The sequence below is a fragment of the Argiope bruennichi genome, chromosome 1, assembly GCF_947563725.1.
Source record: "Argiope bruennichi chromosome 1, qqArgBrue1.1, whole genome shotgun sequence".
NCBI lineage: Eukaryota > Metazoa > Arthropoda > Arachnida > Araneae > Araneidae > Argiope > Argiope bruennichi.
The window spans coordinates 63,022,594-63,094,682 of record NC_079151.1 but is presented as its reverse complement, the minus strand read 5'-3'; the positions used below and the strand labels follow the sequence as shown (position 1 = coordinate 63,094,682).

The 72,089-nt window shown below is 28.6% G+C and overlaps 1 protein-coding gene across 1 annotated transcript; it reads right to left on the bottom strand.

Moving 5' to 3' along the window:
- Positions 1 to 20,846: 20,846 nt before the first annotated feature.
- On the bottom strand, positions 20,847 to 58,312 carry LOC129963877 (glutathione S-transferase 1-like). Its single transcript, XM_056078460.1, has 5 exons — positions 57,973 to 58,312; positions 46,066 to 46,124; positions 41,832 to 41,973; positions 24,909 to 25,073; positions 20,847 to 22,551 (listed from the first exon to the last, which is right to left on the bottom strand). Exons 1-5 carry the CDS (start codon positions 58,114 to 58,116, stop codon positions 22,357 to 22,359), a joined length of 705 nt encoding a protein of 234 aa, XP_055934435.1. The 5' UTR covers positions 58,117 to 58,312; the 3' UTR covers positions 20,847 to 22,356.
- Positions 58,313 to 72,089: the final 13,777 nt, after the last annotated feature.

Below are 72,089 nucleotides of genomic sequence, written 5' to 3'. Positions count from 1 at the left end.
GTAAAACTCATAGTAATAGCATTAACTACAGGTTGCCTCGGAAATCTTTAATGTCACTTGTCATTATCGAATTCACTGTTGGCTCCAATTTTTACTGATGGATTCTTATGGTTTTATTCCTGTCAACAGAGATCGATTTTTCCATTATCAAAGTTTTGTAATCGCTAAAAGTTTGATGATTTCAACATTGTGGTTTTAACATACAATTTTGAAATATCTTCATTGTATGAATTTTGAAAAATTATGAAATATCTTCACTGTATATAGAGATAGTCAGAAATCGTGCAATTGAAGAAATCATGGCTAAAACAAAACCCGGAACTGACTCCTTTTTCTTTTCTATTCCTTCCTTTTAATTTTCTCTTGCCTATCCTTTTCCCATTTCTTTTTCTCACTTTCCTATTTCTTTTTTCTTTATTTTTTCTGTTTCTTTCTACTTATTATTTTTTTCCTATCCTTCGCCTTTTCTTTCTTTTTTTAAAAATCTTTTTCCTGTTCACTCGCAAATGAAATTGTTAATTCGCTAATCAATAATTTATATTTAAGCAAAATTATTTTCTGAAACTCTGAAAAAATTTAATTTTTTAAGTATTTTATTCAGAAGAGGAAATTAGTAAAAAAATCTATACTAGTTTTCTTACTCATCAAAAATATTTCGAATTCTGGTTAAAATTAAAAAAATTGGACAGAGTAAAATTCTTTTCTTTAGAAAAATTGATTGATTCTGTAAAAAAATTACTTTTCATCGTATTTTTTTAAAGCGTGTTTCAGCACGATTATTTAATACATGGTAACCGAAATTTCTTAAAAAATAATTTGAAACTAATTTTTAGTCTCACTATCTGTCTCTTTTTGGTCATATAACTCACATATACCTTGAATTTAAAATATTGTCTTCGTTTACATAACCAAGAATTATAACCTAATACAATAGTGCCTCTGCATGCTTCGAATCTCTGCAACAAAGTTTTTGATTTAAGCTATTGAACCATAAAATTTTCAAAAATATAGCTGAGAAATTATATGTTCTTCTTCTAAGAGCTTGACAAAATAAATTATTAGCATTTAAAGTGATGAAAGATTTGCGTGAAAAATCAGAGACAATCAATGAGTATCTTTCCTGCAACTGAATGACAGACTTCTTGAATTGTGTGAATAATTACTAATCAATAAGAGAATATTAGGAGGAAATGAATGGCGTGCATACATTCGTGATTACCAAATATATGTTATTTTATCACAATCCAAAAGAACAAGAATTACTGAGGAAAAAATAATGATAAATGGAAGGTTATCTTCATTTATCGAAGTCGAGATAACAAAATGATTGTATCTAGACGATCGATGTGTTGGACAAGTCACGAAATGCCTGCCACATTGCATGTCAGATCAACGATATGATCTTTTGAGCTGAAATTTCTATAAAACTAAATACATTAAATTTATTTTCATGCAATACACGATAAATACGTCTTGCTGCTTCAAAATTTAAGAAGGAGTATTAATAAGTAACGCACATTTTTTTACCATAATAATGAAAAATACAAATTAATGGGTACATGAAACGGAAATGAAAATGTTGACAATTTATTACTTTTTGATGTAATTGCCACTCGTTTTGAGGCATTTATCCTATTGCTAGATCAATTTAAAAATTCAAGCCTCATAGAACACCATAGGCTGAGAATAGAGATGATGCCACTTGGCTTGTGTGAGGTCATCGTCAAAGCAAATATCTAACCGCTGAGGAACCTCTTCATGGAATTGAACAGATGGAAATCTGAAAGTTGCAAGTCCAGACTTTGCGGCAAGTTCCGGAAACAGTTTTCTCCCTTTCATTCAAAACTGCAGTTGGAAAAGTTTGGAATATCTACCATACAGTACGGACTTGGAAATCTCAAGTTTTCTCTGTTTGGATCCATGTAGAAGTTCCTTTGTGGTCAGAAGTTTTACTCTGACGATAACTTCAAACGGATCGTGCGACAGCGCCTTTATTCGCAGCCGATGACGTTGTAAGACGCCTTGATTTTCAAATGATACAACGATGGGACAAATGGCTTAACATGAATAACAGTTGATTCGAAAAATAATAAATTGGCGACACTTTCATTTTCGTTTCCTATTGTCATCCATTCCATCTTTTATTATATATTGTGTTCAAAATTTTGTGCGTTACTTAATGATACAACCTCGTAGAATCCAATACTCATTTTTGAATTGATGAAACTTTAAAGGACGATCTTTTACTACCTGTTAGAATTGTTTATCTAATTGAATCATATGATGATTTTATCTTGTGCTCTTACATAGAGTTTTTGAAAGTTTATTAGCTCACTGTTTCTTTTTTTCTCCATTAACAGCTTCTGGGTTATCACCATTACTAGAAATGAATATATATATATATATATATATATATATATATATATATATATATATATATATATATATATATTCAGACTCCTAACTACTTCGGTGGGAAACATTATCCACGATGTGAAGAGAGTTGAATTTTTTTAATAGTTAAAATAAATAATAAGAACCAAAAATTTTAATTTGAGGAAAAAATTAAAATATTATTTTAATTTGAGGAAAAAGTTAAATCTCAAAAATTTTAATCTCATGAAATAAATGAGAGAAGAAATAATAAATAAAAAGTATTAGAAAATAACTGTCCCGTGCAAGGAATCAAACCCACGATATTTGCATTATTACGAATGACTGAAATAAATACTGGAAACTGAACTCATACGCATTTTCCGTTTTTCGCTGGCGTATTTTAGATTAAGAAAAGTGTATTGTTCTTAAACAATTTCGGAATTACCTTTTGTTTAGACAATTTGAGGGAAAGTAAAACATTTACAGAACTGCCTCATGGGGGGATCGAACCCACAACCTTCGCGTTATTAGTAGCGCTCTCTGACCAACTGAGCCCACGAACCTTCGACAAATAAGCTCTAAAAAAATTCGTTAAAAATATGAATTTAAATGCGTAAATTATTTAAATCTATCGGAAATTTAAGGTTGAAATGTTTTATTTTCATACATTGTAAAAGCAGAAACGTTTTTTTATTGTATCGTTTATTAAGAAAATTTTGCTGTGACTTTATCTGAGCAGCTTATGAAAACTATATTTGTCTACATTGAATTGTATAATTAAAAATATTGTAAATTGTATAATTAAAAAAATATTGTTTTTCAAATAAAACTCCAGAAAGAATTTTTTCCTATTATTATATTTTCTTATCTTTTATTTAATTTCTCTATACTCTGAATTAAGAATGGATAAAGAGTTTTCAAAAAAATATGAACGACCGAAAGAAAAGAAAAATTTCACCATGAGACGCATTACAAAGTTTTTTTTCTTTTTTCCTACTCTTTAGTGAAATATTTCACAACTTGAAAGGTTTACAATTTAATTCAACATAAGCACTTTTAGGAGTTATATATTTTGTTATGAGCTTATGAAAGTTATGTATTAAGGTTATGTATTTAATAATGCTATGTATTCACTAAGAAATACAATTTTTCTCTGAAAAAGAAGATTGCCATCATAACTATCCAAAAATAGGAAAAATCTTCCAAGCAAGGTACCTATTAAAATAAATATTTTCTAAACATCGTTTTAAACTATATTTATGTTATTTTTAAATCTATATGTAATTTTTTAATCTGTTGAATAATATATTATGAAATGTATTATGAGTAAAATTATTGATGTTAATGCACCAATCAGTAAAAAGCAATTATAAAATTAAACACAGCCAAGTTCATCTATTTTATTAAAAAAAAAAAAACGTTTATTTACTCAAAGTTTTGATTTACGTTTCGTTGAAATTTCTGGGTATTTTTGATGTATTCCTTTCTGTTCATTCTTTTTGTTTGTTTGTTTGTTTCTCCTCAAATTTTGAGAGTTTATTAAAGAATTGTTATCTTATAAGCTCACAATTTTTTCAAAGTATTTGAAAACCTGAAATTTATATTATTCCATAACCAGAATATTTTCCCCCTTTAGACTTGCTATTTCATTTCAAAGCTTTTCCACTATACTTCAGTCGAATATTTTCTTAATGATTTTCCCATTATGAAAGGAAAATAATTAATGCAATTATCAAAGAACCCATTGAAATTGTTTTACTCTTTCAATCATATTTGCAAAATTCTCATTTGTGGGTTTACATAGGTGAGTTATTTTTTAACTTCCTCGTATACGAAATATAGATAAAATATTGTAATCGTAAAAAAATTCGAATTCGAAATTTTGACGAATTTCCTCATTTCAGATTTCTCTGAATTGAAAAAAAAAAAAAAAACACTTTTTAAGAATTATGTCTATTTGCCTGTAAACACGACAGTTAAAAAACGCTTGTGAATTAGTATATTTATAAATTTTGAACATGATCAATTAAGAGGAAATTTATCTGTTCGACTATTTGAACGCAATCACTACGATATATAAAGAGCTAGATAAATAAAATTCACTGTACGTGTTTCATTTCTAATATATAGATTCCTGTCAAATTTTGAACTAAATCTGTTAAACGGAGAATCATCTGTCAGTCTGAATTTTATACAATAGCTCCAAAGCATCATGACTTAAATAATAAAATTTAATATTTGATCGTGCGTTTGTGTTATCTTGTATAATTCTGTGTGAAATTTTGATTTTAATCGGTAAGGAAAAGGTGTCCAAAATACACATTCGATTTTCAGACGTTTGTGTATTAACCGAACAATAAAATAATCGCAAAAGATCGTACCACAGATTCAGTAAAGAGGCTAAATTATGCCAAAAGTTTAATATTTTGTAACCTTTGTACTCCAAAAGTCCACAATTTTATGGGAGGGAGAAGTTTTACAAATTTTATTACACAGCATTGAAAAAGCACGTGAAAAGCAGATAAAGTTTTTTTTTTTTGGGGGGGGGGCCATTCCCGCTATTTTATTTTTGATCCTAGACTTATGATCCAGCAAATCAAATTATTTCTACTTTCACTAGATAACTTCGCAAAATAAATTCCATATTGGTTAAAAGAGAAAACTCCATGTCTCTTAAGAAATATTTTGATGCACCATATCAAAGCATTTTCTTATCTTATCTTATAAAAAAGGCATTAAATGTGATCCTTGAACTTAAACATCACTACTTAACACATAATTTGAAATTATGGATAAGATGTCCGATATCTTTTTATACACTATTATCTTTTTCCGGAGAAGAACAATGTAGAAAGAATAGAATATGCGATGTAAACCAGCTTTAAATCTCTGGCACTGGCGAAACAATGGAAGGTGTGTTTCTTTTTTTAAATCTGTTACAATGATTTTTTATTATCAAGGAAAAAAAATGAAACTTTGTTATCTATTGATGGCCTGTCAGTTGTAATATAGATAAATTTGAATGAATCAGCAAAAAAATGTGACACGTGTCTCCACGTTATCTCCAAAGTAGTGTTTTAGTAGAACATGCATTCAGAAATAAATGCCTATATATGTTGGAAAACACATCTCAGATAATATGAAATAGATATAATTTTAGTAAAAGACATTTTTTTGTCCTATCTGCCTCATTTCTCAGCGCATTCAGATGCCATTTCATGCATCATCTGATGCATTTCATTTTTTCCCCACTTTCTCCTATATGATGGATTAAGGAAGAGAAAGTTCTGCAATCGTCAAAAATTCGATCTGAAGATTTTGATGAATCTATGCGTTTTAGATCTTTTTGAACACACACAAAAAAAGACAATTTTTGGCATCAATTTTCTGTATTTGTCAATACAAACATTGAAATAACGCATCAAGATAAATGAATGAAATTTAGTACGAGATCTCAACAAAGATTACATTATTTGTAATTTTTGGACATATTTTGGGTAAAATTTGTCAGTATGATATTTGTCTGCCTGCACATCTGAACAAGAACATGAAAATGCATCGAAATGAAAAAACTTAGTTGCAGAATTTTACCATAAAAATTACAAATATGTATCAAATTTAGGGAAAAGGCCATTATTGGATTGGATCTCTTTTACTAGTCTATTCACATCATTGTGAATGCAACACACAAAAGGTTAAAAGCTAGATGCATGAATTTCAGATTCTATAACCAAATTGCACCCGGATAAGTAATGTCGGATTAATAAATGGACTAAGTGGGTAAACTACCTTGCGAACTCGTAACTTTGGGAAGGAGAGACGTGAGACCTTGATTTTTCCCTCAATATTTTCAAGTTATATAAATTTTATTTCGTTTGCTTTACAAAAGTTGTACGCTGGAACTTATTTGAGTAAAAGGCATTTTAGTTAAATTTCATAAATTTATTTCAAGGATTTTTTTTCTCATACTTTCAAACATGCTTGCGGACCAACGTGGTTAATTATTTTTTTAAATTTTAGTTGGGAGACTGAACTAATAGTGGACTGTCCCGGCCAGCTTTATATTAGGATATTAAGATTGTACACAATCAGCAAAAAAAAAGCTTTACTATTTGTTAACCATTTTGTTTAAAATAAAATTTTTCGTATGCATTGAAACTAACTTTTTTGAAGGTGATCCGAAATTAAATAGTTCTTTCTTTGTCGTAATATATTTGCTGTTTAAAGACTGACTATAAAGAGATTAAAATTAAAATCAATATAAATATTTCTTTCTAGATTGAAGTAAAGGAGAAAGGCCCTCCAAAATTTACATTACCTGAGGGCATCTAAAAGTTTTTATCTGCCTTATCGATCGATATCGAATTTTGTACCCGATTTGTTAATGGGAAGAGGTAAATTAAGTGGTATTATTGATATATTGGCCATTCCTGGTATTAATTGATTTCTATACTACTAAGCTAAACACAAATCGTACCAGTACCTTGTGGCATTTGTACAACGTAGTCTCGAGGAGGGTTTTTAAGTGCTCTGAAAAATACATTGAAGCAATGCAATTCGATTTTCGTGTATATGTTTGTGATTGAAGGTTCGTGTATGTGTTGTGCTTTCTTAGGCTATGTAGCATTGAAAGACTGTTATACACTTTCTACTCCACAAACTTCATTTTTTTTTTACCTTTAAAGAAATTTTCTGCTTATACCGATACCAATACTGTTATTTTAGAAGTATTGCTATGTACTTTAAATTAGAATTTAAAAAAAATACTTTTTTAAAATTTTGTCTATAACATGGTTCTTGAGCTTTCTTATAATTTCTTATATTATTTTTTAAAAAAAAATTATGATAAGAGCATTATTGTCACTTTCTCGCAAAAAAAATACAAATTTGTTTATTATATTCTGCTTGAATGTCAAAGGAGCACATTGTTTGCAAATTCTTCGAAATAAAGAAAAAAAAATCTTTTAAAACTTATCAAAGATTTTAAACAAAATCGGATACGCCATTCGGTGTAGCTTTGTGGCCGCTTTTAGCATTGGTACCTGGAAAATACAAAACGCAGATTGTAACGAGAGTAATGCTTAAATTAATTAGACCAGATATGACGCTAAACTAAAATAAATAGGTAAAATACAAAGTGAAAAATGGCTGTGAAATTATGTTTGTTTTTAACTTCTTTGTAGCTCAGTAATATAAAGCCAATAACAAAAACAGATTGACTTGGAAACAAATATAAGCGGAAAAAAATTACTGTTTTGTTTGGTAATTAGAATTGCCAAAAAAAGAATGTTACTAATTTTATTATCACTTTTGCACGTATGTCAATAAATGCATATATTTTTTCAAATTTATTTAATTCATTACAGCACAATTTCTGGAAAAAAAGACTGAAAATTTTTAAAGAAAGGAAAAAGAATTAAAAGTTGGGGGAAAAAAAGAAAGGTTGGACTGCAAAATTCATTATGGTCGAAATAATAACACATATTTAGATAATGATGTGTGAGCCACGCTATCGTTCACACTTTGAATTACCGCCTGGTAGTTCAAGAGTTAATGATATATTCATTTTCCGCTTTTTTTCCATTTAACTTTTGGAAGGTAACTGCAGTCATGTATCTATCTTCTGGAGGTAATTCGCGGTCAGTGAACTAGTTTTCTGGTCACGAAATGCTGCGCATAGCATCGTAGGTTACTTTTAATCTTTCTTTGGCAACTGGAATAAGCTATATTGACAAATTCGTAACAATAATTTAAATCGTACTGCATATGACTCATTGTTATGTATGTCATGAACAAAGAAGTAATTTTAGAAATAATTTGATAGAAAAAAGAAAAAAATGCTTTTTAGAAGTGCAAATTATCGTTCTAATTTCTTCTTGCATTTTAAATATTTTTAATGCACATTTTTGATATGTTGTATTAAAAATATCAAAATTTGCTTTTAATTTGTAATATATATCAAAACAGTATTTTAATTATATATTATAAATTAAAAGCTGATATGTTTTAATTTTTATTTAATATTAGCCGCCATTGACAGCCAGGTCTGTCAGGAATACTAGCTATTTTTAGCTGCTAAATTGTTAATATGGAAACTAAATTTTACCTTGTTATTTAGTTAGACGGAAAAATATTAATTTAATAAAATAAGTTTACTATAAATAAGCGCTAAAATCAAATAGTTTATTGATTTGAATCAGCAGGTGTGATTTCTCCGAAATTTTCTTGCATACTCTCTCAATAAAAGTGTCATCCCGGAGTACGCCTCACATGGCAATGGCTTACAATAGTTACGAAATTTTAACTTTTGGCTTGAATTTAGCATTTTGACTGAATCTTTCGTGACATCCTTGTCGAGTTTTTGACGATTAATCCCTGGCATGCGATTAATAGTATCCAAAAATCGAATTTGTTATTGTCTCAGCCGATTGAAACCAATATTCAAAACTACACTTATAGTCACGCTTTTTTTAAAAAAGAATTTGGAACAACTGCTGAGCGCTGCTTTATTCTTATAGTTGATGCAATATCTCAATCATTTCTTTTGATTACCTTTATTCAATATTCATCTATAACTTTCAAATATTTAGGTCCCTTTTTTTATTTCTTTATAATTACCCTTTCTCCTCCAATCTAATTTCATTCTTGAGTATTATATTTGGAGAAATCATATGTTCTATATGTTGTTTGTTTAAATTGACTAAATTATTTATAATTAAGCCTAGAAAGACGCCAGTTTAAGTTTCTCTTTTTTGGAAAAGCGTTCCAAAATTAAAATTATAGATTAAAAGACTAACCGTATAATAAATTTACAAACATTATGTGAAATTTTTCAGTATAAGTTTAAATTAGTCTCATTTAATAACAAAGAAGAATGTATGCGAGGGGTTGGCACTCTACTAGCCAAGTCATTTCGATTTAGAACAACTGAATTTATTACAATTTATTGTTATTTAGTTTGGGGAATGAAAGGATGGCTTTGGAACAATTTTCTTTGAAATTTTAGTTAGAATTTTAATTAATTAAAAATTAAGCGAGATTTTGTTTCTTTCTATAGATAATTTATGAAAATATTATGGCACAAAAGTGATTTCTAAATTGTTTTAACATCCAGAACTATTTTTTAATCGTATAAATTTATATTCTTTGTAATTGTTTTCTGAATTTTGAAAAAAAAATTAAAATAAATTTTGCGCATTTTATAACAATACCCAATAATGTTGCAATGAAATTCAAACCGTTTTTATTACCATCAAATCATAATGATTTTCATCTATATTTGAAATATATAGAAAAACTCGTATTATTACTTCTCGTTTATAGGAAAATAAGAAAGTGAAATTAAGCACTGCGATTGATGATGTGCCTTTTGGAGATACATTACCAGCACAAATATATTTTTAAGGCCACCATGGTATCATGAGCTTGATTTCATTAAACAGTCCATTTACAAAGTAAATAGTACAAGTGTAAGGCTATTAAAACAGAACGATTCTAATGTCTATTAAAATTTAACGCGTAAAAATATGTACATCTAAGTCATGCATAAGAGAATTTATGGGAATTAAATAAATCCAGCATCTCGGCGATGATGCCAAAAGTGGCCTTGTAATATGAACTTTTTTAATTTAAAATAAGTGTTTTGTAATTATTTTTTTACTTGTGTTATTAAACGTTAGTTCCTGCTAGATATTGACTTTTTACTTTGTTAAAAAGATCAGAGAGGCTGTAATATGAATACTAAGATATTCATTCCTTTCCTTCCTTAGTTTCCATTTCACTAAGAAAAATTGATAAGATGAATCTTTAGTCAAGCTGCTGGAAAAATCAGTAAAATGTTTCAATCTTTGATTTATATGATTTGAAATAATTAGAGAAACTGGGTGGTTTGACTCCAAATATTGGCTAGTGAAGATGTTTTCTCTCCGTTCGATAGGAATCTAAGCATTCCATTGAATTAATATTTTAAAAATCATGTAAATTCCCCTCATAAATGATCTTTTAATCCTATAAAATAATCATTCATATGGAGCCAATTTTCAAACTAATTCCTCAAAAAGTATTCGGTAAAATTTAATAGTGCATCTTATATTTTATAAATATAAGATGCACTATTAAATTTTATCCTTTTGATTTATTTAATCTAATTTCTGTAGTGAAAATGATTGAAAAGAAATCGTCATTCTGCTTAATTTATGTTGAATACAGGGTATGAATAATAATAATAATAAAAACACAGAGGACCATTTAGACATTGGAAGGTGAAAAGCAAATGATTTTAAATAGATTATTTTAATAGAAATTTTAATCAAGGTATGCGCATTAATTTTGATTTTTTTTTTCTTTGCGATATTTTACTCTTGAAATCCAAGGAATCCTTGTGCTTGTAAAATCCGATAATAAATTAATTTGTTTTAATTGGTCATTAATTTCATTTGATTGTTAATGTATTCATTTTAAGCCTAGGTTCTTAAATTGTAGATTATTCGGAAAAATATTGTGATTACAGAAATTCTGTCTGAGAGATTTACAAAGTTTCTATAAAAATTGCTACATAATTGTTTTTAATTTAATTTTCTTTCACTTATCTAATTGTGACTCATTTTAAAAAAATTGAGTTTCCGCTAGTAGTGAAATTTTTATAAGTGAAATGATGCATCATATTCATTGCTAATTTTTTACTTTTATAATCAAAAATGGTTGCAAGTACTCTAAACAAGAAATAGCAAGTTTTTGCTAAGTCACAAAGCAGAAATTCTCAAATTCCCGAAGTAAAATATTAATAGTTGAGGTAATGAACTATAGATGGCGACACAACCTTGAAGTCTTTAGTTATACTTGTGAGGCAATATTTCTTTTTAATACAAAACGCCACTATTTTTTATTAGTATAAAATGCGACCAATATTGTTCCGATATCTTCCCTATATTTGTTCCCCCTCAAATGGTTTTTGTATCCACCATTCAAAAACTTGGCAAAGAAATATTTTCTGAAATACAAATAATAATTAAGATAATAATAACAATCAATTCCGATTTGTTTCCATTTATATTAAAACCATTTTTAGAAACAAATATTTCAAATTTAGTTTTAAATAAATAGTGTGTTTATAACTTATATGATTGTATTGTTAAATCTGTTAGTATTCCTTATAGGGAATTATCATTAAGAAATAATACCTCTTAAGAACATTAATTAGTTTAATGTCGCAGAAATTTATTGCTTATTTTAGAATTTTGATTTGAAACTAGCATTTTAGTTTTTTACTATTTAATGCTCTTTTATTCAAGACTTTATTTCTTAAAACTAAAACATGTATAATTATTGATTGTAATAATATAAAATTTTTGCTGCTTTTAAATTTTTTTGAAAGTAGAATTCAAAACTGAATTTTATGAGGAATTAGAGAATTTTGTACTGAATAATTCTTTGAGATATTGCTTAAATTATGAAAATCATTCTGTTGTGTACGAAAGACTTCCGTGCTGAAGGATTTGATTTTCTGCACTCATTATTTTTAAAAATATGTTTTTTTTTCAGCATATTTTTTTTTATTAATTAAACTTTTTCCCCCTAAATTTAAAGCTCAAATTTTATGGAAACAAACGGAAAATTTGAGAGATATGTTGTAAAATGAATAGAGCGGTGTAACTCTTCTGTGATTGCATGACTTATATGATTATAAAATTATTATTGAAAATTTTAGTTAATGTTAATCCTGGAGAACCAACTGGTCTCCAAGGGCGGTGAGTAATATAATAATGACAACATTAAGCAGTAACTTCTGGTATTAGATAAAGATTGAAAGAGAATTTATATTAAGACGGACTACCATGCATCATGAAACATGAGCTCTAACCACTTAAAAAGCGTCATGTTAAGGACATCTTATATCACTAGCAATCAATGTAACATGATTTGTTATTTGTTGTTATGCAACAAATTGTCTGCAAACCCAAGCAATGAGTATTCTGATTTCCAATTGGCATTTTGGTCATACATTAAAAGAAGAAGGAAGACATTTCTAAAAAATTTATTGAGAAACAAAATTGTTTAATTTTTTTAAATCTTCAGTATGAAGACATTTTTAGGTTGCATACATTATTTTCATATTTCGCACAATGATGTTTTGCTAGATGGACAAAAATGTCGAGGAGTAAATATCATTTAAAGAGCAAGCGCCACTCTTTGAATAGCACCTAAGAATTAAAACAGTCTTATTTTAAAAAATCAATCACAAAGCATTTGTGAAAAAATCATGCTTTAATCCCTAGCAGAAATTCTGTTTTCTTACGCTTCAAAGTTTTTGACAAAGTTTACGTTTTACTACAACATAAAACGTAACGGAAACAAATAGTTTCAAGACTTTTTTTAAAAATATTTGCTAAATGTAAATGATTCATGCGATATCTTACAGAACAAACAAAAGTATCACATAACCAACTAGACAGAACCAGTTTCATCTAGTTCCAATATGAAAGTGCATGCCCGTAGATCGTGTTTACAAGATTTGAACAGTTCCCATCGAAGTGAAAATATTGAATTTCGAATAACATTCCGCCGGTGTCAAATTTCACGTATCACTAGCAAAATTTTTTCAAATGATCAAAAAAAAAAAAAAAAAAAAAAAAAGTCAAGTACTGAAAAGGATGAGGTTTCAAGATGCCTATCAGTATCCGTAACAGATGCCATTGATAAAGAAACTGTGAAATATGACCATTGAAAAACTGTTGAGGCATTTTTATTTTCTGATATACAAAGATAGAAAAAATACTATGATCTCCAAGAAATTCAATCACGAGATTTTTATAAATCTCAGAATTTCTGATATTCCCGAGTTCGAATTTTGAGCATAATATCTATGTCTGTAATCACAATAATACATAAACGGTTCGAGTTAGATGAATAAAATGAGCTATTTTGGCATTTGAAGATTTCTATCAAACTGAACGATATCCATTCAAAAGATACTATCTGTGTTTCTATTTGAATATAAGTGAACCCGACAGCTACAAAAATTAAAGAGTTAGAGGAATAAAGTTTGGTACACTAGTTTAACATCTAAAATGAAGATTTTGATCAAATTTTGAATTAAATATGTCTAAAGGTGACCATCTATCAGTCTGTACTTTCGCATGTACGTAAATGCAATAACTCATAAGCAAAATGACTTAAGCCAATGAAATTATCTTATGATTAATTCCTATTAGTTAGTTACATGTAGTTTCCTAATGAGTTTTGGTTTCATTCATTAAGAAAAATCATCTAAACTGTACATTCGCCATAGATTCAGTAAAAATGCTAGATTTCCATAAAAAATCTAAAGGATTTTGTCGAATCAAGATTACTATAAATTACCATAGAACATAGGGTCACAAATTACATTCAGGAGGTAGAACTCGCCAAAAATAGAGTGGCCAAACGAATGCGTGGATTACTGGCAATCAGTTCTTTGGATGACTTTGGTTGTGTAATAACCATCGCGACAACTGTTTCGAACAATTCGTATAAAAATGTCTCGTCCATCTTCTTTTTGACGTTGAACTGTGAGACATTATCTACGAGGGGTGATCCAAAAAAAAGTTTAATAGGCAAAGGAAAAATGCTTTATCAACAATAGACACAGGATACAAATGGTAATTAAGAGACATATGTGGCGGTCACTTCTCTACATAATCACCAAACCTGTTGCCTGTTCTCGGCACCTTTTTGAACATCACCGTCTGATATGAACCTTGTTTCGGATAAGTGTTTCTTCAATGTTGGGAAAAGGAAATAGTCACTGGGAGCCAAATCGGGACTGTATGGGCGGTGGCTCCAGACCTCCCATCTAAACGTTTCTAACAATCTATCTGCCCTCTTCAAAAGAATGACACCATTTCACCACCTGTTGTTAACTTATTGCTTCGTCCCCATACACTTCAAGGATTTGTCTGATGGGGACACATTCTTGGCCCATAGAAGTCGTATCAAGGCTCACACCTCCGGGCGAGACGACTTCTCTAGACTTGCCATTACTGTCGCTGTTTCAGGTCTCAGTATTAACACTATCTGCTCGAACGACCGGTCTAAGATAACTAGCGCCATCTGTCTCCACTCTGGGTAACAATATTCCCATCCAGCAGTATATTTTCCAAATACTGCTGCTTGTAAACTTTTTTTTTTTTGGATTATCCCTCGTATATTGTAAATTGGATTACCTCAAATAAAAGTTTTATTACTTTTTATTGACCCTTTTTGTTCCTTTTGATGTTACACCCTTTATAACTATTTTTGCGATTTTCTCCCTTTAACGAGATATGCAGCCTCATGTTCTACTGCAATTTTTTATCCTCTTTACATCTACTAGTGCCCCTTGGAATTTGTTGATCGGATTCAGAAACAACCTGTATATTTCAAAAATCAACTTCTTAATTTCTCGGGTCAGTTATTTTGAAGGAAACACCAAATACACAACTTTTATCTCTATTCATTTTGCCGTAATGAAACAAAAGAGTTGTTTCCTCATATATTTTCGCATTTTCTTTCCTAAAAGTTTATCCTTCACAGAAAAAACGCCACCAAGACTGATTTTTTTATTTTTTATTTTCTGGATTTCGCCCATAATAGTTGCATGCCTTTTAGTGGTATAGTGAGGAGGATGGAATGTGCACATTCAACACATTCTTTCGCACCAATTGAAACAAAGAACCACAATTATAGTTTCAAGATAGCATATAAAATTTATTTAAATCATTGAGATTTTGGTTCTCTTGTTTATATGGATGAGATATATGGAGGATATGTTTCAAAACTTGTTGAAGGTTTACACTTCAGATGCTAAAACTGTTTATCGAATTTTATTTATGTAATTCGTTACTTTTTATGATTATCATACTCATTTATACTGAAACAGCCAGACAGGCAAATATCCTCATACATAGATTTCATTCAAATTTTAATAAAAATTTTCAGTTTGGGCGCAAAATGTTTTTGAATTGTCTATACATCTGTTCATAGGCAGACAGAGAGATGTAATACCAAAAATGTGATTTTCGGGTTCAAAGAAGTGTGAAATGTGGAGATTCGTCAAAATCTAGAGCTCAGATTTATTTTGACGATTACAATGCTTTCTCTTTGCGTACGAGAAAATAGGAAGTTGTGAAACTTTTTGAACTAAATAATCTATGTTACATAATTTTCGTTTGAAATTTTTAACAACTCATTCCGAATTTCTCAGCCTTGAAATGATTCTAGGAAAAGTGGTTAATAATACCTATTTTACCAGTGAATTTGATTATAAACAAGCTTTGCTAATTATTACTCGATTTTTAGCAAGAAAGTAGAAGATAAAACTTTGATTGTTGCGGCATTTTCTTTTTCTCTTTTTCTTACAAAATTTTAATGGAGGTGACTTAACCGAATGTTGTCAGCTCAATTTCGAATATTTCGTTATCCAAAACCTCAATGACAATTTTAATGTATTTCCACACATCACTCAAATTTCAACAACAACCGCTAATCGCATTTAAATTATTTATGAATTATATATTTTCGCAAATAAAAGTTAGCATCAAATGAGACAGCAATAATTTACGAGACATAAATTTCTACACCGCATAAAAATGTATAAATTAGCTGCTCCAGAAGCAGATTTTTAACATTAAAATGCGAATAACAGACGCATGTTTTTTTTAGTGGGACTCGGATTACAATATTTTGTACTCATAATTAAATGATGTACCCGTTGTTGTACGTTATTAAAACTCTTCCATGTGTAGTATTTAAACATAAAAAGCACTTTTCAAAAAAATATTATAATCTTTTGGTCGTCTGCAGTCCTGTCTTTTTGAAGTATCAATAGTAAAAATTTTTTGCATTTCAACAACAATCGCTAATAGCATTCAAATAATTTATAATTATTTATTTAATATTATTATAATAAATTAAATATTATTTATATTTATATTAAATTTATAATTATTTATATTAAATAACAATTAGAGCAGATGATTTTAAAATTCGCCGATAGTTGATTTTTCTCCATAAGTTTGAACTATTTGTTACATTAGTCCAGCAAATTTTGTTCACGAAAGGCTTAAAGATCATTTTAAGAGACAATTAATCAAACAGTTAATTTTTCTTTAATCAGAAACTTGAGAATAAACTAAGGCAACATTTTCTGGTGAAAGTTGTTAATAACTCCCTGAATCTAAAGTATTGAGTTTTAAAATAATCTCTCAGAATCTTACTCATGTGTTTGGCGAAAGCTCTGCATATGTATTTCCATTTATTAACAAAAACAAATTGCTAACAAAGATTTACTTCCAGAGTTTTTGTTTAAATTCTAGCGTTGAAATGTTTTTTTCGTTTTGAGTATCGTTAAATCATTGTTTTAAAACAAACAAAAAACTATCAACAGATATGTATTAACATAAAAATGAAATTAAAAAATAATGATAGAGAACTTTAAAATCTTAAAGTTGTCTAGTAAAGGAGTACTTTTAAATTATTTTGCCTCGGAATTCTTTGCATAATTTTTGAAAAAAAATTGCACATAAATGAAAACGATATTATTGAAAAGGAAAAATTTTGAATTTTAAGATGATGTAAAAATTGATTTTCTGGGATAAATTTCTACGAAATTATTATAGAAAACAAGCAACATTTTGGTTATTTCTAATAGTCTAAAGCCATTGTTATTGTGAAACATTTGTTTTATTTGTTGGTAAGCACTCTTTACTTTTCTTGCATTTCGTCTGAGAGAAAGACCCATGTTTACTCAAAGGCAACGTTAAATTATTATTTCAGTGCCCCTGGAAATGACGTCAAAATATACTATATATGAGCCGTTTATTTTGAAAGTGGGGCAAGTCCATTTTAGAAAAAAAATGGGGATAATGGTAATTGTAGATATAACTTGTTATGATCTTTTTATGCGTAAACAATTTATAGTAAAAAAAGGTCAGAATCTAGTATTTAGGTAGATGGAAATTTTAGCTCTTAACATTATTGAAAATCTGTTTATTTTGAAAGTGGTGCAAGTCCATCTTAAATTGAAATTATTTTTGACCAAATATATTACGGCAAAACTTAGCTTCGATTGCTATATTGTAAAGCAAATGTGGCCGTTTGACATCATGTCTGAAATCTAGGGTGTTTTTATTCATCTATCTTTGATATTGAAAAACGGTGGCTGTACAGAATTTCATAAACAAAAAGCATATCTTAAATTTGTGTTTCGATAATAATCTATTTACTTCCAACACCGATCGATTGTTTAGTCCAGTAAAAATGAAACAAATATCATTGATCACAAATTTTTATTGTCAGGACATACATTTTTACCGAACGATCGTGATTTTGGAGTGGTAGAAATGGCAATCCGGAAAACCAGTTACTTGTATATTCCCCGGGATTACTATAAAGCGGATTACTATAATGAAACGCGGAAATTTATTTTCAACCCAGCTTCTGGAGAAAGCTGTTTTAAAAAGAAAGAAAAATACCGATGGAGAAATGGTGAATTGGTTAATTATATGCTGGATCTGATTTACAAGGGATGCACCATACAAAATGTTTTATGAAATTTCGATAGAACGAGATGCTGAATTTAAAATTATCGATCTGTCACAACAACGAGGAAGACCATGTAATTTCAGGAATATAAAATTATCTTTCATGTATGAAAAAAGAAGATTTATTACATCTGAAAAATACAAGAACATAACGGATTTATTACCATATATACCTCTCGTTCATCATGAACATTTTAAAATATTAAAACCTGCATAAAGTTCAATTTAATTATATCTGCGTATAAATTAAAAATGCATAATTTCATTGAAATTCTTATAAAATTGAATTTTTTTTATTACGTTATATTTTCTACAAGAGTATTCTTTGTTTTCTTTCACTTTTTATCAGGTGATTAAATATTTATAAAAATTTGAATAGTATTTTGTTTTTATTATTAAAAAAAGGCTGATGCAATTGAAATTTTTCCCAGTTAAATGAATGTTTACAATAATTCATTAATTTTGAAAGTGAGGCAAGTCCATTTAATTATAATTAAACTCTTATTTTTTTAGTCAGCACTGTAAATACTATTAGATTATAAATTTACATTATCTGGTACCACAAAATACAAAAAATATATCTATAAATACTTATCAATATTTTTAAATTTAGTGAAATGCAAACCTTTAAATATCTCGCAATAACAAAAGGTGGACTTGTCCCATTTTCAAAATAAACAGCTCATATATATAAAATAGAGTAATTAAAAAGCTTAACGTTGCCTAGTGGAGGGATACTACTAATCTCCTTATTTCAAGATTATTTGCATTAAATTCTTCAAAGAATTAATCACAGTTTGAAGAAAAACTACACGAAAATGAAATTGGTATCGCTAAAATAATAAAATTTTAAAATAATGAAAATTTAAATTTAATATTAATGTATGTAAATCGGATTATTTCCTCCAAAGTTTCTGTGAAAAATATGTATTAATTTTTCATAACTGAAATGGCTGCGGCCGGTGCATATCTGGTTCATTTCTTCACAAGAATTTTACTTTTCTCGCCTGAATTTCAGAAATTGACTTAGCGTAAAAATCACTAATTTGATGCAAATGCAAAGCTAATGCAAACATATGTATTAAAATAAAACAGAATCGTAAAAAAATAATGATAGAATAATTCAAAGTTAGAAGGAATTTGATTGCTTCTAATTTTTTTAAAAAAAATTGATAACAATTGAAATATTGTACAAAAATGAAAATAAAAAGTGCAACACTATTGAAAATTGAGTAAAATTTTAATTTTAAGTAATTTGAATTAACTTTCTTGTAAGATTATTTGCTCCAAAGTTACCTCAAAAAAAATAATAACCGGTAAAAATTTCGTCTCTTTAATTAAATGAATATTTAACTAAATTTCGCACTTTAAGTAAAAATAAATAGTATATTCTTTCTCTTGTCTCGAAGAAAAAGTGTACTAAGTTTTGTTGAAATGGGTCCATGTATGTTCCACATATCCCTTTGGAGGATGTATGAAACATACATGTCTAAAGTGACTTTTATTTATATTAAATTGAATGTAAAGTTTTATTTATTTGTAACATCATCCATGGAGATATTTCGGAAGTACTATTGCATTGGATTGTCGTATTCATTGTGATCAAATAAACATGGTGGTATTGATGGAACACTTTAGTTCCTGATCGAGTTGTCAAATGTTTAATTATTGTTAATGAGAAAATAACGCTTGGAAAAGTGAGCAAATATGAAGTGTTCTCTTTGTGAGCAGTTTGTATGCGAACATACATTGGACAGTAAATTGTTATTCACAATGGTAAAATTCCTTGGATTTTGGATAAGAGAATATAGTTTATTTAAGATAAAAAAAAATGCATGGAGTCCTCCTTGGAAAACTGTGTTGAAGATGGCCGAATTAATCATTTTATTCAAAGCCATTCTTGATGTGAATGCAAAAAGTGACAATTCATTCCGTGCGTAAAACCTAGGGTGAGTGTATGATAATTATTTTAAATATGTTAGCTGATGCTAAATATTCTAAACTATCTATTTTTTTTTTGACTAAGTGAGTATTCATTTGAGAAATTCTGCTGCTCTTGAGGAATTGAAATTAGAAAATCCAACTAATAATCATGTTATTGAACCATGAAAAAATCCCAAAAATGCTAAAGTATATAAATTTTTTTTTGTTTTCCCAAATAAATTTTCAATTTCATTTGCCATTTTAATAGAAAAAGGCTAAGCAAATCCTCAAGCAAAACAATTTGCTTTACTATGTAGCTTAAGAGTCTCTGACAGAAAAGGTGGATAACAAAAACAATGGTTTTCTTTAAAAGGGCACATTGAAATGCGATTTCCGTTACAAAAACATTGCAATGAACACAACTATTAGCTTAAATCACTTGCTGTTAATAAATTTTTAATATTTAGTAAAAAAATTAATTGTAATAAAATGTCATGAATTTCACTGTATAATTACGTAATTTGGAAGTAGTTATCATGTATCAAATAATTTAAATAATAATTTAGAATTAGAAATTGTCAGTCTAAACAATGATAAATTTAATTCCATGAATTTAAACATTTTAAAGTTGGATTAATTGCGTACATCAAAATATTCATATATATATATTTGTTAAAAAAATCTGAAAAAAAATCAGTAATTTTCTAAATTTTCCTAACATTTTATCAAAGCCTAGCATTTATTAAAATTTCTTTTGAAGTCAAATATTTGTTTAATGCAATAAATAAATAACTCAAATAAATTTCAAAATAAATAAATAACTCTATGCACTGGAAATTATTTCAAAAATTATTTGGCACTCAAAATCATAAATTGTCGAATAAGCTGAAGCGCGAAAAAGGAAACTTCAGCATAAAAAGTCTATTCGGATACTTTCAAAATTTGATACACACAAAGTAAATAAAATGTAAAATTTATTTCAAATACACAATTACAAAAAAATTATGATGGTGAGAAAAACATAAAATTTAGAAATAAAGAGAACAAATATTCAAACATATGATTCGATTGAGATTCCAGCTTAGAATAATACTTCCAGTTTTATTAAATATTCTATTTCATATCTATTTAGTCGCATAACATTTTCTAATACGTACTCAAGTGAAAATCAAATTTGATAAATTAATGAAAACTTCTTTGATTTATTAAAAAAGACAATATAGAAAATGTTCTGCTTTGCTCTGTACCATACAAAAAATAGAATGTTTATTAATTTTATTCATGGAAATATTACTATCTGGACCATCTCAAACGTTGTAAAATTAAAATCTAACAAGAAATGAAACTTGAAAAAACTGAAATAAAAGTCACGGATGATTATTTATACAAATAGATGATAAAGAATTGGTTTTGGAATCCTTTCAATGAATAGCAATTAATCAACAGATGCAGTAATGATTTCATTTTTTTCTTACATTCCTGTTTACAAAGTAAATATTACCGAAATATGTTCAGTAAGAAGAATGTGTAAAAAAGCCACTTAAATTCGAATAAGTGACCTAATTCTGTAAGGGTCACTTTAATTCGAATTTTCTTAATTTAAAAAAATATTCCTCCTTGAATTATTAAATATTTTATAGGACTGAATACAAAGATCTCAGTTTCTAAATTTTATTAATATTTTCAATTTAATTTTATAGGATTATTGTTTCTCGTATAAAATAAGTAGGCCAAATATGTATTCATTGCTTCATTGTATAAAATTAAAGCAATGACTTTAAAAATAACATAAAAATTCTTTTCATACCAAGGAAACCACAATGAGTTACTCCTTATTTTAATTTTCCAATGGAAGTGAATAGTGAGACGTTTTGAAAACGTTTTGTTTAAAACTATCAAGAGCCTTAACAATATGTAATATACTCAAAATACATACACACATACAAAGGAATGACAATTCCTTTTTTGTAATAAGTAATAAAATTCTTTTCCAATCAGTTTGGTACTTTATCAGCTGATACAACATAAAAGAATATTATCGTCTGGGTTTTGTAAGTTTTGTTAATCTATGCCTATATTTTTCGTGGTTGCATACTTTATCAGTGCGTATAAAGATTTTACTGTTATGTCATTTTATTTATTCAAATTCTCAACAAATCATGATGTAAAACTGTAAAAAAACGTCTTTGTACTATGACTAAATATTACTTAAAAACAAGAACTAAATATATGTTTGATTAATACGATCAAGATAATGATTATCTTTATTTGTAACTTCAACAATAAGAATAGTTTTGATTCGGTTTATTTAAAATTTATAATCATTTTTCAATGTATCAAGAATGGCAGTGGTATTTGCTACGATGCATTGGCAACAATATGAAAATTCATTATATGATGTATTTTACCAAATGAGATTTCTCAGTGAAAGTATGGCGAATATCTACTTAGTTGAAATGTTTGAATAAGACGAAAGTTGAGATAAAATGGCACTAGACGGTCACATTTTTGTGACATTCGATTCCTCTTTTTCTTCCGTTTCTTCATCATCCAGCAAATCTCGGTAGGGTCTGTACCAGAATTTGAACTGCAGCAGTGGGATTTCGTTGATTTCTCTGAAGTAAAGTAGCTCGCTTTTCAATCTTCGCAACCAGGTGACGATGTTAGGAAAATGCTTGAAGTTGTAATTGTAGGCCTGTAAAGCAATGACCACATGAGTTTCAATTGTTCAATGCGAAATAAAAACATCGTTTTCCGAAAAAGCTAAAAATATATATGTGCAAGTTATGAATACACGGAATGATTGGTAAAGTCCTCTTGAGCCTTTATAAATTCAAAACAACGTCTCGTACAGCCAGGGAAGTAAATGTAAGTATAATAAAGCGATTATGCTGAATTTATTAATACAGGTTACAACGCTCCTTTAGCCTAATAAAGGAACTTACAAAAAATTGCTTAAAAAATAAAGGAAATCGACCAATTGAAAAATTTTACACAATACCATAATAAAAACATAAGAAAAGTTCCATCGAATTATCTGTAAAATTGGAGGAGGTACTTGCGATTAAAATTATGATCTTTTCATAACTTCAAAAAAAAAGTTAATTCTTAAATGAAAAATTTATTTTTCGGTTATAATCATACAGCTTTTCCAAGTTAAGCAATGGCGAAGTAAAATTTAAGCAGCTGGGAAAGCAAACGAAAATAAGAATTAAAAAAAAAATCTGAGAAACGCACTAAGGGATGGATGTATACGTTTTCAATTTTTAGACGAATCCTTTTGCAAGTCATGAAAAATTTATAATTTTAATCACAAATATCTCCGACAATCTTACAAATAACTCCACGAAACTTTCCTTTGTGATTCATTATGGTATCGCGTACATTTTTCTAACTGGACATTTTGGTCGATCTTCTTTACTTTCTGTAACTTTCTTATTTACCCTTTAGGAGCGCTGTAACCTGTCTCAATAAATTCAATATGGTCACTTTACTGTAAAGATGTGTTACTTTCCTGGCTACACGAGACACTATTTTGAATCTAAAAGACTTAAAAGATCTTTACTGATCCCCCAGTATATATTTTTTTGAATCGCTTTCGGCCACTAACGAGTTCGCTGTGAATAATGATTATGATTAATTTCATTTAAATCTTTCACTCATAACTTTATATCCATTGCTTTCTCCATAAAATAGATTTAAATTTAAAATTGTTATAGTCGTTATTGTATTGCAAACGTGGATTACATCACAATCGTTTTCAAAATCAAAAATGAAGTGTGATATTATTCTAAACAGTTACCATAACCTGCAAATGATAATTTGCAATATTCTTGAGATTTGGATGAAACTCATACAGATCTACATTATTATTTTAAATTTGTACGATAAACGTGATGCATTCTGATTGGTTAGCTATGCAAATAGGTGAAATAAATTTTCAAAGTCGATTCAGTTGTTGAAGATGGGAGGGAATTTGTAAATAATTTATTTTGTCGTGTATTTCTCTTAAAGGGAGGAGAGAGTGATTATCGATTACTGATAAATTATATAAGGATCATAAGTTATCATATAAAACAAAAACTTGCGAAATCGGAACAGTGATTTTGGCTTGGTTACTCTGTTAAGGTTTCCCTTCCATAAGTGATGAACAGTGAAATAGCGTTTTTGGGATTTCTCTCGAAAACGTAGGGGGTGGTGATATTGCGTCCAGGAGCCCATTTACGCTATACTTAGAGAACATGAACCTAAATTTTAAAAAGTTGGTGAAATCCATCCCGTTGTTGGGGTTTTGTCTGCATTTGCTTTATATGCATCCAATTAATGTTCACATGGTACACGATAAAGGAGAAGAGTGAATTTAATTTCGGTATTCACAGTGTTTCCCTTAGCGGTGGAAAAGACATCGCATTGCAATGAAGCGTAAAACAATGTACACTTAGATGACATGCTTAGTCATTGCAGTAGAAACACGGCTGCAGCATGCAATCTTAATCATTCAATTGATTTAAATTCCAACGTCAACAAACAGAAAATACTACACCAGTGATATTAATACCCTAGGAACACTCAAATAAAAATAAGTCGTGGTTACAACATTCAAAGTATTAAAAATCATGTGAGAAGTTGCAGATAAGAATTAATCAGAAACTTTTAATCGGCTATCTTTTGAGATTTGATATTAGACACTGGAAAATAATAAAATCAATTCGAGAAATTTCATTATGTTTGGAAATAATATCCGAATACTGAAACTTAGAATTAAATTTGTCTTCAGATATGGCATCTTACAATCACATTTAATTCAGTATTTTTGTTAAACAGATTTAACTTCCAGTTTGACTTCTACTTATGCAAAAGTCTTTAATACTATTCTAGCGTAAGGAATGCATGATTAACAGGAATGCATGATTTCTAATTGAAATTAATAAGCAGAAAGTTAAAAACAGACAATAATTAAAGGAAAATAACTGACATATAAAATATATCTAGAAAGAATGTTTATAATTATTTACGAAATTTCGAAACAGATTCGTTTGTGGTTGAACTTACCTCTGCCAGCGATATGTTTGCCACAATGGAAAAATCGGCAAGAGTGAGATGTTTACCGGCTACATATGCATTCTTTTCGAGGGTGTGTTCCAAGCAAATGAGGGAGCTTCGATAACTGGACTCTTTCACGGGATCAGGTGGCTCACCTCGGAAGATCATCGGATACTGCATAGAAGTTGAAGAATTAGGTCAGTACTATGCATGGGTTAAGAAAACTATAAATAACTATTAATCGGAAGCATGATTAAAACATTATTTTGCATGCTTCTACATAAGAATGTCTATCATGTCTAATGCAATCCTTTATAAAAAAATAATATTCTAACAATTAGATGCTGAATAATACTTTACACTAAATATTAATTTCCGGCCTTTATAATTAAAAATACATAATAACAATCCGATAACGAAAATGAAATAAAAGTTTGTAGTTGTGAAGCAAACACAAGAGGATGCATTTCAGAATATTTAATTTGAATATCGTTTAAATTGATATAATCCAATCATCTGAGTTTAATAGTTAACCTAATATTTTCATCAGATAAAGCGGATTCACATTTAAAAATAAAAGCAATAATTGGAAACGTGAGTAATATCTTCGCAGTATGTGAATGGGAATCTACAGATAAATGAATGCAGTCATTAAAAGTTCATAGAGTGGTTTCATCAGCATCGCAAATATGGAGCATTGAGGATTTTTGTATTATTTCCAATTAATTTAAAATATAATAATGTCATCATTATTTGAGAAAGCACAAATTATTCTCAATATTTCGTAAAAACAAATGAATAAAATTCAATCGAAATTCAGTTTGTACTCGTTCTTTTCTGTAATTCTGGACCACTGCCAATTGTTTATTTCTATTCGAAAATTTTTTCACACCTTCATAGAAACTTGGGCGGTGTCATTCTGTATTTTTTGAACCTATTAAATGCTAGTCAAAGTTCAAAATAATGACAATGAAAGAAACAAATATTATTGCAACAGAATCTTGTAACTTCTAAACTGTTCATGTAAATTCAACTTAAAAGCAAATTTTAACTATGGCTAGGAGGTGAATGGAAGGAGTCATGGAGCCATAAGAAGTCCGTTATCTACATATGCATTTTTTAAAGATATTTATTTTGAATGAGAATAATAAAATTTATGTTAAAAAATTTTCTTAAATGTGGAATTTCCCCCCGTTTATGTAGTTTCTTAGTAAGGCGAAGAAAAACGAATGGATGTCTTAAAGCATGGTTCCATCTGTTAAAAGGTTTGGACCAGATTATTAATATATTTCTATTTTACTAAAAATAGAATAGTGTAAACATAGATTACCGAATTTCATTAATCTATATTGTTGCGTTTTCGAGTGGCGTATTCGCATACAGATAAAAAAAAAATGAAAGTGTTTAATTGGAGAATAAAACACTGATGTAGCTATGGGACTGCAGATGCCCTGGACACAGAGGAGTGCTATGATGATAGAACGCTATTATTGCATGTATGTCATGTTTCAAACCTAAATATAATAAGAGATTGAAATTACGAAACATACTCTTGACACCACTTATTCTCCAGAGAAAAATTATAAGATTGAATTTCATATTAGTTATTGTTGCTTCGTATGGCACTTGTCATAGACAAGCCGCTAACGAAGTTAGCGATTTTAAGCCAAGAGAGCGCCTCTTGTTTTCAGTAGCGCCATCTAGGGCAAAGAGCACGTCTTAGCGACTCATGCATCACAACCCTTTTTACGGAGTAGACTTCATTCATGACTTTCGTTCACTCATCCACAGGAAGATGATACACATACATTCGCTTGCACAACTCCTTTTTACAAGAGGGGGGGGGGGGCTCTTTTACACACCTCACAGATAGAACACAGGGAAAGAACAACCATGCCCAAACTCGGGACGCCCAGATCACGAGGAAGACGCGCTACCCCTACGCCAGGACACCAGCTTCATATTAGTAAATAACATATCCTATCTGATGATATTGTGTTCAAAAATTACAATATTTTGCCAGTTGAAAATGGGATAGAATTCGTTGTTAATCAAAATTTGATTACTTTTGCAGTATCTGATGGATACAACAAAATTCTTAGAAAGTTAAAATTAAAAAACAAGATAGTATGAATTAGTTCTCTTGGTAGCTAGGAAGTGCAGAACATTTTAACAAATTTTGTAAGCATGAAGTGCGAGCCCATTTAAATAGATTCAATCATTCGTGGCAAATCTGAATAATTTTTGAAACTTGAAATGTGATAACTCAAATAAATGGCTATAATGAAATTGAAAGCAATCTTTACATTTAACATTTCTTTTGAACATTTAACTAAATTTGATGACATATAATATTATTCGACTGTTTTAATAATCTTTTGCTGAATATTCTTAAAACATGGATGACAAACAGAAAAATTTGTTAAACTTTTTCACTTGCAAAAATAATTACTTTTCTTACGACGATACAAGGGGGAAGAAATCACAATGTCAAAATATAAAGTAACATATATTTTAGTGCTTTGATATTTTTAAGTATATTATTGTTAAAATGCATTGATGCTTTTTGTTGCCCTGAAATTGTTTTATTTCCGAAGTTCCTTCGATTGTCAACACTATAAAATGATATTGTTAAACATTTCCTTATATAGAGAAAACAGATTCTTTTGTCTTAAAATTTGAGAACTAAAAAGAAAGTAGCAGAATATAAAAAAGCATGCGTATTCGCTTAAAAATTAAACTAAATTAAAATTTTTAACATCTTTAGCTTACAAACATTTTGTCTTCGTGGGCATCGAATAAATAATTTAACCCGTTTTTTCTATTACAATATCACAATTAACGTTTTGTAATAGGTAAACCTTATATATTTGTATCTATACATTACTGTATTCCTATGTTTAAGATGTAAGGTCACTTGCACAAAGAAGTAATTATTAACTATCAGATTCTCAAAAAAGACCAATAATTAAATCAACAGCTTAGCACTAAATATCGAAGTTTAAGGCCTATCTAGCAAATATTTCAGTGAAAGAAAGCTAAACACTCGAATGAATAAAATTAAGATTTTTCTCCACTGCATTTGGCAAGTTTTATTACCACTAAACATGTTTAAGGAAAACAAAGTGATTTTTTTGGAGAGGAATTTTCTGATATATTTATAACAGTGGAGATAGTCGGATGTGATAAGTTTGCATTATGTTTTTATCATCTAGAGAATGGGACATAACTTAAGGTGAAAAATTAAATATGACTCTGAATCTGCCATAAATAAGCAAGAAGTGAGATACGGCAATTGTTAAAAGATGTTGCCACTACCAAAATAATGTATATTTTTTATACTATTTTTAATTTTATATATATGTATATTGGGGGTTCCTTGTTGAAGACATTTATATAGGAAATAACAAGAAAACAAATTGTTGTACAAATAAATGCTTACTTTACAAATGTTATTCATAATGCGTGTATAACAAGAAAATTTGGGACAATAGTGAAAGTATGAAAATGTCGTATTGTATTCAAGAAATAAGAATTTTTGTAACCATAAAGAGATTGTTGAAATTCCATTCAATGTTTCCCCCCAAGATAAAATGAAGAACAATTTTGATGAAAAAGAAGAGAAAGTTTCTAGAAGTTAAGAAGAAGCTGTTTGTTTAAGATCGAAAATAGTAGAAATATTTTGCATCCTGTAGGAGAGAAAGATTGTATATCACAGCAGTTTACCGCTCAGCTCTTAAGGTATAAACTATGATGGCAGAATTTAGGCTTAGAGACAGAAGGAGTGATATTTGGAATTCAGTAAAGATTTTGCATTTATGGGAATTTGATTCATTTTAATTCTGTTATAGGCCAAATATTCTGTCTATCAAACTTGTGAAAGTTTGTAGAAAGGTATTTTCTCAGCTTTATTTCTCATTATCAGACCCATCGTTTGAAATTCTAATTCCGACTTAAAATAAATTTGGTCAAATTTCAAAGCGTTTATGCCAATTTGGCTAAATTAAACTAGAGTGGCACAGAAAGAAACTTATAGTCAAATTAAATTTTTATTCTATAGCTGCTAATTTTGGCTAGGTTTACTTCACTTTTATCTATAACAAATACCAATAATTTTGACTTATTTATTTATTTTTGCATGAGAACAGACTATATGCTCGTTTATTTATTTATTTTTTGCATTGAATGCAAAAGTATCTGGCAAAAAGTATTTTACAATCTGCCACAGCATTTCCTGTACGTTGCCCAAACAACGACTTTTTATTTTGTGTCAATGGTATGCATAATACAGGTGAATATTGAATGCTTTAGGAGAAACTGTGCTTTTTCAAAAGAAACACTATTGCACATCAATTAAAAAATTGAAATTTGGCATTATTTCATCACTGAAACGATTATTTTGCAAAATATATAATTAAAAGTACTCTTGAAATATATATGTTTTCTGCTTTTGCTTATAACAGAATTATTTTCTGCTTTTTCTTTTAGTGTTTTTTTTTTCATGATATTTCATTCAAAATCAAAGTTCGAATCAAAATCTTGAAAGGGTAATTTTGAAGCAGAAATTTTATAACTGTAACTTTAATGAAAAGACCTCAGACAAAGCTCAGTCATTTAACTTGTTTCAGTTTTTGATTATCATATTCATTCGAGCATGCATGCATATAAAGACATTATTCATATTATATTTCATCCAAATATAATACAAATCTACAAAGTTAATGTAAAAACAACATACCAAATTTCAATTATTTGTTCAAAGTATTCTAAAATATTGACACAGACGGACAAGCATATATAATTTCAAAAACTAGTCTTTCTGAATCAAAGAAATTTCTAAAGCATAAAAATTAATAAAAATTTCGAGATCGAAGTTTTTGATGATTATATTGTGCTCTCCTTCCTCTTTTTATATATATATATATATATATCTGCTTTGTACACGAAGGGAATATTTTCATGGAGATATATTTATCCCATATTAATTTAAATAATGTTGAAATAAAAAAGTATGATTATAAAAATAAATTATATCTTTTGTTCCATGCCATTTAAAAAAGGACCATTTATTGCATATTTTAGTAAACTCTTACGTGAAGAAAGCTCATCTATTATCATAAATCTTTCCTTTTTCATAATCCTTGAAATCAACTGTTTCATGCTCATCTAGAGGATCTCTCAAATTCTCCAGGGACGCGGAAGAGTCTCAAACTATTGTTTTCTGTTTCCAAAATCTAGTAAATTCCAAGGGCTCTCGATACATCTAAACACGAAGGTGAATCTTTTCCGATCTGTCCTTAATCAAAATACTTCATGTCTGAGCAAAGCCCGCCAGAAATCAATGTCATAATTTTTGGTTCGATCGCAAAGCGTGCCCTTGAGCCATTTAGGGTCCCAGCCATCCGGTTGGGACCGGCGGCACTTCAATGACAGAATGTTTACTGCATTCATCTGGTTGGTTCTATGCTAATTTCTATGCCAGACTACACGCTGATTTTGACGCGCTCACACTTTTTCCCTTTTTTATTCCCTACGGTGAATAATCGAAGCGGTCGAATAGAAATTCCACTGTTTACTGAGAGTCCACGTGCGGGAAAAATATAGTCAACATGGAAAACGATCGATGCCTTTCTCGGAAATCAGCCACTATTTCTAAATGCTTATAGAAAAATTATCGCGAAAGAATGACACTTTCAGATTCTGCAGTGACGTGGTGTGAAAAATCTGTAATCTGATTCAAGAAATGACAAATACATAATTTATATGTTAATCAGATTTGTGAATCAAATCCGATCGAAATATTTGTTATCATAAATTTTGCTAGCAAAGTTTTCCGGAAAAATGCTGCTTGTAATTTTTTTATGTAATTATTTATTTAAAACAAATTGCTCATCACTAATGATGCAGCAATTTTTTTTTCTTCAATGGTAGAAAATGAATTATCTCAATATAATTTCCCCATTATATGTTAGTTTGATAATGTATATAGGTTGGATGCTATTTGTAAATTGTACGATACGTCCTTCATGATGCAAAACAGTATAAATTGCACGACAGTACAGACTGTTGGAAAAAAGAGTTATATTATTTGGATAGTAAGCGCGCTAAGAAGTGTTTACGAAATTTTTATTAATTTTTTAATGAAAACTACTTGAAATTAAAATTTTTTTTTAATATAGTCAAGGAATATATTATTACACTAAAACATATTTTCACACCAATTTAAGAATTTTTTTAAATTAACTTTTCTATTATACCAGTTTTTTTCTCTCGAAATTTGAATAAAAAGTTTAAAAATTATTTTAAAATTATTCTATAAAAATATTTTTTAATTTCCAACTATTATACTCAATGTTTTAAGCATGTTTGGCCGATGTTAAATTAATTTTTTGTGAGTAAATTGTTATTACTGTGATTATTTTTAAATCTTTTAAAGATAAGATAAAGGTAGATGAATCAAGCCAAAAACACTGAAGGTTCGAATCTTCTTTAGATTTTTTTTTACACAATATTAAGCTTTTTTTTTATTATTATTATTACAACTTTTAAGCGACACTCAAACTATCGTTCTATTTTCTTCCGCAAAATTAATATAGTGAAACAAAACAAATAATGAATTTAGTTAAAAATCAATCGAAATTATTAAAAAGTTGTAGATGATTTATTTAAAAGAACTGGGGAGAAAAGCATCACATATTTATTTGTTATATTTTTACCATCATGTAAAGCGGTTTTCTTTCCCTTACAACACTACCATACTCATTTCGGAAATCTCGGAGAGCATTTCGAAACATAGTGAATTTGGAAATTGAGGAGAACATTTACCCTTATTTTAAGCTGTAAACAATAAAACTGGGCAGTGACTCACAAAAAGAAGGAAGATTCGTAAAAGAAAATGGTGACAACAGATAACCTAGAAAGAATGATAAAGAGAAAGAGAATACTTAACGCTAAATGCAGGTCAACTATTTTTTTTAACGTTAGAAATTTCCACAATAAAATCATATACAAATCAAATCTACATTTTTGGGAAAAAATCAAGCATCGTAAGAATTTATTAGCAGCTTAAAGATCTAAGAATTTTCAGATTAAAAAAATAGCAAATAAACCAAGACATTTATAATGGGCTAATATCGTCAAAAGACGGGAAAGCTGGAAAAATAACGCTTTTCTGGATTTGTATAGATATACAGGATATCCATTTTAATTGTGGTCCAATATATAATTTCTAAACTATTATAGTTATATATTTCCAGTTGTAAAAATGATTCAACCCTTTATTTACCGATGGTATTTTAATGTACCGTTTAAATCCGGCTGATATCTACTACTATTTTTTAGTATTTGAAAGAACACGGAGAATTTTTTTGGAGAATCTCCTGGGAGATCCTCCAATAAACACACGGCGTTCCCTCGAAAGGGTTCTTGATTAGTATATAACAAAAAAATTCAACCGATAAATTGAACTGATTTGGTCGCAGACCATTTTAACTTTTTTTTGTTTAAAATGTTAGTGTGTCAAAAATATTTAATTAAATATGACTGGTAGAATCGAGCAGAGATCTACATAAAATTTAAACTTCGAAATTCTTTCAACAATACCTTTTCTCATTCAAATAACACAAAATATAGTTTTCTACATATTCAAAGCATTTTCCCAGTTGAAAGCGTAGTTATAGACATTTCTAACGATTTAGAAGTTAGTTATTGGGCCACGATTAGAGTGACATCAACAATAGCCATAATAAAAAGTGGAGTTTTGAAGTATGATGCATTTTTATCTTATAAAATTGCTGACTGATTATCATGGATAATTCATGTCCGAGTCTGTTGAGAAATTCATTCTTAAAACAAGGAAGGAAACTATAATATCCTTTCACAAATGGATTTTGATGAAGAAAAAAAAAGCACTTATTTTCTCTTACAGTTATTTTTCGTGTTCTTCATCCAGAATAATAAATTTACCAATGAAACATGGAGATATTAATAGGTCTAACAAGCAAAACCATAACGGATGATTAAAAAAAATACAGATTAATTCTATTAGCAGAGTGGAGTTCGATTTGTTTAATGAAGCAACAATAGTTTTGACACAAAAAAGCTCACACAAAATATAAATCTATCTGCGCAATTCTAATTTTGAATATAATTCATATCGTGCAATTTATTATTGCAAAGGTAAGATTTTTTTCTGTTTGGAATTCTATTATCTTTTTTTTTGGGGGGGGACTCATATTTTTTGGTACTGCAGTTTTAGCTCATGTACTAGAAAAGCGACTTAATTTTTTTTTTATTTCGTCTAGTTAATTAAAAAGTTTTTTTTTTATTTATGTTAAAAGCGTTTTGAAGTAACATTAGAGTAAATGCTATTTTAATTATATCAAACTTCTTAAAATTTAAAATATACTTAATACTTAATTAGTCAGCTTAAATTATGTATTAAACTGCTTTTTATTTTTATAATTTAGTTAATATATTTGCATAGGAATGAAGACATTAAACTTGAAAGATCATATTCATAGCACGATATAGATTTAATAAATTCTCACCGAATTTTGGCATTCCATTCTTTTGGTGATGCAGGATTATAAAGTGCAAACTTCAAAAACATTTTCTCGTCAAAAACAGCCTTTTATACCGTATTATAACAGAAAAAAAGTAAAGCATGCAGTGTATATTTTTTTTCTTCTAAAAAAAGTTGTTCGACACTAAAAAGCAACGTTATGCCCTACCCATGAGGGCAATGCAACATTCCGATACTTGTTTAAATGGCATATGCAATATTTGCAACACGTGATTGTGAAGTGAAAAGAATTGATTTCACATACTATCAGATCACAAAGAAATATTAACAGCTACTTTAATATATGTAATACCCATTCGAGAAATATATATTGATATAAGTTCTGTAGAAACAATACTGAGATTCGAGTCTTAGAATAAATTAAATTGCTAATGCATGCACTACATAAATGAAAATTTTTTATATCATAAAGGGCTAAATAAGAGGTGCACAAGAGTTTTTCAGCTTTAATGGATGTGATCTACCTTGACCCTACCATAAAGACGTCATCATCTTAACAGTGCCAAGAATGAAACGCTCAGCTCTGAATGAAAATCATGTAATCCAGCAAGTTCAAATTTAATTTCATGCGTCATAACAAGAATAATTTAAAGATAGTATGCAGATTAGAAGGTCATTCCTTACGTAGATCTGGAGCCTCGGGGGGTAGAACAACACGGCAAAATTAATGGTTTTAATCTGTTGCTTTGTAATATCAACATTAATATATGCAAAATAAACACAAAGAAACTCCAAATGGTATTTCAGAGTTCAAGTATTTTTTCTGAATAACGATTATTCATTTTACTCAATGTTTCTTGTTGGAAACTGGATTCAAATAGAGCCAATGAGATGCCAAAGTCGCTTCTATATCTAATGAACTACGAAGCAAATGTGTTCAGAAGAATTATTTTACTGTCAATAAATTTCGGCAAAAGATTATATTAATTCATTGGAGGAGTCTTTCCATCTTCTTATACAATTTCCTTTATCATACTCACCAAAAAATAAACATCTGAATTATTTTTTATACAGCAAAATGGTATTAAATAGACCTCTCATTAATTTTAATCATTGATTCAGCTGAAACCATGTTACTTCTCAATTTTCCAGATATCGACAAATAATATTCTCATTCAGGATATAATGACAAATAACTGTACTTTTACCAAAAGAGAAAACCTGGTGAATGTTTTAAACTATCAATTTATAACAATAGATGAACTATCCCATTTATAATTTGAAAAAAAAAATGAAATCATTAAAGCTTCTGAAGACATTATCTATTACCACGGGCAATACGAAAATCTTCCATAGTAAGAAGAAAAACTAAGTAGGTAAAAATATATTATGTCGTTAATTTTTCTTTATATTAATCCGTTTAAGAAGAACCTTTTTATCTGAAAAATAATAATAGAATCGAAAGGAAAATAATGCAGATTTAGCTTATCAATAAGCTTATTTTACTTACATCATTGTTTCCAGATATTTTTTAAAAATTTCGCTACCACTACTTAGATTTCTAGAAGATTCAATTTAATATGCATCGACATATTATCTACGGATAATAAAACTTTATTTTTAATGGATGAGAGGAAGTTCGATTCAGGGTAATTTTCAGGCACTTTCCAAAGTGCTGGGTAAAAAAAAAAATTACTTAAAAAGGAAAATGTTTTTGTATTTAAATATTATTTTTGTTAATATCTATCGGGAGACCTACTTAATCTTTCAGAATTTGGTAGGTTTTAAAACATTCATCTCCGAAAATTCCAAGTTTATTCTCATAAATATCGTAACAGTATAGTACTTATTTTTTTATTTCACTTGTTTTATTCATCTTCGAACAAATAAGAAAGTCTTATTTGTTCGAACAATGCTGAGATATTCATTTTAAGGAATTCTGGGATGAGGTAGATAAATCATAATATGTTTTAAATAGAATAAGAACAGTTTTCTGGTGAGAATAAGAAAGTTTTTATCAGGTGAGAAATTCTTATATTCTTTGTATATGTATTTTCCATCTACTTTATAAATAAAAATGTGTCTTCAAAACAATCTGATAATGAATCTGATAATCAAGAATTTGTGTTTTACTTTTGTTTCTATTTGAATTCATTTAGTAATCAAACTATAAATATAGTCTGCGCATGTTACTGCAAAAAAATAGTGGAAGATATTTAGGTTTCTACAATTCTCTCAGTTCAACAACTAAACCGAAATCAATTATAATCGCTGGACGAAATAATTGTACGAACAGAGAATGTAGAAATACAGCACAATGAATTTTCAATATTTTTTTCTTAACATTTCAAATTAATGGAGTTTCTTACTAATCATTTTCATAAACATAGGAATTCTTATCAATTATTATCTTATATAAAGAAAGAATGTAAAACAAATTTAAATTTATACACAGGATAGCATTTTTTTAAAAAAATGTCGAGAAATGTGTGTCATAGGAATTAAAATTGCCATATATTAAATCCATAAAATCTGTAACAAAAATGCCTCAAAATCACTTTCAAAAGTTATTAGTTATTCACAAAGATTCATAATCTAGTTTTCTTGAACGATTATTTTAAATATTTATATAAAACAACTTTATTCGGAAATTTTTATACAAAGTTTGGTATTTGAATTCAGGCCACTAACAGACATTATAAACTACATATTGGTAACCATAATGTCACTCGACATCATGGCATATCTTAATTTAATGTTGTAAAAATAAATAAGTAAAACATTGCAGTTTTTAAAAAAATTCTTTTGGCACTAGCAATGAAATCTTTTTTGACAATCCATCATTATATTTATAACAACAAAATTTTGAATATTTGTTTATGAAGACTACATCTTGCTTTCTCTGGTCATACTTTTTATGCCATTTTAAAAGCGCCATTTATTTTAGTGCAGCTGTTTGAGACGTAAGTATTTTTTTCCTTCCTATTTTTGAATGAAAAACAACTGCTTAGCAGAAAATTATGATTTTCATTATTTTCATTTAAGTGTCATATAATAATGACATTTCGTATGTGCATGGGACATAATCGTTGTTGCTACATCAGTTAAGAACATTTGAGCAAATAAAGTTTCAAGAACAATAAAATCAGGCAGCGCAAGATGACTCAGGCGCAGGGTTACATGAATAATCAACGCTTGGAAGTCGTTCGAGCATCAAATGTCTTCTTCTTTAAAGATTAGTAAAAAATTCCCAAACTGAGATTTTACAGCTGAATATTTAAGGACCAGTCTCATAAAGATTTTCATGCCACGTGTACCACTTTCGGTAGACGTGTTAATAAATGCTCTGATTTAGTCTAGAACGTATTAACAGACATTGACACTTGCCAGCTTTACATACACTGAAACAGCATCTGAATCACTACAGTTATATCTTCAGGTGAAAGTATTTCATCTAATTTGAAAGATTATTATGAGTCTAGTAGCTAGGGAAAAATTCTAGAAACTTTTGTTATATTGTTGCTGTGATATCATTGCGAAGGGTTTCAAATTAAATTACAAGTCATTACACAACCCATATCTTACTTCGAAAAAAATATTCATTTACAGAAACTAAACTTTATAAACTATGATCCATACTGTAAAGGAAGTGTAAAATAACGAATTAAAATAAACAATTTCATGTTAATTTTTTGCAATATGCAAAATAGATAAAACATAGTAAAAAAATGATATTTTTAAAATGGTCATTCAAAAAAATGTGCCTCCATCCATTTTACAAACATCGCAATACGGTTTCACACTATATGAGCATAGTTTGAGGCAACAAAATGAAATATTTTTTTTAAGCTCAGGAATTGCAGGATGAACCTATTTGATAATTTGATTGGAGGACTCTACTATTGCTTCAATCATGCTGCGTCAATTTGATGATTTGATTGGAGGACACTGCTATTGTTCCAATTATGCTGTACTTGATTGATGATCTGGTTGGAGAAACTCTGCAACTACTCCAATCTTATAATATTCAAGAAGGTAGTTCTAAGTTATACTAAAAGTAGTTCTCTTCAGCGGTTTAATCCAGGAGATATTTTCATCTTATGTTTGGCTGTTCAGATTAAGCTCGTACAAATATTCGCTAGAAATGCGTACGAATGAATAGTCACAGCGAAGCATAAGAAATCTTACCTTCTTATGCATCGTAAATTTAATGGCATCATTAGTTCCTGGTGTCTTGATGTTTAGCCCATTTTTATTATATAGTTGCGACCGATGTAGTAAAAGTGGGATTATTTATTATATAAGGTTATAATCACTTCTTATAAAGCACTTTGAAATTTTGGGTTTACTAAATATCCTCTGTCATATTTTGTTCCCCAATTGTAGAAAATGCAATAAGCATAAATATAAAGCCTCCAGTTATATAATTTCATTAGTATCTTGATTTTCATCAATTTTTTAATAAGATTTCACTTTAAAAAAGTTTGCCATCAACAGCTGTTTGGAATATCGATGATTATGACCGTTTTGTGGTTAGTAGTTATGTTGCGTAAATAGATATTGAAAGGATGTACCAGTTTAATTGATTAAAGGCCAAAAAAAGCTTTAAAGAGGCCTATTTACTTTTCTTTCTCTCTAGCTTCTTTTTTTCTTTACGGTGAGTGGATATATTGGAAAAAAAAGCAAATTATGAATGAAAAAGAAATAGTGCGCATGTTCTTTTAAACTTATGTTGGAAAATATAAAAAATAACATTTCTTCCTTAAATTCATTCTTATAAATTTTGAATGTGTTTCGTATATATGCCATAAATTAAATAAATCGGGTTTAGAAAATTAGAATAAAATAATTTTACTAAGCTGTAAGAAAAGATACATTAATTTTTGTATTTATGCATATTATTAATTTTTAGAGGTACGTGAATGTGATGTATGTTTGATTTACTCCTTTCTGGCGGACCATTATCTACTTATTTACAGAAAAAAGCATCTTAAAAAAACAACAACGCTTAGCAGACGTATATTTATTGCGTAGCTTTGTTTTATCGGAACACGTTGAGTAAATACAAAAACGGATGCACAAATGGTGTCGTGAACAGGCGCTTCTGCTGTTCTGTGTGCTAGACATTTCGAGCTTGAATCACAGATGTGTGTTTCTTCACACTATCTCTGAACCGAACACAGATAATATCGTCTCCACAATCTATTTCAATACCTTTCTCTGTCTCTTACTAAACAAGCTTTATTGGACAAGTCAAGCCGACTAAAATAAACAGGAGACACAATCGCTTAAAGAAAAGAAATCGTAGCGTATTGAGGGTCATTATATATATATATAAAAAAAGATTCCACAAAAATTGCATTATAAAGGTAAATTTTCCTTTTTTAAAAAAAGATTTTAATCAACAGCGTTCCATTTCTTAATTTAATCGACATATGCATTACGTCTCATTCATTTCAAATGATTACAACGCTTTTATAGCGTTGAACATGATAACAAGAGATTTCTTTATAAAAGAATTGATGCTTTCCGAAAGCCACGGATCATTAGTAATATATAGTAAATAGCGATTACAATATTAGCACTTTTATCGCAAAAAAGGTTAAAATATCGTCCATTGTTAGATTATTAACATATGAACATCAGCATGCATTTTATTTGGCAATTATTTCAGGCTTTTGATGGCCCTTTTTTCAAATTAGAAACCCTGACATATTTTGAATATATAAAATAAGAAAGTACAATTCGAAATTAATCTTGCAGTGATCATTATTTCAGGTTTTTGATGACATTTTTTTTTTCAAAATCAGAAACCGCGATTGATATTTTGTATTTATAAAAACAAATTTGATTGGAAATTATTTTTTCAGCAATCTTTCTTTATGAAGTAGAACAAATTAATGAATCCTTATAATAATAAAATGAGCTTCTAAAATTATGTGGAAATCAAATGAAATTGTAATAAAATCATGCTGCTAAAACTGGTGAAAACAATTTGCAATTTTAATTTTATTACATTTTATTGGAATAAATGTTAATAATGCCGACAAATACGTTTTCAGAGAGAGTTTCTTTTTGACAGTTTCTTAAGAATAGTTGTAACTAAAATCAAACTGAATTCGAAATTTGAAATGAATGCCATTCTATTATTTTTATTTATGAATTTAGATGCGATAAAGGAGCAGAACAGCTTTTATCTACATCTTTTGTGAAAAAAAAATTTAGATGCTTTTAAAATGAGCATCACAAAATTTAAACATTGTTTTAATTAATATAAGTAATATAAAACGTGCACAGCATGACTTTTCAATAAATTACTTTTGAACAAAAGTTGCATTGTCAAATCAAAATCAAATATCCTTAACTGAAGCATTCTTAACTAAAAACATTCATTAACTGAAGAATAAGAAAATTAACAAATTAAAATACACACTGTTGCGAAAGCAATCTTATGTTGCAGCTGTTTAATTCAATCATTGCTAGATTCCACCACTGTCGTTTGCTCATAAAATATTCAGACATCTCAGTATTGTTATTTTGTATGCTGTTTCGCAATATTTTTGTTTAAAAATTCTGATCAAATTTTGTAACTTTCATAATTTGTTAACAAATTACGAATTTAAAATAAAAGTGTCTGATCAAAATCATTTAAACTTGCTACTTGAAATAAGTGCATAGTTGATATAGTTCATAGAATACGAACAATCATAAAAATTAAATTTATCAGAAATAATTTCATGTTGAATCGATTTAAATGAGAATGAACCAAGCATTTTATTTGGATAAAAGAACTAATACAATATTTATCCTCAGCCCTGAACCTTTAAAAATGTAATATAAAAAATGCTTGTGTATTATAAACCAAGCATTGTGAATATAATTCTTAAGAAAATACCTTGTTTGAACTTAATTAACAAACTGTAACAAATAAAACTATTGTGGATTTATGAACAAGTATTTTCCAATTTTATGCATTATCCTGAGTAAGAGGGCTTAAGTTCATCAACAACTAAAATGACAGTAATCAAAATAAATCTTTAAATTTTAAAAAAAAGTTTGAAGGCTTAAATATTTTTTGAAGCATAACTTCGTTCCATAAAGAACAAAAATAGAAAATATGTTTGATTTATATATATGCATATGTAACCAGCAAAATATATCGATGTGACCCGTGGGTCATATGTGTGTCTGGCGAAGACTTTGGTTGTTTGGTTTTTTTTCCTTGTTATTTTATTAAGTTTTGTTTTTGGTCTTGTGTATGTTCGAAAATCATTTTTATCATCCAACGAGAAAAGATAGACATTTCCATTTGGAAATTTTAAATGCAGCAGGCTACTTGAGAAGATGAAAATGTGTTGTCTGCAGGAAACATAAAAGAATAAGGGTTAAATACGAATGTACAAAATGCGACGTCGGATCAATGTGTGGATACTTGTGTTATGATTTACCATACACAGCTAAACTATAAATTTTCTTATTGATATTCCTCTTAATAGAAAGTTTTTATTTATACATAGAGTATTTATGTTACTTACATATTATTTGTTTAATTTTTAAATACTATCCAAATACATGTATTATAATTATCAAATTATAGTGTTTTAACAATATATATTGGAAATAAGAATATATATTTAAAAAATGTTCCGATTCGTTTTGGAGTGAACAAAGTAATAGTAATTGGATTGTGTACTATATTATAATTTGTTAATACGCCGCCGACAAGATCCATATTGCACAAAAAAGTAATCAATCCCCAGCGATCGCTATTGCTGGTCGCTCCCGCGAAGTGCTTCAACTTAGAGCAGTTTTCAGTTAAAGGGTTAAAGAGTAAACTTCTATCCGTGCTTCCAAATATATTATTAGGCATAACAAAAATGTACAATATTAAAGAATTTAATAATAATACACAGGTGATTAATTTGAGACATTTATTTGAAAATTAAAATCTTAAAAGCGCTTTTCTAACTCCATTTAATAGATACAAACCAGTTTTTTCTAATTAATCTTTTCGAAGCGAGCTATTTGAGAATTTTTATGACTTCAGATATTTTCCAAGTTATCCTATAGTGACATTATCAAGAATTTAAGGAGATTAAATTTTGATATTTTTGCTTTAAGCATCGATATATGAAACCCCACCAATAAAGAATTATACTCAACATACCCTAAAAAATTAGCAATCCCAGTACAATGTCGTTAATAGCTAAGTATGTTAAGCATATAATAATGGTTGCTTATATAAAGAGCTGCCTGTCATGACCTAAGAATGACACGTTTTGCCACTCTGTGTTAGATAGGTAAAAGAACGGCAAACTTAGATAGTCTTATATTAGTTATAATACTCCTATATTTTCTAGTGTTACAAAATACAATAGAAATTTTCTATAATTCGAAAATGGGATTACCAGATATTCCACCTGGGCTCTGTACAGTGTTCCTTGGTCAAAGCTGAGCATCATATCCACCAGAGCTCTCTTTTTCGGGTCCTTCGGATAGATAGGGTTGGAAGGCGCGTATTTATTCACCAAATATGTCATGATAGCTCGACTGGAATAAAATAATTCATTCTGAAAAATATGTGAAGTTGGAAAAGGAAGTTAACACAAGAAGAAATCAGATTACGTACAATATTCGACATTTTAAACCTACAGTAGATCAGTGATCGACCGTCTTTACTATCAGCTTTCAGGAAAGTAGTATAATATGAATATTATTTATGCACATTTAATAGTTTGGGATTTATTTTTTTTATATTCATATTTGAAACGTTTCCTACACTTCGAGAATTTTTCTTGGAGAGGCTGTCATTTTATTTTGAAATAACATGGATTATTTTATTATTTTTATTTTAAAACAATAATTTCTTTATTTGTAAAGTTACAGATAAGAAATAATTTCCATTTTATTTTAGACCAGATAATTCTTACTTTATCAATTATAAGCACGAAGAGAATCTGAATTTCTATGCATGTGGAATTGGAAATCTTTAAGCTGGTGGAAACTTTTTTATGATTACCAATTCGAAAAGTTATTCACAAATATTTAAAAATATCAACTCACTCATGAATATAATAATGGTTTTTAAAAATAGATGTGTTTCCGATTTTTGGCCGAGTGTAGAATATACAGTTTGCACAGTCAAAGTTAACTTAATACAGCGCCATCGGCTCATGTTTATATTCATAGGCAGTGCCAACATACTATTCAAAGGCCACGCGCATTTCATATTTCGGGGAAAAGACGTCACATAGACTTATATAACAGTTATATGTTAAATGACGACGCAGTTGTGTTCGTCGTCTGACTATGATATTGCGTAAAATGAGTTTACTGAGCTTATCGCAGCTGTTAGAAGAAGAATATCAACAGAAAAAGAAAAGAAAATTTAAGAAAATGATAATTGAGGATACTTAGATGAACAATGATTTTTAAAAGTAACAACTTACACGAATTCAAATTGATTTACACTACTAAAATTTATTTAATATTTTACACTGTTTTAAAGTTTAGATCATGCTCGAATTTAGGGAAGCATTATGATGACTTAAAAAAGCTAACATAACGGTAATGGTGCTCACTTATTATAATCATATTATTTAGAATCATTAAGATTTTTTTTATTATTATTTTTAAAATTTTATAAGAACAATCATCACAAGAGCTTCACAGACTTTATTATTCGTAAATCAGCGCTTTTTAAATTTAAAGTTGCATGCTTTATATATAGATAATTTATTCAAAATTCAATACTTAGAATTTCACTTCGCATCTCACAACATTAGGGTTTGTTTTGTTTTTTCTTCCTTTATATCCGGATATTTTTTTCGGTATCATCAAATTAACGCATTTGATAATAACTAAAGTCTATAAACTGAACTCGAATTTTGAATATTGCAGCAGAGATCACAATTCAGGGTTATTCTAGGCATTTCTACCGTTGCGTGAGCTATTCCATTTGCTTCCAACTTGATGTGCGTACGGCACATAGTTGGAACGCTCACCAGAGATGAAAAGGCGACATTCTACACATGACCTTAGAAATTCAAAGCAGATGTTTATACATAAGACAGAGCTTCAAAGGACATATGTAAAAATTTTGAATCAAATAAAAGAATTAGATCATGAATAAGGTAACGTGATTGATACATTCTTCTGATCAGTTATGTCATGCAGAACATTAAAAATAATTGCGAATCTATCCCTCAAGCAACCTTTACATCAGTCGGTTTATTTTGTATTTTTAAGAAGAAAAATTGAATTTGATTTTTTTTTATTGTTAATCTTTGTTTCTGATTTTGCAAATAATTTAAAAATAGATTTAATAATAAAAGATAGATTTAAAAATTAAATTTATAAAAAGTATATTATAATATTAAAGTTAGAATCATTTTATTCAAAATTTAACTTCATCTCGGCTTCAAGAATTTGGCTGCTACTGGTGAAATTCTTTTTTACAAAAATTTTATTAATATCGCTCGTAGTTATATAAATATATTTTAGATGTATTTTAGGAATAAGATACGATAGGATAAGATAGATAGGATCGGGAGAAGGGTATAAAGGGATGTTAATCTCGAGAAAAGAGGAGTATTGCGTTTTGCGAAGACAGTATACTAGTGCTTTTATTTTATTCTTTTAAAACAAAATATGACGCACGGTGCAAAAGAAAAGAGAAATAATTACCCTTGTCATTTCAGAGCAGTTATGTTTCATAACTCAATATAATATTTCTTAATATTTTCTCTGAGTTCAAAACTAATTCCGTCATATTTAATGTATCGTAGCTTAAATATTTCTTCATAAAATACCAAGAATGGTTTGATTAGTTATTTTTTCAAGAAATATAATATTTAATTAACCTTGTTTTGGACAATTTAAAATAAGGCCTTTAGCAACACACTTTTAAATGTTACAACTGTCCAAATAAATATTCGACGATTTCATTTCACTCCATTCAAATCTATAATAAAATGTACAGTAAAAATGAATTCATCTCCTAGATGTAACATGGTTACGACAAATGAATAAAAAATTATTTTCCAATTTATTCTATGAAGATTTGTTAGAGTAATATGTAGCCACATACAGAGATAAAAGTAAATAATAATACCGTATATCTCTTTTGATATCTAGCCAACTACTGTTTTGGTAATTTTAAATCTGTATTTGGTAATGAATTTCTCCTTCTGTTAGTAAACCTCAATTGTCTCAATTCGATTTTAATTATTGGTTTCAATTTGATTGCTCATTATGTATTTATGAGATTGAAAGCTTATTTATGCTGGATTGTAGCAGAGATCCATCAGCTGAGGTCTGCTAATATTTTCGCCATGTTTTTCTTGTAAATAGGATGACTAGAGTAATTTTGTTTGGATTTTAACTGGCTCTGAATATATTGTTAGAAATCTAAGAATCTAGGAAGAGTTTGTAAACGGCCCATCTAGTTCAAAGGAGGTCGAAATGGTGGTGGAAGTGGGGGGGGGGGTGAAATTTTCATTTCGCTATAACTTTCTTAACATTGAAGAAATCTACGTATTTTCTTTTAAATAATAATAACTCTACAATATTTTTAATATCTCAAGGATTTTTTTGTATCAATTTATCCATTCTATTGCTTATTTAATCATATTTATTTTACTTCTCGGTATTTATGTTTGACAGAATTCATTATCTTTTAAAGCTCAGCTTTTTTTATTCCAAGCTTGTTCCTTGTCTGATTTTTTTTTCTGTTAGTGGATCATTTTTTGCTTCAGACATATATATATTATTTCTTAAGCATTGTACCAATGTCCATGAGATTTTCTACTACATTAAAAGACATCTTTGATAATCAGTTCTGAGATATTATTAATAGATTAACAGTCAATTGACGGTTGTTATCCTGTTCTTCTAATAATCATAAGAAATAATCATTCGTGCATAATATAATGTTTGACAGACAAATAAAATCTATTGTAAAGTTGTGAGAACATTGCATTTCAGAATTTTTGTTCTTAAATATATTTCAAGTCCTGTCTTAGTTTTCAAAGCAACTCCCCGTTTGATCTTTGATTTGTCAGGGGCTTGTTTGTTTTATCTTACTTTTCAAAGCAATGATAGTTTATTTACTTGCTCAAGAATTTTGTATTTTGGTCTAGTTAACAGGAATCAGACTTGATTTTTTTCAGAAATTTTTTTTAATCATCAAAATTTAGGTATCGTATTTATTTCATAACTATTATACTTTTTAATGTGCTTCAATGATTCAATTCTTTATTCGAATCAACTTTAAAAAGGCCTTACGGCTCGTTGGAAGATAGCTTTTCACTATAAATTGATAATACTGAATATTATTCCCTTATTTGAAGCAATAGTTTGCATAAATCTCGTCAAAGCTGCTTTAAATATTAACTTTTACATTATGACAATAATTTTTAATATCCTTTAAATAACTTTCCTTCCCAAGAAAATCACACGCAAATTCCAAACAAATTAATATTAGATTTATGTGAAGAAATCTTCCGCCATTAATTATCAATGTTTCCTAATTTAAGAATAATTATTACGTAGATATTTTAATTTATTCATGTTTTATTCTTATTTTGTATTAAATGTCAAGTTCGCTATTTATTTAATACAATAAAAAAACTGTTTACTTACCTTTCCCACAAATAGAAGCCGTCGTCATCTATCGTGGGCACGCATGACCTTGGATTTATCTTTAAAAAAAAAGAGAAAAATTAATTAGTAAACTTTATTTGAAATAACGAAAACGCAAATTAAATTTGAAAATATTATTTCCATTTACGTCATATTTACAGACATTCTTAAATATTGATTTCATTTGAAGTCTTCAGCGTTATGAAGTGTTTCTTTTTATCGTCAGAAACTTTGCAAAGAAAACATTTCCCGCTGGTTTCGTAGCATGCATCATTTTTTAAAATTTCAAAATAATGGGCTTAACTATACAAATGACTGCTTGAAAAAAAATGAAATGATCTTTTAAATAATAAAAATTATCATTATGTAATCTAGGATTTAAATCTGTTGAAAGAATAAATCTTTGCTTTTCAATTTCTCTCCCATTAAAAAAATTCGTCCTTCATCTAGACCTTCAAAGTGAAGCAATTTTCAATTGGCTTTAGAGTGATTAAAACATTCGCAATATATAAAAGTGGGATGGTTTGCCGCAGTTTTAGCATTAAATGCATTTTGTCTACAGAAGACAGATATTAAAATATAATTATTTTTAAAAAATGATATTTCAGCTCTTAGCTTTGTATAATTTTTTTCTGATTTATAGAATGCAAAACTCTAAGTACATGATTATAAAAACTAATCATTTTCGGGATTTAATTGCATTATGTGTAATCTAAGTAAATAATTCCTTTTATGAAAAGAGAAAGAAGAAATTTATTTAATAACAAACACGAAAGATTGAATTATGAAAACATTTATATTTACAAATTAGTACCATTAAGATCGAAACTAATCAAAATCTGAGTGAAAACTATTTTTTGAATTTCTATTTCTAACGATAAATATAGATGTGTGGTTCGACAGGCTAAACCATATCAATTACAGCTACCAAATTTGGCTCATAAATGCCATTTAGGTTTAAAATATTCACCTAAAAGTGTGTGTTTATTAAAAAAATTAATTAAAAATTAATCTAAATCTTGGTGATTTTCCTTCCAAAATATTAATGTAACTTCCAAAAATATTAATGCAAAAAAATGAATTTTAAATTTCAAATTAAAAAAAATTATCTTTTTAATAATGTTAAATCAATAATATTGAAATTTTTTTTCAGGATTTTGTCCTTGTTTAAAGAATATTTTTTTGCCTAATTCCCAACAACAGATTATATTGCTACCCTGACAATCTAATCGTTTTTTGATTATTTCATCAAATATGTATTTAATCGCAAAGTTTTCTTTCATTGTTGAAAGTTAAGGACGAAGGATTTTGTTTAATATCTGCGTAGCTTACAAGACAAATAAGAAAAGTGAAGTTACCACGAAAATTACATGAAAAGATCATTTACTGTTTTAATGGGACTATGATATTATAGGACTAATATACATAAGGAACAGACGTAAGATTAGTAAAATAGCACGACTTTAATACACGATAATTTGACCGAATCATGAAACTATATCTAAGCAAATTAATTGAAACAAATACATCTAATATCCCAGTGAACCAGCTGATTGCTAAATGCGATGAATTATCAATATTTTGTGAATTTTCTCTAAAAAGCAATAATAATTAGAATTCATTTCCGTAAGTGAGTGCAAAATAAATGTACTTTATTCATATGATTATAGATAAATATTTAAAATGCTAACTAATATTTCAATATAAATTGAAAATAAGATGAATCTATAAATTTAATTCAAAAACTCTGTGGTAGATAATGTTATCATTTGCGGAATTCCATATGCCAATTTAATGCTGATTTTAACTGCCTGCTTTTTTTTTATTTACTTTCTCCAACAGTTAGAGCATTTTTAATTATTTGGACATTTTGATGCCTTTTACCTTTCAGAAGCTAAATGCGATTATTTTATGCTGTATTTTTCTCGTAAGCTACTGAGGATTATCTCAGTTTTAAACAATACAATTAATTCCTTCGGAAAACAAGAGTATAACAGAATGATAAGATCGTTTCCATATTGTTCATTAAATTACTGTCAATTAATTTTATTTGTATAGAAATTTAATTAATTTTTTACAAGCCCAAAATTAATTGAAAATTATGTAACTTCTTATTAGTTTCGATGTACGTAATCTGCGCTAATAATAAAGATAAATGTGTGTGTCTGTGTATTGGCATTCTACAGACCAGATCATTAACTTACAGTTATTAATTTCCGCACATTGCATATCTTGGAGATAGGGAAGGCACATCTCCGAGTGATTTGTTTTAAACTTTTAATTAACATTTTTATTAATTAATAAGTAAGCTGAATTTCAGTGTTCTCCGACGATAACTTTCGAAAATATTATCGCAATAAAGTAAATTTTATACGGTTTCAAACTATTAAAAAAAATGTAATGGTACCAATTTAATAATCTTGCGAATTTTTGCTGAATTTTGGCAATTTTTTTTAAAATATTTTTTTGGCTGATTTCCAACAACAGACTGCATTGCTGCTCTGAAGTTAAAACCATTTTCATTGTTCCTCCAACTATTTGACCACGTGATTTTTTTTTCCCATTGTTGAAAACAAAATTTCTGTTTTATATCTGTATAGTTTATATAACAAATAAAAAATGGTCACAATATCGTGGAATTTAGAAGATAGACGAACCGAATATTTACGTTTTTAATAGCGGCATGATATCATGGTCTCTTTCAGAAAGGTTCATTATGAAATAAACAGATATATGTAAGAGACAATTAAAATAATACGGCTTTAATGTCTGATAATTTGTCGGAAACATTAACATAGATGTAACTTCATCTACACGATTTAAAGAAATTTCAATATAACCAATATTTCCAGAGAAATAAGTTGGTTACAAAAGATGAATAGTTTTAAATAGAAAAAGGAAGGTTCACTCCACCCTATTGCGACTAATACTGAGTTATGAGAATTTGAATATTGCTATCTTATAAAAATGAACGATTTTAGACTATTCCATCTACCGTCTCAAACGCTAATCAGCGTCCATAGGCTGATTGGCCTAAGATTATGGAAATATTGATATAAAATCATTCATTCCTTGATTTTGTTTAGATTTCTGTTCTCGTCTGCTCATTTGACGAGATTGCTACCACTCCTGCAACTCTTTGATATCTCATGGTTTGTTTTTTCCTCTTTCAGTTGTTTTCAGCGATGGTATCAAAGCAACGCTTTAAATAATAATGTTTAACGCATTTGTTTAGTGAAATGTTCGTTTTCCCAGCAGTTATTAGTACTTTGAATCCAATTTTCGAATCAAACATTAATAATCAAAATCAATAATGAAATTTTCTTTGTTTAATTCGCTTGTGTCAGTTGTCAGTATATTTTAGTTAAGATCAGACCAAAAGAAAGCACTTCTTAAAATTTTCAGCGTGTTTATGATCATGATTGCTTTCTATCATTTAATTACGCAAAAAATAATGCACACTATCTTTAAAAAAATTTAACTGAAAGTAATATTAATTCTGTATTTTAACAGCAAAAACACAATTACAAGTTCTAATCAAAGAGCATGTTATTTGAAAAGAGGGAATAATTAAAAATTAGTCATATTTCTTGAATTTTTCAAATAAAAACAATAAATTATAGATTTAATAACGCAAGTGTTTTTGTTATAAATACAAAAATTTCTCTTAAAAATTTAAAGTAAAACTACTGGCTTACAAAATTCATTTCACAAAACAAATATTAAGAAACTTTTTTTTCTAATGGAAGCTTTTACTGCTTTTCTTTGATATTTATATGAGAATAGTACAAATTAAGGTATTACAAATATCTCCTGAACTATCAATGCCTTGAAAGGAATCTCAAATATCTCGCAAACGACAAACAGGTTTTCTAAAGTGTTTTCTTTTTAAAAAGAGATAATAACAAATTGTAGCGGTAAACATAATTGTAAGAACCTCTTGAAAAATATATTAGTCATTTGTATGAAATTCACACCTTCTACATTAAGGTCGATACCTTTTCTTAACTTTGCTTCGTTTTCCAGGGTTTCTCTTTCCTTTTTCGATGTTACACTAATCAAGGTCAACGACTTAGCTGAAATCAGGCAGACTTAATTTCTTAAAATTAATTAAAACAAAATCACTAAGCAGGAAGGGTTGAGAACCAGACTACGAAAGACTCATAGGGTGGAGTTCTGCAATATGAGAATTTGATATACATTTTTCTCAAAATTAAATTATTATTTTAATAATATCATAATAATAAAAGTATTTTATTTTGCATGGAAAGGTCTGTTTAACAAAGCCCTCGTTATCCATGAATTTTTAAAAACATTTTCAAATGCTTCTTGTTGAAATAATAACTGTAGATATACGTAGTCTAAATATCTGTATAGACTAATTCAAAAAAGAATGACGAGTTTTTTAATCATTGAAATCTACAACGAAAAGTTGAATTTCAGGATATCTTAAAGGATGTAAATGAAAGAAAGCAATCTTGATACACAAACGGAGATGAAAATTGCAAAGAAAATCTGAGATGATAGATTCGATTTAAATTGCATGAAACTGGGCTGGAGTAAATTTTACTGACATCTTATTTTAAGCTATCATGAAGATTATTTTGAAGCAGTCCTCGCAGTTTTGAACCTCAGATAAAGAAGACCTAAAGCAATTAGTAATAGAGGGACATTTGATTCCTGATGAGAAATTCTGGGAGTAACAGGCCAGCATAAAAATCGTATCTTTACAAGAATCAGTTTCCAATCTGAAACCATCCGGTATCTAAGTCTACGCCATTAAATATTGATATCTACAATTGAAGCAGCAATATGTATTAAACTGCCTTAAACGAGCTCCTAATAGAACAACAGTCCTATCAGAGACTTGGGAAGGGTACATTAAAGTAAATGACCCTTCAAGTCAGTTTTACTAAATATCTTGCGATTCTATTAAACCAATCTATATATTTATTAGAAACAATGAGAACAATTTTAAAGTTTGTATCCTCATAAGAAAATACTTTGGTGTCTGTTTGAAATTGAGATGGTTTAGGTTACGGTCCCAAATTCAGGCATCATGAGGATTATTTAAAATGATAATGATTATAGGTTGGATATTACCTATAAATTGTGTGATATGTCATTCATTCAAACAAAAAATCATGAAAATACTCTACAACAAACGTTCAGAAGCTTTTCTGAATTCCTGCCCTCTCTTTAGAAAACGAACCTATACTGACTTACTTCATTCTTGGCTCATTCGATTCTTACGCATTTCGAAGAGAATAGTACACGTTTTTTCCGAGGTGTTTTATGGTTTAAAAAAACTAGCCAAGAAAAGCACATTTATTATTAAATATAAATTTACAAACTATATTTCTGAAGTATGATTTGATAAAGACTTTAAATTCACATCCCATTTTCTGAAGCTGTGGAACATATAAATACATTCGGGATCTCGTCGTGCCCTGCCAGAAAATGATTAGTGGCTCACAGTTCAAAAACCGCTACTCTACAGGGTAGAACTGAATCTACAACTATTGAATTAGACAAGCAGTTCCTGTTTGAGTAATGAATATTTATTAAGAAAGCATATATGAAAATAAGATTTGTAACTAATCATAAATTAAATGAAATTTTTCCTTAATAGCTTCTGAGGATATTATCGCACAGAAATTATTTTTACATTATTTTTAACTACTGATTTAAAATTTAAAAAAACAAAACAAAGTATTTCAATGGTAATTAAATTTTACATAGAAAAAAATTATTTGAAAAATCAATTTTATAACAATATTTCTTTTACATATTCTTTCTATAATTCTTCATATTCTTCTACAATTCTTTTATATTGCAGTGAGCGACAGAATAATAAGATTTGAATAATCAGCGTTAATATTTTATAGCTCTCGTGCGATTAAATCAAAATAGAGTTTATAATTTTAAGTTGATTCTAAATATTATTTTTAATATATTTTAAAATATTGTATGCTTTTTTTAGGGTTGGTATTTTCCTCTTAAACTGTATGACATAAAAATTGAGACAAGATTTCAAATGGATTCAAAGTAAACTTTCGATTAAATTGATCTCAAACTCTGAACTTAAGATTCTGAACCCCAGCTTCAACAAACAAGTCAAAATGCTCGTATGAAAGTCTAATGGAAAGACTTAGAAAACTTAACTAAATCGTCGAAAGAAGAATGCATTATTTTATTCTAATATAAAACGTTTTTTTATATAAGAGAGAAATAATTCAATAGTTATAGGCTCTTATAAAACTAAAGCTATATTTCTTTAAGAAAATATTTTTCTGCATTTGTGATGATTCGATTTGCAGTGTATACAAATTGAGGGACGACAGTAAAAGAACATTATTTGAAGAATTAATTTGAAAAAAAAAAATATCTTTATTTGAAAAGCATTTTATAAGGAAATAAGTAATTTTCTCCTATAATAATGAGTAAACAACAATAATTATTATAATAAATAATAATAATTCGCCATTAGGCGGACATTTTACGGCCGATAATTCTCCATTATGACTTGTTAATAGATAATAAAATTATGAATTATTCATTAATAAGTAATAATAATTATAAAATGACAGCATTCAGGAGACAAAATGTCTCCTGAATACTGTTAAGATAAGTTTTTGTGTTACTGAAATAACTCGTATTCAGATTCATGGTTTCGTTACTTATTATTAGTTATATTCATAGCATGGTTAGCTAATTAATTATTACAAATATCATATTAATAGTTTGTCGATGAATACTGTGTACAAAATTAAATGAATACTAATTTGAATAAATAACTTGAAGAAACCATCTACAGAAATCATCACTTGCAAATTAGTACGACAAAATGTATTTAAAAAAATTAATGAAGATTCAAATCTTTAACAACATGATAATATTTTGCACTTGATTTGCCTATCTATATTTTAATTTTAAATTTAACTTTCAATTACATATCGGAAAAAAAATGCACATTCAAAAACCATATAATATTCTCGCGACGTGTATAAATCAAACAACTGCAACAATTAAAAATATTACTGTAAAATATGTCAAAAAATGTTTTTATAAATTTATCAAAATTAAAGATAAAAACTGTACAGTTAAATAAAAGTGATATCAATGAAAGGTATATATATATATTTAATTTTAAAATGGTACACAAAATTTGATTTCTGATAGTATGTTTTGAAGTTATTGAGAAAAATATTATTCTTTAAATTCATTTTTAATTAAAAATATAATAAATTTTTTTAAAACATTGCGAGCACCGATTGTACAACGCAAGACGCGGGTTTATTTTTCAAATAGTATGTCAGCCCATAAACGTTATCATGTTAAACTATAATAGGTCATTATTTTTTGTCAACGTTCCATAATATGTTTTTTCATATAACTTCAAAGTATATATTATATTAAATAAGTTAACTTGTTAAATTATTTGGCGAAAAGTGAAATGGAATATTTTTCGATTCATCAACATTTAATGACCGTATATGGTGATGGTAATGAAACTGAAACACTTGAAACAATTAGAAAAAAATCAGGAGATTTAATAATAAATCTTTCCTTGGGACAAAACAGCAAAAATGTCACTGGGAATCAGCTTTTATCGTCTTTATTTTCATGAATTTTGGTTTTAGTAAGATAATTTAATATTCGAAAAAAGCAGAAGAATTGCGACAATTTCTCTAACCGTTTAGGGAAATTTGACTAATGAATTTAAGAGATAAAGGCTCGTTTATCATCAGATGAAAGCTCCCAATCATGAATTGAATCAATTGAAAGACTTCTGAGAGACTAATATAATAAGAAGGTCGAAGAATAAGTTTGAAAGTAAATTTCAGAAAAACAACAAAAACACTACAAGTTTATTAAATATACAGTTATCTAACTGTTACAAAAAAAAACAATCTTTGCATTTTATATGGCTAATTTTTCATTTCTAAAATAACCTGATTTAAATATTTTTGTTTTGTCTTATATAAATTCCACAATATTAAAAAGCCCAAGAAAAAAAAGAATGTATTTACTTTAAGAAAAAATTTAATAGTTACATTGCTGAAGACTCATGAAATTCTGCTTGAAATAATATATTGCTAGAAACTTTCTAGGAAAATAAAGTTTTCGATTTTGAATTATATTCTATTATTGACTTATATTCAAAAAATGGTGGTATTATTACTTGAAAATTCGTTTTACTGCATTCACGTTTCGGCAATACAAAACAAGTTTGGTTGGTTTTATTAGCTTTTAGAACATGAAGGATGAGTTTATAAACCTGGACGTCTTTTGTCAAATCTCTAGCTAAAATATCCCCTTTTGTTTCATAATGTTTTGACAAAATTGATAGAACATTTATCCACCAGACGTAAATCAGAATGCAGATATGTTCTTCACCCTGTTATGCTATCATATTCGTTGAGATCCTTGAATAGACAATTTATCAAAAGCTGATAGTATTTTATTCTATAACCTTCATTCAGTTTTAACAGAATGAACACAATTGTTTATGAACTTTTTGTTGCTATTTTGGCATTCAAAAACAAACTAACAGCCTTATCTTTCAACAAACTTTCCGTTATGCATTCTTAAATTGTTCTATTTATTAAAAGTACTCTTTTGCTTTGAAGTATATTTTAATTCCAAAAGTTCACATCCTGACTGAATTATTGAATTCTACGAGGATTTTTCTAGTGATTATTTATTATGTAATAAGTCATTTAAAAATATGAAATGGAATAATATTATCGCATTATACATTTATAAGTGATATTTCCCGGCGTCCTGGCATAGGGGTAGCGCGTCTTCCCCGTGATCTGGGCGCCCCGGGTTCGAGTCCCGGTTTGGGCATGGTTGTTCTTCTGTTGTTCTATCTGTGAGATGTGTGAATGCGCCCTCCTGTAAAAAGGGGTTGTGCAAGCGAATGAGTGATGCGTGAGTGGCAAAGTCGTACTCTTGGCCCTAGTTGGCGCTGCTATAAAAAATAAGAGACGTTCCCCCTCAGGCTTAAATCGCTGTCTTCGTAACAGTGGGCTTGTCAGTGGCAAGTGCCATAAGAAACAAACAAACAAACAAACAGAAACAAACAAGTGATATTATCCATGTAATATATTTTGTTAAAAAATAAGTTGACTTAAATACTCTTTTTAAAAAAATGTTAATTTAATTTTTGTCAATTGATTTTCCAAAGCGAATAAATTAAAAGCGTTCAAGGTCGGGAAGCTTATATTATTTTTTTCCATCCGATAATGACTTATCCAATAACAAAAATGGAACTAACTATTCTACAAAAAACATTTCTGTTTAAAATGTGTGTTTAGAAAAAAAATGTCAATATATTAAACTAGTTCAGTAAGTTGATTTGAATTGATGATAGCGTATTCAGAATTCAAATGCCGTTTGAATTCTAAATGCACTGGAATTCAGGTTTTAATTAAACGGAGTTTTCATTCTTCAGTCATTGTATATATTTATTTTCCGGTTTATTCACTTTATAAAATAAATTGCTTTGTACACATACTTTAAAACTTCAACGGATTCATTAACTTGATGCCATTCAATTGAACTAATAAAACATAAATAAATTATTAGAAAGATTTCTAATAAAACGGACAGTATAAATTTATTTATTTTATTTTCAACAGTTTTATTCCTTTCTAGGTTCATTTTCAGAAACAGGATTTTAAATATATTTTTCATTTATTATGGGTTTTTTTTCATACATATTGGAAATTATCTGAATAATTTTAAGCATAAGTTGTAGTTTTACATAAGTACTTAAATTTTTTTTTTAATTATTTGTCTCCAGATTCACGAATTAAGTGAGATTATATTCGATTTCTTATTTTATTTAGGGAAAAAGTATTAGCAAGATTTGTGAAATATATTTGACTTAAATACTCTTTTCAATATAAAAAATGTTAATTTAATTTTTTATTAAATTAACATTATTAATATTTAATATTATTATTATTAATTAATATAATTAATTAATATTTAATATTATTTAATTTTTATTAAATAATTTATACAAAATTAATAATATATCAGTAAGTAATAAAAATATAGGAAGAAAATTATTTCACATAATAAATGGAGATATTTAACTTTTTAATAATCTAGGTACTTTCATTATTCATGTGCTGTTTAACTATTTAACTAACTGCTTTCCTTTAAATCATTCACTTTGTCTAATCAAAAACAAAAGAAAGCCGTTTGAAAAATACATAAGCCATTTCAAACAATTGATTATTACATCCTTTTCAAATCTTTTAAAAGTTCATTCTATAGTACAGCATCAAATAAAAATCAAAGAAATCTACATGTTTAAATCTGGTACTATCTTTTTGATAATCGCATCAATTTTTTTCAAACAATCCTTCTTTTTTGGAAATTTCCAGCTGAAATGACTTGGAAGGAAAATACCAAATTTGCATTTGCAGAATCACCATTCCCGTAAGTTTCCAGATTGGTACTCTCTACCCACGAGTAAAGAGTGTATATAATTGCAATCTAATAAGAAATTTTAGCAAGTCAGGTGCCAGTTCAATGTCTTTTGAACGCAGTTTAAAATTATAAAATGAGCTTCTAATAACTTTAGTAAAATTGGTACGTTAAAATAATAATAATAATAAAAAAATGTGAAAAAATATCCTCATTTTTTGCCTATTTTTTTTTTCAAGAAGATACTAATTGTCACACATAGGCGGTTGAACATCTTTTCCAAATGGTTTAGAAAAATGTATGATATTTTTTGTAGCATATTAAATGCGAAAAAATGAACGATTGTAAATTAACAGTTTTTTTAATCATATATTGCATTTTTTACAACATTCAGAGATGAATTTAGATTAATTCAAGCAAGAATAATGAATTTTTTTAGCATAAAATGCTATATTGATAATGCTGATGTATACTATACTGATAATATCAAAAACTATGTTTATTATGTCATTTTAAGAAACTCTTGCCTAAATGAATCTAAATTCATAGTCGAAAACCAGCTGCAAATGGTGCGATGCGACATGCATAATTCAAAAATAGTTCAAAACATTGTTTCTACGCGGAACTAGCTAAATTGGAACTGTAACTATCAAATTTGGCACACAAATTTACTTCTGGGGTTACGTCTCTCTTCTATAATGCGTGCTTTCAAATAAATTATTTTTCAGCTTTAAGTAGATTTTTTAACTAATCAAACTACTCAATTTTTCCTTAAATTAAATTATTATTCAGTAATTATTTCTTTTAACTACTTTAAATATTAAAAAATAAATCATTCATTGATGCCAACTTTATTTTCTTTCAATTTTTTTCCCCTCTGATTTTAATAATTTTTCGTACCTCTTGATTATCATAATGAAGTGCTTTTCTTGCTATTTTTTAAAAAAAAAATTTCATTAATAATACGGAATTATTTAATAAAAATTAACTAAAAATAATTATATTCTTATATTCGATTTGTTCGATATAAAAATTTAAATAAAAGAAACAATAAGCAACTTTGTAACTTGGAGTTTTATATCTTTTTCAATTTTTATTTGTGGAAATAATATATTAGCAAGAAATATTGAAAAGGGACTATCCAGAGAGTATCCCGAGTTTTTATTACCTGAATTCAATTATATACCTGGCCATTTTAAAAATAATTAATAAAAAAATTAAATAACTCATTTTACGTTTATGGCCACCATTTAGTGTGAGCACATTATGAAAAGATTTAAAATTTATCTTCTTGATCAAAGGGAAAAAAATGGAATTATTTAAAAGTGATTACTTTTGTTCTACAGTCCGCATAAATTCTAAAATTAGATTTACAGCCACAATTGATACAAATAATATTAACGATATCCATAAAATTTTATTTTTTACACTTTTAGAAGAGTTGCATTAAAATGTAATTACCTTCAAAAATTCCGGATGCTGTTTCGAATTTCCGATAATAATATTTTCTTCTCTCAGTTCCGCTTGTATACCTAAATGCTTGATGGTCATCAAAACTGCCCGGCATGGGGGGCTAATTTCCATCATATACAAAATGAGAACCATTGTCCAACATCAAAATTTTATATCCTTCCAATAAAGCTAAAACTTCCAACAAACTCTATTCGCGCAAATTTCGTTTTAATTCGGCAGTGTCTCTCTCTCTAACGGATGTTTCCAACTTCCGAATTCAAAAACAAGAAAAAAGATCGGTTTCCGCGCTTAAATAGTAGAATGAGTATTCGGACAGCTGGCACGGAGGAAAAACAGAAGCTGGTGGGAAAATAGCATGTGCGCAAGTGCTGATAATCCCTATTTAGGTGCCGAAATATCCCTGAAAACGCGATATTTCATCACATGCCCAGTTATGGCGGAAAGAACCAACAGGTTGTAGCATGAATGCGAGAGAGGCGTGACGGAAATTTTATTCATGAATTCGTTTCATGTGTATATTAAAGTGAGACAACTCAAAGAAAGTTTACTTTAAAAACTAGTTTACTTTTCTTCAGATTTCATAGGAAGTAGATGCATAACTAGTTATTTACTTGAAACTACAATGCATTCTGAAAATTTTATACGCAAAATCTGAAATTGTATTTTTTTTTATTATGTTTCAACTGTAACTCTTGCAATCAAATTCGCAGAAAAAAAAATCTAATGTAATTAAACTGAATACTAAAAATTGAATTTTAAATGAGTTGTTTTACATTAAATAAAAATTCCCTTAAAATAATTATTTGGCTATGTAATTTTCGCATGAAGTTAAGAAAAATATCACATATAAATTATATTTTGTAATATAAATTTTATTTCCTTATATATGGTATAACATAGTATATTTTTTAGTCATTGTAATAAAAATAAAGACTTACTTTATTTTATATTTTATTATTTGATTTTTAAGGAAGGATTAAGGAAATTTCTATAGTTATTTTGAATTTGCTCCGAATTTAAATTAAATGTCCGGATTTTTATTTATGCGTAAATAGCCCATTGAAGAAAATATTCATAACATAATATAAGCTAGATTTTTTTTTGAAATTAGTTTCTGAGCAATTAACCTTTCTCTTTCTAACTTTTACAAAATATTATGGTAATCTTAATTTAGCGGATTTGCATGAATCAGCCTGGAAGACAAATAGTAAAAATAACAGTAGCAAACGTCGTTTATGCTTATTATCTCACTCAGATATTTTTAATTTTCTTTTCAAATAATTAAGTAAGTTATATTATTTCGAATAAGTAGGGAGAAAAGGGCATTAGGAGTAAATATTTGCGATTCTTTTTAGAATTTTCTCCATTCACTTGATAGGTTCTTACAAAATGTAAAAAAATGCATGAACGCTGTATTATTTATTTATTTATTTTGGAAAAATATATTCACTGTTTTTCTCACACCTACGTATGTACGAGATGTATATATAAATTTTGAAATTTACAAAACTGCATAAATCTGCATTGATATTAATCATTATACTATAAATTTGTTACATGTTAATATACTTGATAACAAATAAATCTTTTGATAGTTTGAGAAAATGTCGAATTATTATAGTTTAGATTTAAGTATCTTGTTAAGTAAGGTTGAAGAATATTTCAATTTGCTAGTTTTATTTTAATTTTAAGCCATAACTTGAAAATATCCAATTATAAACATTTCTATTGTAGCATAAAAAATTATCGGTACAATTTTGATGATGTAGTCACTTTGAGAAGTAGCGAAAATTGCTGATTTTGAATCTTTAAAAATAGAATTTTAAAGAAATTAAAAATCCAAGTTTAGTTTTTTTCTCTAATATTTATTATTAATTTAGAAGCGAAAGCAACATAAGTTAAATTATTTTAGTTCTTCACTTTTTTGAAAGAAAAAAAAAGGCAAGTTTACAGAAATTAACTTTTCATTTAATTTTTATATAAAAAATTTTAATTGAAACTATTATAAAGATATTTTTAAAAATTTTCTTTTAACACTTATTTGCATTATAATTTTAATATTTTTCTTTTATGAATTACAGAAGGCCATACAATTTTCCCCAATGGTAAATGGATGGTAAATTGTATTCAGTGGTGATTTGCTGGCTCAGAAATTAACAGTGCTGCAGAAAGTGTCTATAAAAAAACTTCAATGCAATTTAAAAACAAGGCGCTTCAATTTCATTTGAATAATATTTTAGAAAATTATCTACATCCTTTTTTTGTAGGGGTACTTCTAATAAAAGAAAAATTATACATAATAAACTTGATGTTTCTGTTGATGCAACAAGAAACAAAACCGAAATTCTTTAACAACCAATATAAGAAAGTAACGAAATAAAAGACCCTATAAGCAACGGAGGAGAATTTTCAATGAGAGTGAAATCAGAAAAAGGAATATTTTACTGGCGCCAAGACGGGTTTGATAGAGCTCTATGCCTCAAAATAGATTAACTCTTGACTATATACTAAAGACTAAAGAGTGTATCATCCCTCCCGGTAACATAGTTCAGCAATAATTCACATATTTCAACTGAATTTTGTTTAAAATACTAATAACTGACATTCACTATAATAAAAATCAATTTAAAAATAGAGTACTATTTAATTTTATAGAGATTTTTTTTCCACATTTTATCTGAATTTCGCGAAGAGAAATTGATCTTGGTGTGTTCCGAGAAAAATTATTTCGTTATCTCTCTCGAAACTTTTTTTAATTTTATTTATTTTGAGAGATCAATGATCAACAAAAATAGGAAGAAACAATAAAAACATTTAAAAATCATGGAATGATTAAACAAGCAAGAGATATGAAGGTAGAGGCTGTTCGGAGAGCAACATATGAAAACACATTGTGCCTGAAATTTATTTGTAAATCAAAATCAACACTCTTCAGCTGTTGTTCTTTTATTTAGATATATTAGAGCTACAATCCTACCAGACAGGGCTTGGAACACGGCTAACTGATTCCTTTTTTTATTTTCCCTCTCATCCAAAGTTCACCTTCATTTCATTTGAATTTTATTTATTTATTCGCTTCCATTCATTATTTATGAATTATGATTTTGCTTTTGTTTTGTTGCCTCGACTTCTCGTTTGTTGAATATAATCTTTTATCAAAGGCCAATTTCCAAACAAAAAAAACACGTCAATAATTTTCTAAAATTTTATAAATAAATCTTGACAATTATTCTTTGTAAAACTGCTAATTTCAATGATGAGGTGCCCTTGAAATCGAGTCAAAATCATGGAGCATCTGACAGTTCTGGTGTTCATAAAATTACAAGGAAATTAAATTTATTTTTTACAACCCAGCTTAAAATAAAATGGAATCAATTCATTTCAAATTAATTTTTAGATACATGAAAGAAAGAAAAAAAATCAGGAACCAAACGATTTTAAGAATCATAAAGTAATACCGTTAATCAAACTATGAGAATAAAACTAACAACAGTCAAGAAAACGATTTAAAATTGCAAAATAATACCATGACTAAAAAGTGAAAAATATTACGACAATAAACGAAATATTCTAATAAAAAGCAAGTGGTGCGCATCAATACATCTCAGAAATTTAATTTCCAAATCCAACGCGCATATTTAATTTTCTCTTTGTAAAATTTCGTCAGACCACAGAGTATTATGTTTTGCTCCACGGGAGTTATGATTTTCCATTTATTTTTGCAGTGAAAGTGATTACTTTTCATTTTTAGACTAGAAGATGTGCCCGTCTAGATGGGCTGTAATCTTGTTAACAATGACTTAAAAATGATAGCTACATATTAACAAACGAAAATTGTAATAGAAAATCTCATGCATATTGGTAGAGGATTTAACAAATAAAAAAAATTGCTTGTAGTATACTTTAGGTGTAATTATGCAATAACATTAAAATTTTTGTTTCATTAAAGCGGAATTTTTTCTGCCATATTGTTCAGAAACACACAGATCACAACTAATTACTAAAATCGATATGAAATAGATCACCAACAGAACGAAATGAGGCATGACATAGTATTGAAGAAAAAAAAACACCTGGATTTTATAAAATAATGAATTTTGCCAAACATAAACATCGAAATGCAAAAATAACTATTTTTAAATCATAAAAGGAAAAGAATATACAAGTATCATAAAATGAAAAGAATTTGTAAAGAAAATTAATCGATATCCAGAGTGATATAAATTTGATTCGGAAAAAGATGAAATCCGCGTTTTCATGGAAATGCAATGCCAAAAGAAAATTAGCAATAACTTCCTACTGAAGTGAGAATATTATAAATCAGCACTTTTCAGCTACTTAATCTTTGCTGCAATCCAGCATAAACAAAATGTTAATAAAATGCGAAGTTTGCGATCCCATAACTACATACTGTACACAAACATTCAAATTAAGACTAATTATTAAAATTGGATTAAAACAAATGATAATCTATTAATAGCAAAAAATAATGCATTGGCAAATGCAAAATTTAAAAAAAAAATGATAAATGGAAGAAAGAATTAGAGCTAATTAAATGCGTATTTATAAATACTTCCGGATACCCGTAATCACATCAAGATAAAATGTAAGCTCATATAATAAAAATTCACTATTATACATGTTGCATAAAATAGAAGTTGATTAGATATCAAAAGAGTGGAATAGATATCGGTAAATATAAAGAGATATCGAAGTTTAGTAAATAAAACAAGAACAATGAATTTCAAAATCCGCATTGTCTGAAACAATGGGCAATTAGAGGTTATATTTGTTTTAGTAAATGATTTCGAGTCTGATGAATTGACTTCTTTTTTCTAATAATATAAAAATGAGTTATCTGTCGTAAACGTTCATTAAATGTTTTTTTATTGAGCGTCCCATGTTGTGACGTAAAAAAATGGATAACACTCGATAATATAACACAGTAAAGTCTTACTGACATCAATAAAACGAAATTTTACTACTTCATACCTAAATTTAAATGATGAATATTGCAATCCTAGACAAATGCTAAATTCGAGATTTTAACAAATCACCGTGCTTTAGACCACCCTGAATTCGAAAAATAGAGTTTTATGATTGTTTGTCCGTGAATAAAATAACTCAAAAACACTTTCACCTTGACGTTTCAATTTAGGTATATGGTCTTTAAATCAAATTTGTAGTTTTCTTACAAACTTTGAATAAAATCCATTCAGAGAAAGCTTGTCTGCACGGCTGTCTAGGTGCAAGTGAACATGATAGAAATGTAATAAGTTAGACAAAAAAAAATTTGGTATACAGATTTATTATCTAAATCGTAGTATCCAATTTTGAACAAGATCCAACGAGAAGCTTACCATCTGTTGATCTGTACTTTTGTGTACATGTAAGTGCAATTATTCATAATCGAAATAACTTAGATAAACGCAGTTTTGTTCATAGTTTCAGCATTAAAAGTATAGATTCTGATCAAATGTGTTGTTATATTTCTGAAAGATTGATATCTGTCGACCTCTGCTTGCGTGTAAACTCAAAACACATTGACGTATTAGTATTCTAAATAAATGAAATAATCGATATAATCTTGTGATTATAATCATAGTTCTATGACAAAATACTTCAAAAATTTTTTTAACGAACAGAAAAAAGGCTTCTAAAATGCATATTCGATTTTCTGATACTTGTGTAGTGAAAACATGGTAGCGATTAATCGTCAAAGATCGCACGTTAGTTTCAGTAATAAAGTTAGACTCACCGCAAGGATCGATATTTCATAATTATGGCTCACCAGTGCCATGTAATCAACTCCTTGAACTACAATTTATTTTGTGTTAATTCTGTTCAGAGAAAAAATTTCATTTTTTTTCTTTTAAAAACAGGGTTTGATAACTTAACTTTTTCTTTTCATAATTTTTTTCAATAAAACTTTTTATAAGAAGTATCAACCCTCAATAAGTTCAGGCAAGTGTAAATCGTCATTATTAGTTTGCTCAAGAAAGTTCCTGATGAGCTGGGATGTTATTTAATTTTCAGAGATTAATACCCAATTACCTGTTTCTAAAATCCAAGTCTCATGCATGAGTTTTTGAAAAAAAAATAAAAATACAAGCATTCTTTGCGCTCACGGTCTTACCCAAGGTCCACAATTTTATGCGAAGGGAAAAGTGTGGCATCTTTAGTTTAGAGAGTATGAGCAGAAGATTTGAGGAGACAACTTTCGCTGGTTAACGTACGGTGTAATTATTGAAGCAATAATTTACTATCTGAAAAGAGTACGAATGCTTTGGAAAATGTATAATCAAATGTGGAAATGTTCTTGTGGGTAACCCGAAATTCGAAAATAAATTCTACTGGACAGGAGATATAAGAGCCCCCAGCCGATCCCTCATTTCGTCTTATAATTTCATAAAAGATGAAATTATAAGAATAAAAAAAGGTGAAAGAGACAGAAAGTGATGACAGCTTCCAATACCGTATCTCAAGTTTAAGTTTAAAACAATTAACCAAAGCCAGGGGGTTTGAAAATCTTTATTTGATATAGCGATTTATTACGACGGGGCATTAATTCCATAAATTTAAGTTATCTTTATATCCTTATTATTAAGGGATATTAGGAAATAGAAAATTTCAGTCGCCTACGTAATGACCCCCTTTGAGCTGGATAGCTCATCCAGGACCTCGATCGAGAACTTCAGTCTTCCTTCCTGGTTAACATGAGTAATTTTCCCTCTTTTGAACCATCTGCAGTTAAAACTAATAGACAAGATTCAATCGAATGCCATATATTGATTTTCAAAGCCTTTGGTGAATGGATTCCAAAAGAAAAAAATCAAAGTAAAAAGAGTAGAAAAATTCGTCGATAGGGAAAGATTTTGATGCTTTCATAACGAAAACATTGACGGGCGGCAAATTGATTGTGAAAAATTTATGTTACATATACATATATGTAATGTTACATATATATATATGTATGTGTGTGTTACATATATATATATATATATATATATATATATATATATATATATATATATATATATATATATATATATATATATATATATATATATATATATATATATATATATATATATATATATATATATATATATGTGTGTGTGTGTGTGTGTGTGTGTGTGTGTGTGTAACATTATTTTGGTTGAAGCAGAGTGCAGGTTTGAAGATATAGATGAGACGTTGTATTTTCAATTTCGTTTTATTCTCTCTTTAATATCCTTCTCGGGAAAGCAATTTATTTTCAAGCAGACGCAGCGCGGCACAAAAGTAGAAGTAAGAAAGAAGCGCGAAACAAATGATTACTAATCTTATATAACATAGGATTCCCGGCCACGCGCCGATGGAATATACGTGGTAACCTTTGACACCTTTTCAAGGGCACCGAAGAGATCACTTTCATTTGATATGTAGTACTGATGGCGCATTAGTTTTACAGAGGAATTAATTAAACCGAAAGTGGAATTGGATCACAAAATAAGAGAATATTTTAGAACGAAGTTACTATGGGCTAAATTAAGATAAAATCTTGAAAATTAATTAAATTGAAATTAGAATTAAAATATCATTACTATATATATATATATATATATATATATATATACACATACATAGCGACTATTTTATAACGCGATCGTGATATAAGAGCGAAGTGATCAAAATTTTTCCTTTCAATGATTTTACTATAAGGCTCTAATAGGAATTTCTTTGCCACGTGTCGATTTAAGCAAGAGAAACTTAGCTATCTTTGAAAGGTTTATGTAAGTGTTAAGGATTTTTGTCTCTTTATTCCTGGCGTGGGAACTACGGAATCAACAATTTTATTAGAGTGTGTTAGAATTAATTAAATAAAAAAGTGGGAATTCGATCAGGAAATAAGAGAACATTTTAAAATAAAGTTAACATGGGCTATCATATCATTACATATATGTAAGGTATTTCTTAAATACTTTAAAGTAGAAGTTCTTAAATGTTTTAAATTTTGCACTACATGAACAAGAATCAAATATAAATGCATCATCTTAAAAAGCCTTTTACAGTTTAAAATAAATGCCTTCTAAATATAAAAAGAAGTATTTATTATCAAAGAATAAACCTTCTTATATTTGTATTTTCAATTATATTCGTAAATGAAACTAACTAACTCTGTATTGAAATATAAATATGTTAAATATTGTAATAAATAGTAGATAATAATGCATAATGACAAATGCTACAGTTTTAATTGATGAAGATTAATGCATCGAATATTCACATTTTATTGAACTAATTTCGACATTTTGAATTTTCTCCGTTAATTTCAAACATATGTTAAGTTGAAGATGCAGCCATATCCTATATCAGTTTTTTAATTAACAGCATGACTAAAATTCCACTTTTGCAAAGATACGATGTGTTGAAAGACATTAAAAATTTTATATGCTTCTGAAGATGGAAAGAATATATATGTGAGTATTTGAATTATAAAGATTAAAATAAAATAGTTCAAAGTTCTCCAGTTCGCAGTCATTTACATCTTTGTGTAAAAATTAATCACCAAAAAAAAAATATGATGTACCATAATATGAGAAAGTCTGCCTGAAAGGAATAAGCAAAAAAATTAGTTTTCGTATATTTTTACGATCTACTTTATTATCCACGTTCCACTACGATTCTGAACGTTAACGAAAGTTAATCTAACTTTCAGATGTGAGAGTTGGAAAAGCAAATGCAGAAAGTTGATTCACCTTTATTTGAGCAATTTGAATATGACGCACTGATTTCTGCACTCCAGAATTACAACCAAGAATTCAGCAAAGTAGGGCTGGGCATAAAGCGTATACAGCCCTTCCACTGAGAAATACATCTGTTTGATAAACAAAAACAAAAAAGTTTCGAAATGCAAGGTTAACGCCGACATCCAAAGTCAGATTTAGTAATCAATAGAGATAACAGACGCATATTATTCCGAATAAACAAAATATAAGGCACATGATTCTAGTACTAAAATGCAAGGTGTAAATGATTCATTCCGTTTCAAAACGCATTTTATTTGAAAGTATATGATCCACAAAACGGACAAACTGCAAGAATTGAAGCAATATTATTGCTACTGTGATGAACATAGGTGGACATGGGAGTACTGGAATGAACTGGATTGTTGTTCAAACTGGCATGTAAACAACGTCTGATACACTGCATGTATATATTACATAACTCCAATTTTATGAATATGTATATCTTTACAAGACTTATTTATCTTTCTGGTTTACTAAAAAGCGTTTTGAAACCTGACGAATCATATATGTCAGACATGCATTAAGCAACATGTAAAGTTACAAAAGTTCATCTATGTCCATCATTATTCGCTTTCTAGATGAAATGACTATAACAGTCTCTTGCCAAATCATCTTCAGGATTCATTAGTGGAATAGACTTTAAATTATTGGTATGATCCACGAATATTTAATGAAAAATCCAGCTAAGTAAGATTTCGGGTCTATTACGGTTACGGTATTGAGCTATACAAAATATCTAAGAGATGAGGAACTCTATCTTTCAAGATTCTGCAAAACGTAGATAAGAAAAAATGGAGAGGAACTGTATCTAAAATTTAAATATATATGTATAATTTCCAACTCCGTTTGAAAAAAAAAAGGCAAATAATAAATGTAGAAAAAGGATATTACTCTTCTTGAAGGGGAAAAAAGGGCTAACAAACGCTATTTTGGAGTATAATATGTTACATGTTCACTTTGGGAATATCATCTGATGAGTTTCGTTGGTTGCTGAGAACCTTAATATCAACAGCTATGCAAATCATGAATCTTTTAGTAGGAATGTCTAAACATCTTTTATCGTAATTCTGAATTTAGATATCCATCAACCGTAATCAATTCAATTTTCAGTGAATAACAGGAGGTTTATAATAAATTTATTAATAAAAAAATGGGAATTTATTAATAATTTGTATTGAAAATAAATTTATTAATACACAGGAAAAAATCTCTGTGACAATTGAAAAAAAATCCACAGAACTCTGCTTCAGTAAACCAAATCGGATATGAAACAAACGCTATAAAGTTCTTAGAATACTAAACAAAAGCTCTTTTCAGTATACTTAATATGGAATTACCTTTATCTTTTTTTTTCATTGGTGATTTAAATTCATCCATTCCTTAGACTATTGAATTCTCGGATCATAATGGTAGATTAAGTTTCGAGTTTTTTTGGTATAGAGAAATCGACTTATAATTTAGATTTTTTCTAATTTTTGCAATGATGAATAAATACCGATGGGATCCTCATTTTTAAGGCAAGTGTTCATCAAAGAAAATTGGAAGAGCAAACCTCGATTCAAGCAATCTCTTTCCCAATGCATGGAAAGATATTTAATAGATTCTCATTTAACACTAATAAAAAAGGACATAGTTGAAGTTTTGAAAGAAAGACAATGAAAATATGAAGTGAACAAGGTATATCGTACAATTAAAGTAAATTTATAAATACATTGTAATTCATTGTATTCAAATACTCATAATAAATACCCTCGGCATTATACAATACAACAGAAGAAAAAAAAATTTCCCTTAGGTGACAAGCTTAAATGCAGACTTATATTAGATACTGAATAACCTTCATGAAGAAACTTATGATTTTGAATAAGTAATAAGCAAAAAAGCAATATTATATGTCGTTTCATTATCATTTGTGAAGCATTATTATACTGTATTTGAGATTTACATTGTATGGAATTATTTTAAAAAGAAAATTCCGACAACCATCGCAGATCAGGCATTATGTTGATAATTTAAATATACAGACCTTTGAGATGATACTTAAAATAGAAAATACTTTATATGAATATGTAAACATGAAAAGCAACGGAAATCGAAACTATAAAAAGTGGATATCACTTAGCACATTGATTTATAAGAAGAAACACTCGAAAATAAACACTAATGCTTCTGATTTTGTGTGTGTGGACATTACTTACCAATTGAGTGTAGGTTCGTTTCTTAACGTTAAAAAGTATGGAAACTCTGTGGCATCCCTACAAATAAATAGCTTAATTTCTCCAGAAATTGGTCTGATTCCTCTAAATTCATAATTGAGATACTGATGCTCGGTATTCTGCGTTATTCTAATCGAAATCAAAAATACTTTATAGAATTCATGACGATAGAATTTTGAGAATATTGCCATAAAAATAATTCATGTTCATTGTATTAATATCAATAATCCAACATTTGTGATATTAAGGTATTACTATCTAGAAATGTGCTGAATATAAAGAGGTATAACTGGCTTCCAATGATATTCAAATTTGAGGAAGCACTGAGACTGCTTTTCGCAATGATAATGCAACTAAACTCATGCTATAGAAAATTCGGGATACCATAGTACTCACGTCGCTTTCTTGCTTACTTCTAACAGTGAGATTAGAAAATCATGTAAGAGTCGCCATGAACGCATCTATACAAATGATGTAAACTAAAATTAGCTTCATCTACCCAACGATCTTCTCAGTTTTTATAGTTTTTTTAAAAATTATTTGTAGAACTGACTTGACTATATGGTCCCAATATACTTCCAGAGCTTCGAATTATGTAAGAAGAGGCACATGAATGAACAACAAATTCGTAATAGCTTAGATAGCATTATTAGCTGTATGATAAACAGGGTATTACAAGATATTCTGTGTAATAATTTTATTTAATTTTTAGGTAATGATAGAGCAGCCATAATAGCATGCATAAGCTAATGAAATCTTTGCTACTCCCTCCCTTTATGAATATTCTTTCAACTATCATCTGTTTGAGTAGCAGTGATCCCTGAGCTTGGGGACAAACTTGGCGACCATTTGGTAACTTATCGAAGAATTTGGCGACTTTGGTGACAAAATGGATAATGCTCGAAACTTCGAGAATTTTGTGGATCCGTCCATTAGGAACCGAGATACGCTTGATTGGTCTAGAAGATTCTAGCCTCGCCTCCCGGAACTATAAAAGACCGGGACTCTCGAGCTGTGGTGAGTAGCAAAGATCCTTACCAATTTTTCACTTCAATAGTTTCCACAGCTCAGGTAACTAACAACGCCAGGTCCTAAAAGCACCAGGATCATGGAGATAACCTTGCTCCGCAAGGCGGGCTCTCCAATAATCTTCCACTTTCAGCTGTGGTGAGTAGTCGGAGTCGCCGACAAGTAACGAGCCTTCCAGAGAATTGCGAAGCAACGGCGAATTACCAGCGTTGTGTAGAGCGAGTACTGAACTGCTGTGTGCCGAATTCTGTTGTCTACGGTGGGGGCAGCGTCATATATTGTGTGTATCCAGTTGTGAGAAGTAGTGAGTTGGCAGCTAAAGCGAGAGAAGTTCAGCCGTTGGAGAGACGGTAGAGCGAAGCTCCCAGGATCACCTCTCCTGCTGGATTCTGTCTAGCCGCTTCATGTGCTGTGGACGATTAATACTTGTGGGCTATTGTCATCTGTAGAGTGCTACTGTGTGCTGTCCTGTGTTCGTCTCTGCAGTAAATATTTGTCGTATGTGTACTCGTCATCTTTCTATTAGAGTCTTCATGTAAATAAACGTCGTCGTTGTTTTCTACTGTCGCCTGCTGATTGTGTGTTCTCTTCACCATACACCCACTATCCAAAAAAACCCGACGGCAGAGGAGCGGAAAATCCGTAGCAATACTATAATTTCAAGATATAAGAAATCAAAATGTAATTTTCTTTAGAACAATAATTGCTAAAGTATTGCATTGTATAGAAGTTTCAATTTTTGTTACTTAATGTATATTGTGCCCTAACTATATTAATATCGGTTTTAATTCTTTAGATACTGATCGTAGATAAATTTGCTAAGTAACAAAGTTAGCTGAAAATGGTACAAAATGTTTTGAAATCAATTAAAAATGTAAAAATATTATATTTTGAGAAATACGAAATTTAAACTTTTATAAGTCTCAAAAAAATCTACCAGTAAGCAAATACACTGTTTGAATATGCAAAATTTCAACATGAATTTTTCGCTAACACTCCAGTCTGACATTTATTTCGGTGTTCCGGTTCCGGGATCATTCAAAGGCAACATATAATTATGTAAAGACATATAACAATACTGTTAATATACAGACTTTTTAGAAATTGTCCTTGTTGTTAATTAAAGCTTTCAAAGTTCATTCGAATTTTTTTTTTAACCATGTTTGTACAAATCGTATTGTATAGTAAATTTCTGAATGTTCTATTAATCGTTATTTGGTTTATTTTAAATATTTATAAAAAAGATTGTGTGGTAAACCTGTATAAACTATACATTATGTACTTAATATGTAATTCAGACGCATTTCTTCACCATTTAAATGTTTACTTTCAAATGAATTTCTGTGTTGGATTAAGTCATCAATCTTGTAAAATTTCAATGTTTTCCAAAAATTTCATATTTATGAGAACTTGCAAAGTAAATATTTGTATTTGCAAGCATTTGGACTTTGTGTCATTTAAATACATTTTCAGAAAGTTTATGTTTAAATTTCTAAATCATTCGACCGAATTTTTGATTAAATATATCTCTATGGTATTATCTGATGTTAAAATCTAGAGCTAAACCAGTACTAAAATTTCTAGTAAAATCTAAAAACCAGTAATAATTTAATTACAATAATAGTAATAAAATTTTAATTACAAAAATAGTAATAAGTTTAATAAAATTTATTTACAATAGTCAAAGAGATTCACAATATGTCATTTTCACCTTTTGAAATACTTTTAGACGCCGAGTTTGGAAAAATCATACAAATTTCAAAAAATGTTTTGCAATTTATTTGTCAATCTCTCGAAAGCTGAGACAGACGGCAAACAAGCATGATTCAAGTTTTTTAATTGCAATATTTGAAACTGCCTCATAAAAGTTTACAACATTGCCTCAATTTATTAGTTAAGTCATGACACATTCTCTTCTATCAATTTCAAAAGTTAGTTTGCAAAAGTTACAGACTACGGCGCACAGTCAATGCTTCGGTATCTCATCTCCATACTTGCAGATTTCAGAAGATAAATAATTCCATTCTTTCCGACATTTTGATTCAGTCCGGTGAACATTGCGGCAATG

What these genes read in the sequence shown, in the direction of transcription:
- LOC129963877 (XM_056078460.1), bottom strand. Translation starts at nt 58,116, where the DNA reads ATGGTTCTCATTTTGTATATGATGGAAATTAGCCCCCCATGCCGGGCA. An exon ending in AGCATCCGGAATTTTTGAAG is followed by an intron (nt 46,125 to 57,972) that starts GTAATTACATTT and finishes TTTTTTTTAAAG; the next exon opens with ATAAATCCAAGGTCATGCGT. An exon ending in GAGCCCAGGTGGAATATCTG is followed by an intron (nt 25,074 to 41,831) that starts GTAATCCCATTT and finishes ACTTCTATGCAG; the next exon opens with TATCCGATGATCTTCCGAGG.